General features: G+C 46.4%; 1 long non-coding RNA gene across 1 annotated transcript; it reads left to right on the forward strand.

The window, feature by feature from the left end:
* Positions 1-2,294: 2,294 nt before the first annotated feature.
* LOC125429886 lies at positions 2,295-15,218 on the forward strand. The gene is made up of 4 exons (XR_007244061.1): positions 2,295-2,306; positions 2,955-2,961; positions 8,837-8,839; positions 15,068-15,218. It is a non-coding gene; the product is annotated as an uncharacterized LOC125429886 (long non-coding RNA).
* The last annotated feature ends 56,871 nt before the right edge of the window (positions 15,219-72,089 follow it).

Below are 72,089 nucleotides of genomic sequence, written 5' to 3' on the forward strand. Positions count from 1 at the left end.
ATCCCTGATCTAAGGCATGGGGAAGGTTGCAGGATCAGCGTTGCTTATTTACAGCAAAAGAGCATTCTACAGATCCATTTGGAAGAGCAGCTGGATCTCAGGGGATATTTTACCTTTCTGTTTCAGCAGCCAGGTAAAAAATCTCCCATTTTCTTCCATTACAGGCCCATTACGCACAGAACGCTTCCCGTACTGCTTCTCGCCCTGCAGGACCTTCACAGTAGGGTCACCCCACGTTTCCTTGTTTACATGAGGGGCCCACTGCCCACTGTACGGCTGGCATGGCTCTTGCCTCCCTTTTGGGTCGCTCCCCCAAGAATAAGATTGCCTTTCGGGGGGTGGTTTAAGCCCTTTAAATGCAATATCAATATTTGAAAGGGATCAACAGCCAGCGTTCCCCTAAAAAACCCCAACAGAATGGCAGCAGCCTGCATAATCTATAGATATAAAAAGCTAACAGTGTTTTTGTTGATGACAGTATACCTCAGTAACTGCTGGGCCAATTCCTCTGAAAATTCCCAGCCACTATAGTCAGCCAGGTGAGAGTGTTCTTAGATGTTCACATACCTGAAATTTCACACCTGGCACAGGTAAAACGCCTTTTTCCTGGCGCTCCCTGGTGAAGGACATGCAGCTGCCTGTGTGTAACTGTCACCCTTAGAATGTTCCTACAGCTTAGAATGTTCACTCAGATGGCCAGATATGAGCAGTGGAAACAAGCGGCTACATAGGCAGTAACTCAAGGGGAAGTGAAACACATACACACACACACACACGAGGGAGGGAGAGGGAGGGAGGGAGGGGTGGCATGCAAGGGAAGAGAGGGAGGGAGAGGAAAGGGACGGAGGGGGAGGCATGCAAGGGAAGAGAAGTGAGAGAGGGGAGACAGTGAGGGGTGGCATGCAAGGGAGGGGAGGAAGGGGGCCCAGCATCTTGATATGACCCACCCCCCCAACAGAGGAAAAGGGAAGGGAAGGAGGGGGAGGGGTGGCATGCAAGGGAAGAGAAGTGAGGGAGGGAAGAGAGTGAGGGGCGATATGCAAGGGACGGGAGGGAGCGGCCAGGCACCCTAGATTCCCTGAATATCATGCGGATTTACAGTTAAGAAAGTTCGGTAAGGCAATTACGCATTACTCAGGAGGTAAGCTTGGTACAGCAACTGTGACATACTTTTGAATGGCTATTGAGTCGCGCTTCTCAGAAGGTTTCCTCCAGAAGTGACACCCATCAAGCCATTCTCAACCAAAACTTTTAATTCCCATGGTGGTAAAGCGATCATGACCAGCCAGCCTACATGTGTGGGAGGGGTGCCTTTCCATTCCCCCCCAGGAATGCGGGCACACACATCAATGACATCGCACAGTATCAGGATGAGAGTTTGCATGAGCGACGCATCGCTGGCCCCCCTGCAATTGATTTGCTGCTACTGTTCCTTTTCCATTTCACCACAATAAGAAAGTTACAGCAACGCCCGGTAAGGCTGGGCCCCGCTATGAAATATCAATATATATAAGGGGAATATCAATATTATATTTAAAGAGCTAAGCTCTCTAATGGCAGTCTTTGGTCGTTTCCCCACTTACCTCGACCAAAGGTTACTTCGCGCTACTTCCAGCGCGTGTCATTTCTGGCGTGCTCCCGGGCTTCCCCACAACCCCGCTCTGCGCGGGGTCATCAAAAGGCATCGTTTTGAGGAGTGCCAGGAATGACGCACGCTGAGGGGGCGCGACAGCAGCAGTGTCGGGGCGGCTGTGTTGTCGCCGCCCCTGTAGTGGGGAGTGCCGGGGGACCCCGCGCTACTTGGGGAGAGTAGCGCGCAGCAGCAGGTAAGTGGGGAAACCACCTTCATTCTTGGCTTGGCTGGGCGAGTGACCCTGAAGTGGGGGCAGGTAAGCCACGCAAGCTGTGCAATGAGGTCCCTCCTTGCATGTAAACAAGGAAACGCAAGGAGGGCCCCCACTGTGAAGGCCCTGCAAGGCAAGGAGGGCTGAAAACAAAAACGCCAATCTTGACTTCGACGGGAAAGTGAACAGGAAGGAGCGAAACCCTGAAACGAGAGAAAACCTCAGAGTTTCTCCGCTCTCACTAACCGCTTCCAGGATCGGTGGCAGCGAAGTGTAAGCGAGTCTGTACAGAAATCTCTACTGCGAAGGAAATGTTCCCTCGCTGCGCAGCACAGCAGCAGTGTACAATTGGCCAAGCAATGATGAGACAGAGGAGGCAGAAGAAGAGTTGGTTTTTATACCCCAGGGAGCAGCAGTGGCGTAGGAGGTTAAGAGCTCATGTATCTAATCTGGAGGAACCGGGTTTGATTCTCCGCTCTGCCGTCGGAGCTGTGGAGGCTTATCTGGGGAATTCAGATTAGCCTGTGCACTCCCACACACGCCAGCTGGGTGACCTTGGGCCAGTCACAGCTTCTCGGAGCTCTCTCAGCCCCACCTACCTCACAGGGTGTTTGTTGTGAGGGGGGAAGGGAAAGGAGTTTGTAAGCCCCTTCAGCAGCTGCAATGACTATTTTAGGTTATCTAGAAATGTCTGAACAGGGTGAGGTGGGGGGATGTTGTGTTTGCTAGACTTTGAGCAAATGTAATGCCAAAGGAATGACACAATGAAGAAAAAAAAGACCTTTCTATATTTGAAATTAGGACATAGATATGTAGTAGATTAATTAATCTTAGAATTAAGTTTAAAGATAGATTGAAAGGGTTAAATACAAATGTATAAAGCACTTAAGAATGTAACAATACTATTGAAGTTGATCAAAGAACTTATCCATTAAGGAAGGATTAATGAATAATCAAAGGAAAATTACTCCTGAAGTACAGCAAGGAAGTCCTTTAATTTTGTTGTATAAAATGAGAGTTATAATGTTAGATATTTGCGTGGTATTGTAACCAAATCTATATATATAAAAATCTAACAGTGTGTTTGTCTCTGATGGTCTCCCTCAGAAGCTGCTGAGTCGCCCACAAATTTTCACAGGACGTCCCTCCCTGTTGCGGGCAGGTACTCAGACCTTCAAATCGCCAAAAGTCCATACCTGAGCCAGGTAAAACGTCTTTTTCCTGGAGCACCAGGCCATGAAGCTGTTTGTGTTCAACTGTCACTCTTAGAATGTTCGTGCAGCCTGTCTGTGGCCTGAGGCCTTGGTCTGCCCTTAGAATGTTCGCAGAGATGGGCAGAGATGAGCAGTGAAAACAGTAAATAGGTCATACTGGTAGTGAAACATATACACACTTTTGCTAGTCGTGTAGGAGACGCCGCGAGTGGGGTTCCCCTCACACGCAGGTGGAACTTTCACCTCTCTCTGTGCCTCACCCACTACTCAGCTACCACACAATACACATCCAGCTCATTCTCACACACCTCACTCTGCCCTCCCTCACATCCAACCACCACTTACCCACTTCCTCACCCATATTTGCCACAGCTCTCTTTTACTAAAAGTGAGCTGGAATTTGCCTTTTTCTTCTAAGAAAATCCGCGGGGTGGGGGTGAACCAACACTACTGGCTCCGCTTCTTTTGCACATGGCCCTTTAAGAACCCAGGGAGCTGGCCTCGATCTGAACACCTCACCACCCTGCCTCTGCTGCCTGACTGGGATAGCCTCCTTGCCCCAGTTCTGCCTTCCCCAAGCCAGGACTGTGCGTGTCAACCAGCCTCATGGACAGCGGGATTCGCACTCTGGACGGTTCCGCTGTGGAATGGGAAGGGTTACCTTATACTAAAAAAACAAGACAGCACCATATAACAATGTGCAAAGATCGACTTCTCCTCCATAAATCTGTCCAAGCCCCTTTTAAAGCTATCCAGGTTAGTGGCCATCACCACTTTCTGTGGCAGCATATTCCAAACACTAATCACATGTTGCGTGAAGAAGTGTTTCCTTTAATTAGTCCTAATTCTTCCCCCCAGCATTTTCAATGAATGCTCCCTGGTTCTAGTATGGTATAAGTTTTTGTTACATATCTGTGTAAACCACCTCTTCTTTTTAACATGTCAATACATTTTATTGAAAAAAGAAAAGGAAAAAAAAGACCATTTGCTAGAGCCAAACTCAAGTTACGAGCCTGAAGTCAAGAAGGTAATTTATAACTGTGCTTGCATTATGGTAAAATGAAGCTGTCATGCGCTTACTTCTTCCTACTGTCTTTCCTCCAAACAGCTCAAGATCATCACCTCCTCCACTTTAGTTGCCCAACAACCTTGCGAGGTAGATTCAGCTGGGAAACAGGGAACAGCCCAAGGAGTTCTAAACCCGCATCCCCCAGTTAATCCACATACATAGCTGTTCCAGCATCTCAGCCTGTGGAAGCCCTGCCCTTTCCGTGAATCTGTGTTGATTTCTCTTTAGAAGCCAGCAGCTGTTTTGACTGAAGCGAAACTTAAGTGGGCTAAGAAGCCTCAAGTCCAGGGGATGGAAGCAAAGTGTTTGGTTATATACTTCTCAAGTCCGGTTTGTTGAGCTTGGCTCTCGAGACAAAGTTGTTGTTATTAGAGCCAGCAGTAAAAATACATGAAATGCTAGAAATTTCATTAGAATAACAGAGAGGGCAGCAGCAACCAATTTTTTTAAAAAGCCACTGCCAATATAGAAGAGAAGAAGAAGAAGAAGAAGAAGAAGAAGAAGAAGAAGAAGAAGAAGAAGAAGAAGAAGAAGAAGAAGAAGAAGAAGAAGAAGAGTTTGGATTTATATCCCCCCTTTCTCTCCTGTAGGAGAATCAAAGGGGCTTACAATCTCCTTGCCCTTCCCCCCTCACAACAAACATCCTGTGAGGTAGGTGGGGCTGAGAGAGCTCCAAAGAACTGTGACTAGCCCAAGGTCACCCAGCTGGCTTGTGTGGGAGTGTAAAGGCTAATCTGAATTCCCCAGATAAGTCTCCACAGCTCAGTCAGCAGAGCGGGGAATCAAACCCAGTTTCTCCAGATTAGAATGCACCTACTCTTAACCACTACACCACTGCTGCTCCTGATCCTGATCCATAGACCCAGCACAAATCCAGAAAGCTTTTCTCACAAGAGGGGCCAAACCTCTTCGTGAGCTTGAATGCTAGCGTTATTATTATTAGATTTATTTTAATATCACAGCTGCCAGTTCTTTAGCTGGTTGTTGGCCTTTCCTTACAATTCGGGCCTCTCTTTGGATTCAAAAGCCCACAAGATCTTGACTTCATTTTCTGTGACTTTCTCCAGACAATATTCCCACCAGTTTTTTGCTGTGTTAATATTGTAATTCTTGCATAAATTCCATCATCTCAGCCACTGAGTTGTACCTGTGTACTCAGTCTGTGCAATCTTTTTGCAGCAGCTGAGTCTCAAGGACATAGGTAAGGGGGGGTTCTCGGGTTCAAACCCCCCCATTCATGTCCAAAGCTCCCCTCCCCCCGCTTGTGGGTTTTAAAAATATTTTAGTGTTTTTTCGGTTTTGGCCTGCAGGGGTGCATTGTTTGGGCTAGCAGCACCAAACTAACAGGGATTGTTTGGGGGACTCTCCTGATGATACTGCCCAGGTTTGGTGAGGTTTGGTTCAGGGGGTCCAAAGTTATAGACTCCCAAAGGGGGTGCCCCCATCCTCCATTGTTTCCAATGGGAGCTAATAGAAGATGGGGGCTACACCTTTGAGGGTCCATAACTTTGGACCCCCTGAACCAAACTTCACCAAACCTGGGTGGTATCATTAGGAGAGTCTCCTAAAAATACCCTGATAGTTTGGTGCTGCTAGCTTAACAATTGCACCCCTGACAGCAGGCACCCCCCAAATTTCCCCAGATTCTCCTTTTAAATCCACCCCCTTCGGCATGGATTTAAAGGGAGAATCTGAGGTCCTCAGTTTAGGTTAGAAGAAGAGTTTGGATTTATATCCCCCCTTTGTCTCCTGTAGGAGAATCAAAGCAGTTTACAATCTCCTTGCCCTTCCCCCCTCACAACAAACACCCTGTGAGGTGGGTGGGGCTGAGAGAGCTCCGAAAAGCTGTGACTAGCCCAAGGTCACCCAGCTGGCCTGTGTGGGAGTGCACAGGCTAATCCGAATTCCCCAGATAAGCCTCCACAGCTCATGCGGCAGAGCAGGGAATCAAACCCGGTTCCTCCAGATTAGAATGCACCTGCTCTTAACCACTATGCCACATTGAAAGTGATGCTGTTTCAGGGTGGGGGATAATCCACCCCAAAACAGCATCACTTTCAATGTTGTTTAACTGGGGACTCCAGATTCTCCCTTTAAGGTGGATTTAAAAGGAGAATTTGGGCTCTCTAGTTTAAACACCATTGGAAGTGATGCTGTTTGGGCTGGATTCCAACATCACAGCCGCTGCCGGGGGGGGGGGGGCTCAGATTTTGCACCAGGCTCCATTTTCCCTCTATGCCTCTGCCCAGAGGGGAGGGCAGAAGGAACTGCCGGCTGCCGGCTGCCGGCTGGGAGCCCAGCTGGTGGGGGGCAGGGGAGGGCAGGGCAGGGAAGTCTGCCATCCCGGCCTTGGAGAGCTGCTTTTATAAGTGCTAGGCTGGGGGCAGGGCTTGGGGAGGTGGGGGCAGGTGGGGGTGTGGCCCCACCCCGAACCCCCCCACAAAAATCTATACCTACGTCCCTGAGCTGAGAACATGATGTACAGTTTTGTTTACTTCCATGCACAATCTACACTTTGCATCATCTGAGGATTTTTCGATTCCGGACTTGATCGAATGAATGAATGAATGAATGAATGAATGAATGAATGAATGAATGAATGAATGAATGAATGAATGAATGGTCCAACAGCTTTCATTATCATCTCGGAGCAGTTTTCTGGCAAATCAAGTTGCTGATCATAAAGATAAGGGTCAGCCAATGATGACGGACATTAGTGTCACATATAATCAAAACAATGGATTAGCTATTTACCCACCAATCAGTTATTGTAGGGGTGAGCCCGCGAACCCAGCAGAACCGTAGAAAGAGCGCCTGGAATGCCGGTGCCAGCTACAGCCTTCTGGGTGCACATGCTCCCCCAACCCCCGTTCCCCCATGAGTCACAGGTCATGAACTACCCGACTCGCAGTCACCAGGTGTCCCAGACAAAGGGACAAAAGGGCTCTCGCCCTCAGGTGGGGATTAGACCCAGACGCGGACGCTTCCTCCTGCACGTAGCAGCCCGATGAGATCATGCATCACATGATGATCTCCCGCTCTCCCGCTCTCCCATCCATCCGACCCCTTTGCACGCCCACAATGAAACCCTAATAAAAGGTGTCGGGGACTAGCGCACGGCAGAGTTGCTAGGATCAGGGATCCCGCTTCCTGCTGCTGGCTCTCTCCACCAGATGATATCTCCGCGTCTCGCCTCTTCCTTGCGACCCCGCGGGCACGACTTCAAGCTATGCAGTGTATTTCACAATACAAATGTTAAATGGAGCATCAGCCACACCTGTAAGTTCCAGACATTTAAGAATGGCCTTGCTGGCTCCACCAAAAGTCCATTTAGGTAGGCATTCCTTTGGTGACCAGATGTTGGGGGCATAGGATGCTATTGCCTTCGTGCCTTCTTTGTGTATTCCCCAGGTGAATAGGGTTACTAGAACAATGTAGCTGCAAGGCAACACTTGCAATAATCTTAACATTGCATCTAACTGCAGCCGTCCAAATGACTCCAAGCAGCTCACCAAGAACGGGATAGTGCAATTAGGTGTAACCTCCAGGTGGGATCTGGGGATCCCCCAGAATTATAGCTCACCTCCAGACTACAGAGATCAGTTCCCCTAAAGAAAATTGATCCCCTGGAGGGTGCACTGTATAGCATTGTACCCCACTGGGAGCAGCAGTGGCGTAGTGGTTAAGAGCAGGTGCATTCTAATCTGGAGGAACCGGGTTTGATTCCCCGCTCTGCCGCTTGAGCTGTGGAGGCTTATCTGGGGAATTCAGATTAGCCTGTGCACTCCCACACACGCCAGCTGGGTGACCTTGGGCTAGTCACAGTTCTTTGGAGCTCTCTTGGCCCCACCCACCTCACAGGGTGTTTGTCGGGGTGGGGGGAAAGGAAAGGAGATTGTAAGCCCCTTTGAGTCGCTTTACAGGAGAGAAAGGGGGGTATAAATCCTCCTCCTCCTTCTTCTCGTCCTTCTCAGGTTCTCCTCCCAAATTTCCAGAAGTTCCCAAACCTGGAACTGGCAACCCTACTCCCCACCTGCCCACTGACCGGAAGAAGGGGGGGCTGACCTGGCAACCCTCAGTCCAATAAAACATCCTTTGCTCTTGCTCCGTGGCATCTGCTAGCCAAAAGTATATTGCCTAGGAACATGGAGGTTCCATTTTTACTGAACCCTTTTCAGCACAATTCATTTAACGTGTTGAGGCAGGAAATGGAATGTTTCCTCCGTGGAGTTCCGTATTGTTTTTATCCCCCAATGTTTTGTTTCCGGTCTCAAAAGGTTCTAAATGAATCCCCTTTTAAAACGATCCTCTGGCTAAAACATTTTGAAAATGTCTTCAGTGGCTGTGTGATCTATTAGCTAAATTTCCCATGCTTCTCTGCTTCCCTAAATTTCCTCCTCGGTGCCATCTTCTGAGCTCACTCAGTTTCCCCTTGCCTGTTTATTTGCGGCATTTCTCGGGGGGGGGGGGTATTGGGGGGGCAATCTTCGAAGCATGGAATATACAAGGAGTATAAAATGCAGGATGAGACTATGAAGCATTGAAGCATTGTGTTGTCAAAGGCTTTCATGGCCGGATTCAACTGGTTCTGGAGGGTTTTCCGGGCTGTGTGGCCGTGCTCTGGTAGATGTTGTTCCTAACGTTTCGCCTGCCTCTGTGGCTGGCATCATCAGAGGTGTATCACAGAGGGAAGCCACAGTGTGACACAGTGTGTAATAGACTTTTCTCTGTGATACACCTCTGAAGATGCCAGCCACAGATGCAGGCAAAATGTTAGGAACAAAATCCACCAGACCACGGCCACACAGCCTGGAAAACCCTCCAGAACCCTTGAAGCATTGATTCAGCAAAGAACTTTTAAAAAGGAAAAATCATGTAATGGCAGTCAGAAATAGTTTCAAGGGGGTGAGTGCGGACAAAATGGAGGGACTGAAAACGCTTTACAAATATTTTGGGAGATTTGTGTGGAAGGGGTCATTGTGTTAGCAAATGGCCATTAATACTCCCATAGAATCCAGCTAGTATTAGAGTCAGCCTTTAGAATCATCACACAGGTACTTGGATTGGGCATAGCATCTTTGAAAGGAAATAACAAAGAAAAGCTGAAGACAGACATGACAATTTTAGACCCGTAGCTCTGCTGCCTGAGCTGTGGAGGCTTATCTGGGGAATTCAGATTAGCCTGTGCACTCCCACACACGCCAGCTGGGTGACCTTGGGCTAGTCACAGTTCTTCTGAGATCTCTCAGCCCCACCCACCTCGCAGGGTGTTTGCTGTGAGGGGGGAAGGGCAAGGAGATTGTAAGCCCCTTTGAGTCTCCTACAGGAGAGAAAGGGGGGATATAAATCCAAACTCCTCCTCCTCCTCCTCCTCCTCCTCCTCCTCCTCTTCTTCTTCTTCTTCTTCTTCTTCTTCTTCCACATTTATTAGAAAGGGATATTTTTCTCTCCAAGTCAAGTTTTGAAAAGAAAAAAACACACAATGGTCGATTCCTGGTGGTCAATTAAGCGCGTGATACTCACGCAAAATAACCAGGTTTCCTGCAGAACTCTCCACTGCCTGATCGCCGAACATGCTTTCATCCCAGTTCTGGCGGTCCCCGGCAGCACGTGTTATTTCAGAATCTGGAAGAAAGTAGACCTTTTGAAAAATGCCGTGATGAATCTGGATCGGAGGGGAGCAGTGGGGAGTATCGGGTGTTTGAATCTCCCGCCCTTGGGAGTGACATGGAGTCTCCCACCCAATCAGGATGCAGTGGACTGTGCGCGATGCACGCGCAGCCCTTTTTTTTTACTTCTCGCACCCGAGATCTATGTGATTACGTGGATACAAACAACAGAGGGACGGTTTGGGTTGTTAAAAAACATATACGGCAATATGAGCCCTTCGGGGGTAGGGCGGTCTAATAAATCGAATAAATAATAATAAAATAATACAAATCACATCCACATGGATGTGACGGTTTGTTTGTTTAAAGAATAAACGCTCATTTCTTTGTGTCGGTTGGTCAGTCTCCCACACACGCCAGCTGGGTGACCTTGGGCTAGTCACAGCTTCTCAGAGCTCTCTCAGCCCCACCTACCTCACAGGGTATTTGTTGTGAGGGGGGAAGGGCAAGGAGATTGTAAGCCCCTTTTAATCTCCTGCAGGAGAGAAAGGGGGGATATAAATCCAAACTCTTCCTCCTCCTCCTCCTCCACATGCTCGAACAGATGTGGCTCCAACAAGAGAAAATAAAAAATTTCCCACCCAGCAGCAGCAGCAGCCAATCAGGATAGCCCCTGAGCGGAACGAGCGTTCAAGTGGGGAATTTTCTCCGTGAGGAATCACCAGATAATTCTGTATGTTTGTGGCACCGTCACAAACAGAAAGTTCTATTACAGAACTACTGAAAAGAAACTACAGAAAAGACTTCCGAACGTTGATCTCTTGGTTCCCCAAATATTCTGAGCCATTTTACAGCAGCCTTCTAAAATGGTGTAATGGGGGGGGGGGGGGGAGTTGTTAAAATATGAAATAAATGTCCAGCTTCATCTTTTCATCTTTAAAAAAAAGCAGACATTCTACATGATAGACAAGAGAAAGAACAACCAAAACTGCAGTCCTGTACTTGTTTGACAACAATTGTATTATAGCAAAGCTGGATTAGCACAACAGATGAAGAACTGCCAACAGATGAAAAACTGCCAGTCATCTCCAGATTAGACTATTGTAACTCGCTCTACGCGGGCCTTCCCTTGCGTTTGATTCGGAAGTTAAAGCTGGTCCAAAATGCAGCTGCGCGTTTGCTCATAGGTAATGCCACCTGGGATCATATCCAACCTGTGCTACGCCAGCTGCATTGGCTCCCAGTGGAGTTCCGAATCATCTTCAAGGTGCTGGTGTTGACCTTTAAGGCCTTACGCAGCCTGGGACCTTCGTATCTTCGGGACCGCATCACCCCACATGTCCCAACACGGCCTCTTCGTTCAGCAGAGGCCAATTTACTAGTGGTCCCTGGCCCCTCGATGATAATGGTTGGCCTCTACGTGGGCCAGGGCCTTTACAGCCCTGGCCCCAGCCTGGTGGAACGCTCTTCCACCAGCTGTCCGGGCCCCGCGGGACCTTACAGAATTCCGCCGGGCCTGTAAGACGGAGCTGTTCCGCCGGGCCTTTGGAAGTACCAGCCGTTGATGGTGCCTCCCGTGGCCTTTACATCTGTGCCTCTGCCATCTCGGGATTTGCTGCCCTTCCCTCTCTGAAAGAGGGTGAAATTAGATTGTCGGACGCCATCTTACAAATTAATTTAATTATTCTTTTTAGTCCTTTATCTACTGCTGCTTTTAAAGGTTTTAACTGTTTTTATCTGTATACAATGGTTATCGTGTTGTACACCGCCCAGAGCCCCTAGGGGATGGGGCGGTCTAAAAATCTGAAAAATAAATAAATAAATAAATAAATTACCTTTCAATGTTCTGCCTGTCTTTACCCAAAGAGCCAGTTTCTACGTATAATATTTCCCTCCACACAAAAAAGCACATTGAAGAATCTACTGGGAGACTATTAAAATCTCTGTCAAAATGAAAAAAAAAGTATATTGTATTGCACGTGTGGATTTTTTTAAGGGAAGATCCAAGAATGAGAGTTGGCACAAACTCCGTCTCCAGCTTCAAAACCTTCCCTTAAAAAAATGCATGTGGATTTCACATTCCAGTGTAACCTTTTCCACATGCATTCTTCAACGGAGGCAGAAGACCATATCAAACTGGGCCCAGTTCTCCAAAATATCCCAAACAAGTTCTATGAACTTGCATCCAGGGGTAAAATCCTGATCAGCAAATCTAGGAGATAAAAGTGAGTAGGAAAACCACGGGTCAGAGCGTCAAACAATGCCATTGTGTTCCTTGCGTTTAGTCACTTCGGGTTCCCTCTCCCTTTTAAGAATGCAACCTCAGAGTTATTGGCAAAGACCACACGCAGAGGTGTGTATTTATGAATTCATGACCTCCAACAGACACAGCTATTGTTTACCATTCTGCAGGAGAGCCAGAAAGAGCTATAATGTGATAATAATAGTGGAAGCCTCCTAACATGTAGATTTCTGGTGTGTCAGCAAAAAGTCCGCAAGAGTTCTGCAGCTGGCATTGGCATGTGAGTGCGCTGCGAAGGGAGGTTACGTACTATGGGATTTGCAGCTGCATAGAGGCTCCAGTGGTGGTGGTGGGGGGGGAAGGCTATGGGGAATGTAGCTCAAAACTGAGGGAAAAAGGGACCACAGAGAAACAAGAAACAGATTTCTCCTGGGATGCATTTCTCAGATATTTTCTGTACAGCAGGGGACCCACTGTGCAGACAGATTAGATGAGGCCTGAAAGGAATTGTATTTTTTTTTAGCCACTGAAAGGAGGTGGACGGGGGTGGGGGGTGAGGCTTGGGGTTGCCAACCTCCAGGTGAGGCGTGGGGATCTCTCAGAATTACGGTTAATGTCCAGACAAGAGAGATCTGTTCACCTGGAGAAAATGGCTGTTGGAAGGGCAGACACCACCTATTATACCCACTGAGGTCCCTCCCCAAATACCATCCACTCCTGGCTCACCCCTTCCCAAATCTCCAGGAATTTCCCAAAGGAATTGGCAACCCTAATTTGTGGCTGTATTTTTCCCCTGCAAGGGCTATAAGGAGGGGCAGGGAGAGGACGACATTTTCAGTCAAGGAAACACCATGAAGAAAAGAGTTAAACCTGTCCCTTTCCCAGCGTTGCAGCCCTGATCCGTACAGAGTCCTATCTTCGGCAGATTTGTAGAGGGCTAAAAGTTTGCGTGGGGCCTTTCCCCACTCACCATATGCTGCGGGTTACCCCGTGAAAAGACCCAGGGATCCTCTGTGCTCCCCATCGCACCAGCGGCCACAGCGCAGCCGCCCCGAATCTGCTGCTCTCCCACCTCCTTAGCGCATGCCAAATTAGCTCCTCTTAAAACAGCAACTTTTCTCAAAACGCCGCACTTGCCGCGGGGTGGTGGGGAACTTCGGCATGTTTGCGCGAAGTTGATTCTGTGACGTGCAGCCTTCCGACCAATCAGGCAACAGGCTTCCCCATTTTTTAAGGAAGTTGAGACATGTGCACAGGGCGACGTTCCAACATTGCTTTTACTGCTCAAGCTCCACAGCTTTGCACCAGCCATTCACGGCAGAGTGCGGCTGAGCGCGCGGGCTTGGCTTTTAAAGTGAAAACTGGGTTGCGGGGAACATAGGCAGTGGAAAATGAAACGTTTTGATGATGTGTACACAAGAACACATGTCGATGATGTGTACACAGATGCAGGCGAAACGTCAGGAGAGAATGCTGCTAGAACACGGCCATACAGCCCGGAAACCACACAGCACCCCAGTTCTTCAAGTACATCAAAAGCAGGAAGCCAGCAAGGGAAGCGGTAGGCCCATTGGATGACAAAGGAACAAAGGGTATGCTAAAAGATGACAGGGAGATTGAAGAGAAGCTAAATGAATTCTTTGCATCTGTCTTCACCCAAGAGGAGGTGAGGAAAATTCCTGCACCTGAACCAAGCTTCTTAGGAGGCAAATTCGAGGAACTAGCAAAGATAGTGGTAGACAAGGAAGAAGTTCTGGCAGCCATTGATAAACTAAATGCTACCAAATCCCCTGGCCCAGATTGCATTCACCCAAGAGTTCTTAAAGAGCTCAAGCATGAAATTGCTGATCTTCTCACTTTAATATGCAACTTATCCCTGAAATCAGGCTCCATCCCTGAAGACTGGAAGATGGCCAATGTCACACCAATCTTTAAGAAAGGCTCTAGGGGGGACCCGGGAAATTACAGGCCAGTCAGTTTGACATCTGTTCCTGGTAAATTAGTAGAATCTATCATTAAAGATAAAATTATAAAACATGTAGAAAAGCAAGACCTGCTGAGGAAGAGTCAGCATGGCTTTTGCAGAGGCAAATCCTGTCTTACAAACTTACTAGAGTTCTTTGAGGGTGTAAACAGGCATGTGGATAAGGGGGAACCAGTGGACATTGTCTACTTGGATTTCCAAAAGGCTTTTGACAAAGTTCCTCACCAGAGACTGTTGAGAAAACTCAACAATGAAGGAATAAGAGGGGAAGTCCTCCTATGGATTAAAAACTGGTTGAGGAACAGGAAGCAAAGAGTGGGTGTAAATGGGAAGTTCTCACAATGGAGAGATGTAGGGAGTGGTGTCCCCCAGGGATCCGTTTTGGGACCAGTGCTCTTTAACCTATTCATAAATGACCTGGAAGTAGGGATGGGTAGCATGGTAGCCAAGGTTGCAGATGATACCAAATTATGTAGGGTGGTGAGAACCGCAAAGGATTGCGAAGAGCTCCAAGCGGACCTTGATAAATTAGGTGAGTAGACTAAGAAATGGCAAATGCAGTTCAATGTAGCAAAATGCAGAGTGATGCACATAGGGGTAAAAAATCCAAACTTCACATACATGCTACAAGGGTCAGTGATATCAGTCACAGACCAGGAAAGGGATTTGGCATCTTAGTTGATAGTTCCATAGGAATGTCAACTCAATGCATGGCAGCTGTGAAAAAGGCAAACTCTATGCTGGGATAATTAGGAAAGGAATTGATAAAAAAACTGCAAGGATTGTCATGCCCTTATATAAAGCCGTGGTGCGACCGCACTTGGAGTACTGTGTTCAGTTCTGGTTGCCACATCTCAAAAAGGATATTGAAGAGATAGAAAAAGTGCAGAGAAGGGCAACGAGGATGATTGAAGGACTGGAGCACCTTCCTTATGAGGAGAGGCTGCAGCGTTTGGGACTCTTTTGTTTGGAGAGGAGACGGCTGAGGGGGGATTGAAGTCTATAAAATTATGCATGGGGTATTGAGGGGTCCTGCCATCCCCCCCCCATGGGGGTAGGTTTTAAATTGGGGTCGGACGCCTTTATTTACTGTCATTTACTGAAGGGTGCCCCCTTCCCTGTTTGGCCCTCGCCCGACCCGGACAACTGGGTCATTGTCATCCAACGAGGCCACCATGCCTCCCCTGGGGGGTGGGGAGGGAATTTTAAAATTAAGATGTTGGGCCCATTTATATTTTTACTCCTCTGATAATTGTTGTTAACTGTTGCTGCTTTTAATGTTTTTATTTACCTTGTATTATTGCTTTTACCTGTTGTACACCGCCCGGAGCCCTTCAGGGATGGGGCGGTATAAAAGCTTTAAAAATAAATAAAAATAAATAAAATAAATAAAATGTTGACAGAGAGAAATTGTTCTCTCTTTCTCACAACACTAGAACCAGGGGGCATTCATTGAAAATGCTGGGGGGGGGGGGAATTAGGACTAATAAAAGGAAACACTTCTTCACGCAATGTGCGATTGGCGTTTGGAATATGCTGCCACAGGAGGTGGTGATGGCCACTAACCTGTATAGCTTTAAAAAGGGCTTGGACAGATTTATGGAGGAGAAGTCGATTTATGGCTACCAATCTTGATCCTCCTTGATCTCAGATTGCAAATGTCTTAGCAGACCAGGTGCTCAGGAGCAGCAGCAGCAGCAGGCCATTGCTTTCACCTCCTGCATGTGAGCTCCCAAAGGCACCTGGTGGGCCACTGTGAGTAGCAGAGAGCTGGACTAGATGGACTCTGGTCTGATCCAGCAGGCTAGTTCTTATGTTCTTATGATTGATGCCAGGATAATCATAGGAACCTAAATTCTCCAATTAGCTTCCTGTCTTGGAACATTGCTGGATGGAGAAATAAAACTGCCACTCTGGATTTCACAAACTTTCTCAAGGATTTCAAGATCATTATGCTCCAAGAGACGTGGTCAGACTCTCAAATATATATGAATGGTTTTCTTTCTTTTTACCTCCCAGCCTTTAAAAACCACATAAAAGGCAGGTGTCAAGCTGGCCTTGCCATTCTGATAGACAAGGCTTTGGAACTGTCTATTACCGCACTACCTTCTTGCGATACCGTATCCCAGTCCTTGCTCTTAAACGGACCTCTATGCTCACTGTTGCTGATCAATATATATCTTCTTCCTTGCTCTAATAGATCTACCCTCAATGCGCTCTGGGCTCAACACACCCTTTCCCTCCAGGGACTTATTTCTGTGCATCCTTCTGTGGACATAATCATTGCTGGCGACTTCAATGCTAGAATAGGAAGCAATGAATTCAACATCTGTGCCACCTTTAAACCTGACAGTGATTATTTGCCCTCTTATCTCTCCTTGGCCAGGAGCTCCAAGGACAATACAATCAACAAGGCTGGCCTTCTTTTTTTTTCAGTTTTGTTTACAATCCAATTTGATCTATTTAAATGGTCTTCTTCCGTATAAAAGCTCAGGAGACTTTACCTTCATTTCACCTAGGGGCTGTAGTGTTATTGATTATATCCTTATTTCTCTCCACCTTATGGATTGTGTATCAGACTTTCAAATTCAACATAACTATTTAAGCGATCATCTTCCCTTGTGTCTAACATTAACCACTAATATACATCCTTCTTTGCATAACTCCTCCTTGGACAATCCTATACTGGCAATGAAATGGTGTGACACCTTAGTTGCCAAAATCCAGGATTTCCTTTCCCCAAAATCTACACTTGAGTTACAATCTATTTTTTGGACTACAGATCTCTTTGAGGAATTTGTCAACACAACTAGACTCAGATTTGGAACTCCTCCTCCTGCGAATTGCACCCATCCTAGAAAAGACAACAAGATTATACTTACTGATGAATGTTACAGTCTTAAGTGTAAGCTGAGAGAAATTTATTTAATCTCTAAGGATTCAAAATATACTGATCTCCCACAAGATTATTTCCATACTCAGAGCTTGCTTCGCGCCCAGCTCAGGCAATGTAAGATTACAACTATTAACAACAGCTGGGATTCCCTGATCAGGGCAACAAACGAGAAAGACTCTAAGAAATTCTGGTCAATTATCTCTGGTGACTCTTCCCCAATTGGCAATTTCTCCACAAATATCTCTACTGATGTATGGCATCAATATTTCACTGACATCTTCTATGCTGTGCCTTTAGACACATATTCCAATGAGGACTTACAACTCGAAAGTTTCCCTGAATGGTTGCCTGTTACCACTTCCAAGACCAGAAGGTTGGTTGAACAAACAAATAGGTATAAGGCCCCCGGCCTGGACTCCCTCCCTCCTGAGCTTTATAAGTCCTTTAAAGATTGGTGGCCACCTGTTTTGGCCTCTCTTTTTACCAATATAGACAAAACTGGAAACATTCCTCTTTCTTGGACTAGAGCGATAATAATTCCAACCTTTAAGAGAGGAGATGCAACCCAGCCTGCCAATTACAGACCAATAAGCCTCCTGGATATTTCAGGAAAGCTGTATGCTAAGCACTTACTAGAGAAACTCTCCTCCTGGATTTCTAAGAACAAAATCATCGGTCCAGAGCGGATAGGCTTCACCTCTGGCAAATCTATGCTTGATCACTGCTTGGTTTTGAATACCCTGCCAAGTATTCTTGTCACAAGAACTCCAAGCTCTACACTGCTTTTTTGGAGCTTAAAGGAGCCTTTGATTCTATACCCAGAAACCTCCTCTGGAGGAAGTTGTGGTCTCTGAGTGCTGTTGGCAGACTAATCACTCTAGTTAAAGCTTTACATACAAACACATCCTGTTAGGTCAAATGTAATCATCTAGGCCATCTCACCCCTCCAATACCAACTAACAAAGGGGAGAAACAAGGGTGTGTTCTTGCACCAACATTATTTAATCTCTACCTGCATGACTTGCCTGCTGCTCTTTTAGCTCTTGATGCTCATGTGCCATCTCTAGGGACTTCCAAAATGCCTATCTTACTTTATGCAGACGACGCGATTCTACTTTCACGCTCTCAAGTAAGTTTAATACGTCTACTCAAGTGTTGCCAAGATTATTACGACGACAACAAATTAGTCCTAAACTATTCTAAATCCAAAGTCTTAGTTTTCTCAAACCCACGGCCCCTCCTCAAATAATCTCTCAACAACCACTGTTTGGAGCAAGTGAAAACTTTCAAATACTTAGGGCTTAATTACCATCATAAGGCTGACTGGACACAACATAGGAATAGAGCATTAGTACTGAGTAAAACCACTAGCAATGCTATCCTTCGCTTCTTCTACAAGGGACACAGATATATTCCAGAGGTTATAAAGATCTTTAACGCCAAAATCTGTCAACAGCTCCTTTACGGTATCCCACTATGGATTCAAGCATGAAACATCAAAATTGAGCAAATTCAGTCTAGGTTCCTATACAGAATCTTTGGAATCCCCCATTTTGTGACCTATGCCATTTTGTGCTTAGAAGCAGGCCAGCATTTGATGGAAACTAGAGTTTCAGCCAGATAATCGCTTTAAAAGGGGATTAATCTAAAACTTGTTGAGCCTGAAAATAAAATGTAAAACCATGTGAAATTCCATAGAGGAAATGTTTTATTTCCTGCCTTAAATCATTTTAAATGTATGGTGCAGAAAAGCCACCTAGTTTGAATCCCCCATTCTTCCATGAACATTTGCTGGCCAATCTTGGGCTTGTCACTTCTAGAGTGACTGACCCCTCAGAGTTGTTGTGAGAACAAGATGAAGGAGAGGAGAATAAAGTAAACCACTTTGTGTCCTCAATGGAGGGAAAAGTGGAATGTAAATTAAATAAGTAAATAAATAAATAAAAATAATGACCAAGTTGGGAGGGGGCTGTGGGGATCAATGACATAGGAATTCTGTACAGTTACATAGTGGTATTTAAATGATTTTTCAACAAAAGTTAAAGAAAAACAGATCTGTTGTTGGTGAAACTTTGCATGGCTCTCTCTAGAGAAAAAAAAAACCCCAGAGCAATCATCTCAAGAAATACACTGGTGACAATCAGCAGCCTGTTTATACACTCACATCTCTCTCTTTGCAGATGAATCGTCAGCATTTGGCACTCGAGGAGAGGTTAGATCCTATGCCAAGTCAGCCAGGCTCATAAACATCCACGTGTTTTCATCATTGATTGGCCTGGACATGAGCGAGAGCCATCACATAACATTAATAGGGATCTAAAAATACCTGCAGGGCAGAGCCCGTAGCACACAGTCATAAGTCGCAGTGTTTCTCAAAGATGATACTAAATCCAAGGTCTGTCCCTTGGCGGCTGCTTCTCAGTTCTTTGAGTACCAATTTGTTTTCTTAAAACACTGTTATACTAATAAAGTTCCAAGACTTGATACTGGGATGTATCAGCAGTGGCATAGCAGCAGTGGCGTAGGAGGTTAAGAGCTCGTGTATCTAATCTGGAGGAACTGGGTTTGATTCCCAGCTCTGCCACCTGAGCTGAGGAGGCTTATCTGGGGAATTCAGATTAGCCTGTGCACTCCCACACACGCCAGCTGGGTGACCTTGGGCTAGTCCAGGGGTAGGGAACCTGCGGCTCTCCAGATGTTCAGGAACTACAATTCCCATCAGCCCCTACCAGCATGACCAATTGGTCATGCTGATAGAGGCTAATGGGAATTGTAGTTCCTGAACATCTGGAGAGCCGCAGGTTCCCTACCCCTGGGCTAGTCACAGCTTCTCAGAGCTCTCTCAGCCCCACCTACCTCACAGGGTGTTTGTTGTGAGGGGGGAAGGGCAAGGAGATTGTAAGCCCCTTTGAGTCTCCTGCAGGAGAGAGAGGGGGGATATAAATCCAAACTCCTCTTCATCCTGCTCGAAGAGACTGGTTTCCCTTTATCCCCACAGAAATTGTGCTCCTCAGGGAGTATAGAAGTAATCCAGCTAATTCTGTGACCAGAGAAGCCTGCCATTTTGCATCCCCAGTCTTGGTACAGGTTGCCATCTTCCAGGTAGTAGTCATTGCAAGTTCGGAAGAGAAGGACAACATGCCACCATGTGCACCAGCTACGAGCCAGCATTTCTCCAGCACCATGTGATTTCTTCGACACCCTCCGAGTGGCTAGGATCCAAAGAACTGCTGAGGTTCACACAAGGCCACTGCTGTTTACTTGTATTTTACCTTTCAAGCAGCTGACCCTCACAGCAGCGCAAAGGAGGGGGAAGGGCGTCACTGAATAGGCAGCCAGACTTTGGGATTCGTTCCATTGCAACAGAAGTGAAAATGACGAAGTATTTTGACAAAGGCCCCTTCCGCACATGCAGAATAATGCACTTTCAATCCACTTTCAATGCACACAGGCCCCTTCGGCACATGCAGAATAATGCACTTTCAATCCACTTTCGCAATTGTTTGCAAGTGGGTTTTGCTATTCTGCACAGTAAAATCCAGCTGCAAAGTGCATTGGAAGTGGATTGAAAGTGCATTATTCTGCATGTGCCAAAGGGGTCACAGAAGCTGGATTTAACTGTGTGGAATAGCAAAATCCACTTTCAAACAAAGTGTCCACAGCAGCAGCAAATCCGTTCAAGGGGAAATGTTCACTCCTACAATCTTGACAATTGTAAGATTCCAGTGAGTCATCATATGGGAACAGCTGGATCTGACAGATTTCAGTTGCCTCCCCCTGCCTGTCAAAGATGCTATTTGCCCTGTAGGTTTGCAGGGAGGGGGATAAAAAAAACAACCAGGTTGTGTCTATGTCCCTTACCCTGCAAATACCTTGAGAAGGTCGGACTATGACTGGGAGGAAGAGTATGGGAAAGAGTTCTTTCATCTGCACTACAGTTTCAATCCGGATCTGGGCTCCTTAAAACAAACTCGCAGAGTATTCCTTCAAAAATATATTAATGTCACCTCTAGTTTGATCCTTAAACAATGTGCTCCTTGCGGCAAGATCTTAGCTTTGCCTCTCTACAACACTCGAAATGTCGGTAAAACAACAGAAACAATATATGAGCGCCTGCAAAAAGTGGTTTATACAATAGCTCTGCTCCCTTTTTACTATAGAGCAGTGGTTCTCAACCTGTGGGTTGGGACCCCTTTGGAGGTCAAACGACCCTTTACAGAGGTCGCCTAAGAATATCTGTATCAGTGTTCTCCATCTGTAAAATGGATGGGTTGGGGGTCACCACAATATGAGGAACTGTATTAAAGGGTCGCAGCATTAGGAAGGTTGAGAACCACTGCTATAGAGGAAATACATCATTATTTTAACTTTAAAAATTGGATTCTATTTTGACTTCTGTATGCTAAGTGAAAGTTGTTGTTGTTGTTGTTGTTTTAAAAAAGATCTGTAATCTTCTCTTTCGCAAAGATTCACAGGACTTGTGAATTGTTAGCTGCAGGTTTCCAGATATATCCACCTGTCAAATCAACATTCAATTTCCCAATCCAATCCAATCCACGGCCTTTATTTGCATTTAGCTCAATTTCCCATATTTTTAATATCTGTCCAAATTTTCAGACTGTCATTTTTCTTTTGGTCCATGCAGGTATTTTCTCTATATTCTGCCCTCCCCCACCAAGTTGACTCTGGGCAGACCACAACAAAAAGACATAACAAAAGGACATTGACAATATTATGTACAGTAAAAATAAGGCACGTTAAATAAAAACATTCATACAACTTTTCTCAACTGTAAGGAGTCTCAAAGCAGCTTACAGACTCCTTCCCATCCTCTCCCCACAACAGACACCTTGTGAGGTAGGTGAGAGAGTTCTGAGAGAATTGTGACTAGCCCAAGATCACCCAGAAGACTTCATCTGTAAGAGAGGGGAAACAAACCTGATTCACCAGATTGATTAGAGTCCGCTGCTCATGTGGAAGAGCAGGGAATCAAACCTGGTTCTCCAGATTAGAGTCCACCGCTCTTAACCACTTCACCAAGCTGGGGCCCCTAGTTGAGGAACCTCTGTGTGAATAAATGTTTTGCACTGTGCTAATTGCAGTTCTACCTTGCCTCAGTTGCAGCCATTTAGCAAATGAATAACACACAATTTCCTGTGCTAAGAAGAATGAGAATGTATAAAACAGTAATTAAAACTGTGTGTTCTACATACTTGTTTGTGGTTGGCGGGGGGAAATGAAATTTCACTCCCTGAGAATTTAGTAGAATAGCTCCTTCTCTGTGGATCATGTTTAGTTTCTGAGGAAAACAGTGATGTCTACCCACTGTCTGGCAAAGTGCTTATCTCCATCCACAATGCAGCAGACCTATATATTTTACACGAACAAGCAATGCCGGTTCATTTCAGCAAGAGAAGTTCCTCGTAGATGGCCCCCTCAGAATACCTCAGTTGATTCTTAGCCTGATCAGGGCCCAAACTGCCACACAATGGGAAAGATCCATTATCACTTTAAAGCAATCGACTGTTGCTAGAGAACAGAGCTCTTTAAAAAGTCTGAAGTGTTTACATTTCAGGAATTTGTCCCAGTGAGATGAAAAAAGTTTCCATGAGTAAAGCAATATATCATCTCTAAAGCTATATGGTTTCAATTGGGCAGCGTCTGACTCTTAATAACTTTCTTGAGAGATTAAGGATGGAATAGATGGTCTATTTTTGTTTTGTAATAAATCTTTATTCAATTTCCACCAATATATCACAATACATCCCAAATCCATTCCAAAGCACCAAGCAACTTATAACCATTATACACAATGTACACAGTCATAACAAACAAGAAGAAGACAAATGGAATTATAAGTACGGAATTATTATGGTTTATTGTTTGTATTTCTGTTGTGAACCGCCCTGAGCCCTCCGGGGGAGGGCGGTATATAAACCGAATAAATAAATAAAAATAAATAAATAAAATAGGTGGTCTAGGTTGGCAGCAATTGGAGAGTTGTGAAAATGTAATGTACTTAGATCCAGCTTTGGGAATATCTGTGTGAGGGGAGGGGCCTAGCCTTCAGCCTGTGCCATTAGTAAACCAAAACAGCTCTAGGGGGTATTATTTGCCCCATTGGGGGCGAACATGGACTGAGTACTTGCAGTGTAGCCTCCTTCAGGCAAATAACACCCCCGGGGTTATTTAGGGCCAGGAAACAGTGCAGAGGGGCGGGGAGGCTCAAACAACCCCGTGCCACAGTTGCAACTCAAACTGGATCCCTGCAGAACTTCAGAATTGAGTTCCCATATAGGAACTTGCTCCTAGGGTCCTGCTGCAAGCCCCCATAGCAATCACACATGTGGAGCAATGCATTTTTCTTTGGAGGTTGGGACTGAGCCAAACCTTCACCTTGAGTTTTGAAAAAGCCTTTTCTCCTTCTTGGCAGAGAACAGCCAGGAGGAGGGGGGAGTCCATTGTTCTACAGCCTCACCCAACAATTCTTTAGAGATGCAGATGGTCTGCCTGGCCAGATACTGTGGGATGGCTAAGGTCCACCCACAGCACATGTGCACCCTGCACCCCAGCCACGCCCCTGCCCACACCCAGAACACCCTGGAATGCCCCAGGAACGCCCCTACACCAGCGCATGCCTGGGGCAAGATGCTCCACCGCCACCCCCTGGGCACTATGCCACTGGGTCTGCCCTACTAACCCCCATCTAGACAGGAAACCCCAGAAAAAGCTTATTTGACCTGATCTCCTCTGTACAAAAGTGGTGGGGGAACAGAGGCGTTAAAACTCCTTGGTAAGAGCAGGAGGGCCTCTTTTGCACTGATTCCATCATGACAGATGGAGCTCTGATCTAGGGTCTCCTGAAGGCAATCTTTGCCATGAGAGGCATTGTGGGGCTAAGCAGAGGCTCGAAGATAATGGATACCCTTTATGAACACTGAAACATTTAACAGCCTGCCTTAGATTAAACTCCATTAGGACACATACAGATGGAGGGACAGAGGAATTGTCTGATTACACTTTGACTCATTCCGCACATGCAGAATAATGCACTTTCAAACTGCTTTCAGTGCTCTTTGAAGCTGTGCGGAATAGCAAAACCCACTTGCAAACAGTTGTAAAAGTGGTTTGAAAACGCATTATTTTGCGTGTGCGGAAGGGGCCTTTCATTCTCGATCTTTTGTGCAATTGCTCAGTCTGATCCCTTGCTCAATCCGGGAATAGCCTTTTTAATTAACAGTCCATAACTTTTTAATTCTATGGGCACTCACCCAAAGAATCTTGTGGCCACTTACAATATTACAACAGGATAACCGAGTTAATTTAAAAACAAATATAAAGCATTAATACTGAAACATTGAATATTTGTTTAGCACCGCTGTCCCACTAACAAAACACCCCAAATATGTGAGTTATACTCCACAAGTCCAATCTAAACAATTCACCCTTGCATGCCTGGCAGGAACTACACAAGTCCAGCAAGGCACAGGTGTCAACAGAGAGTGTATTCTACAGGGTAGGGTCACACCAGTTTTCCTGGTGACAAGTAACCAAGCCATCCCGAGGCCAAAGATCCCTAGATCAGTGGTTCTCAACCTTCCTAATACCGGGACCCTTTAATACAGTTCCTCATGTTGTGGTGACCCCCAACCCTAACTTTTATCCATTTTACAGATGGAGAACACTGATGCAGAGAGTCTTAGGTGACCCCTGTGAAAGGGTCGTTAGACTCCCAAAGGGGTCACGATCCCCAGGTTGAGAACCACTGCCCTGGATGATGACCAAAGCAAGCATTACGTGTTGTCATGGGAGAGACGGTCCCAGGCGTATGAGGATCCCAGACCATCAAGGGCTTTAAAGGTTAACACCAACACCTTGGATTGGATCCGGTGACTAATTGGTAGCCACTGCAGTCTCCAAAGAGTTGTCAAGGCTAGCCTCATGTAGAGTCAATTACAGTGGTCCAATATGCTCAATGTGGCAAAAACCGAAAAACCAAAAAACCCAAAAAACCCGAAAAAACCAAAAAACCGAAAAAACCAGACTGAAAAAGACCCAGTGGCGTAGTGCCCAGTGGGTGGCGGTGGGGCATCTTGCCCAAGCTGGTGCAGGGGGCAAGGCCACATGTAGGTGAAAAAACAGGTGAACATGTAGGTGAAAAAACAGGGGGCAAGGCCACATGTAGGTGAAAAAACGCCAGTCCCTGGCATCTCCAGTAAAAAGATGGCAGGAAAGGCATTTCTCTTCTGGGGAGAGCTGCTACCAGACACTGTAGACCAGGGGTCTGCAACCTGCAGCTTTCCAGATGTTCATGAACTACAAATCCCATCAGTCCCTGCCAGCATGGCCAATTGGCCATGCTGGCAGGGGCTGTTGGGAACTGTAGTCCATGAATCTGGAGAGCCGCAGGTTGCAGGCCCCTGCTGTAGACTGAGGCAGGAGAGCCAATTGTCTCACACGATAGAAGGTAGCTTCATATATGTTGGTGGCATAAGGCTTACATTCTGCGCAATGGAAGTTCTGGACATGATCTTACATGACTGCCTGCATTTTTGTAGCTGGTTAATTTATTCCTGAAACAACTGAAGGATTTGCCAGATTTTCCGCTCGGGCTCCAGCTGAATCATTTTTCTTAATTGTTAACGAATAGAAAGCAAATGCCATTTTACTGTAGGGGTAACTGTAAAGCATAATATTTTCATTTCCATGTGTCTGTTGAGAGGGAGGGCGGGGTGAGACTCTATTACTAGGTTTTTATGTTTAATCAAAGCAGACAGTTGGGTAATTAAGCCTATTAAAATTGATAGGGCATCAGGCCTAGATAAATTACATCCCAGTGTTCAGGCAGTTAGAAGGGCCTCTGGCAATGATGTTGGTTGGGAAGGGAAAGCATGTAATTTGATTCAAAGTGCAGCTAACTGAGCTCAGAGCCAAGCTACTTGATCAGATATGAAAATCACACGGTACAGCCCTCCCAGGATTGTACCACTGTACCACTTCAGCACATGGGTAGGTGGGTTTCATGTTTGAATCTTTCCACACAAAACCCACACCTTTTGGAAGAAGCTGAGCCAAGAGTCCTTCTTTTGAAAAGATTGTCATATATAGTCCAGGTGTGCTATTGTCCATATATTGTCCATATATATATATATATATTCAATTTATACATATTTATATATATATTCGATTTATATATATATTCAATTTATATATATATTTTTTCAATTTTCAATTTATATATATATTCAATTCACATCGTTATATGGTGCTGTCGTTATATCGTTATATGGTGCTGTCTTGTTTTTTTTTTAGTATAAGGTAACCCTTTCCATTCCACAACAGAACTGTCCAGAGTGCAAATCCCGCTGTCCATGAGGCTGGTTGACACACACAGTCCTGGCTTGGGTAAGGCAGAACTGGGGCAAGCAGGCTATCCCAGTCAAGCAGCAGATATATATATATCTGGGAGTTCTTTAAGAACCCGGGGAGCTGGCCTCGATCTGAGCGCCTCACCACCCTGCCTCTACTGCCTGACTGCTTGCCCCAGTTCTGGAAAGGGTTACCTTATACTAAAAAAAAACAAGACAGCACCATATAACGATGTGAATTGAAAAGGGAAAGAGGGATTCCATTTGGCCACCCCAAAAGGCTATGCTGGGGAATATTGGACCTGCATGGACATCTGTGTGGGTTGTGGACTGTGATGAGGGGGACAATTGCCACAGCAACGCGTGGCCGGGCCCACTAGTATATATATAAATTTCTTTTTTAAAGGATTTTATTGGGAAAATAAGAAAGGAAATAAGATAAAATCTCACTCACAATCACTCAGTTACTGGGGGTAAAAACACATATATACAAGGTTTCCTAGGATGTAGTTTAGAGGTGAAAGACAGGTTTTGGATATATAGAGAGAGGAGGGGTGGGATATCAAAGATTATATTTACCAGTCTTGTAGTGGATGTCCAGGAAACAGAGACCTAATGGCCAGCACTAGGCTCTGGATGATCAGCACTGATGGAACAATATGATCGAGCGCCATGGTGATGTGATAATATTGAACACCTGACTGGGATCTGGGGTGGGCTTTTATAGGCCAAAACATTTCTTGGGAAAGGGGAAATCCTTTAACAAAGGACTTTTCCTGCTGTTCCAAGTTGAGGTAATAGTCAGAGTGTGAGACCATTGATCAGATGACTGACCCATTATCTTGATGGGGTTTTGCCAGCTGTTGGACAAAGCATGTAATGACCCTTAATGGGTGTTGCAACATAGGTGGTCACAAGGGAAGGGGAGGGAGAGAGAGGAGGGGTGGCATGCAAAGGAGGGGAGGGAGGGGAAAGGGGTCCGTCATCTGGACATGGCCTACCCACCCTAGTGGAAGGAGGGGTGGCATGCAAGGGAGGGGTGGGACGGAGGGGTGGCATGCAAGGGAGGGGAGGGCATGCAACATAGATGGTCACAGGAGGATGAGTCAGAAGAAGACTCTTGATTAAGAGAGGTAGACAAAATAACTGGTTTCGCCCAGGTGTGCTATTGTCCATATTCAAATGCTGTTTCCTGAGTATGCCAGGTTTGACCGGGGGGGGGGCGGGTGTCCTTAGGCATTCTTGCCCACAAGTTCAGACACAGTCCCAAGATGGAGTTTCTGAATCCAAACAGACTCCTTTCAGGGCACTGTTCTATCAGGTCTGACAGGGCAGCATTCCAGGAGAAAAACCATTCTCTCCCCCTCCACACTGCTACTGGTCAGGTTGGCTGCACCTGTGAGATAGGTGGGGCTGAGAACATTCTGAGAGAACTCTGATTACCCCAATGACACCCAGCCAGCTTCATGTGGAGGACTGGGGAAACAAATCTGTGATTTCACCAGATAGGAATCCACTCTTCGTGTGACCGAGCGGGGAAACAAACCTGGTTCTCCAGATTGGAATCTTCCGCTTTAAACCCCTACACCATGCTGGAGATACAAAGCAGTATCTCCGCAGATATATCTGCTTCAGTGTCAATAGCTCTCTATTCCCTTTGAAAGAGGGGTCATATAACCCTTTATTTTTAACTTCACCGCAATTTTACAAATAGCATTTTGAAGTGGCCTGAGCAAACAGGCTGACCAAAAGCACAGCTCTTAGACAAATGAAGCGCTTCCAGGTTAAAACCACCCTGGAGCTCCGAATTGCCAAAGCAAACCACTTCAGGAGTGAATGATTTGTTGTGAAGCACAGCATATATTTTTTTTCCTGAGGAACAGCAAAAATGCAACTGAAGGGACTGAGAGGCAAGAGACTTCCAATTTCAGTTTATTGTGTTTTAACATAAGAATTGTTTTTTCTCTTCCAGGAGGTTGGCAACCACTGTCTTTGGGCCTTTCCCCACTTACCTTAAGCCCCGCGCTACTTGAGGAGAGTAGCGCGGGGTCCCCCAGCACTCCCCACGAGAGGGGCTGCGACAGTGCAGCCGCCCCGATGCTGCCACTGTTGCGCCCCCTCAGCGCACAGAATCCCTGGCGCTCTTGCAGAGGGCGTCTTTTGATGACCCCGCACAGAGCGTAGGGTCGTGGGGACACCCGGGCCCGCACCAGGGATGCCGCGCGCTGGGAATTGCGCGCAGCGACTGCGGCCGAGGGAAAAGTGGGGAAAGGCCCTTTATGACTTCCAGTCTTCCTCCTTACTATGTTAGTTGCCTGTGGCTATTTTGTTTTGGGTATAGCTTTTGGCATATAATTTTATAATACCGTGCCTCTCAAAATAAGTTCATAATGTGATTTTTCACTATATATGGAATGCATGTCAGATACATAATATTTTAAATTTATTTTGGAATGATATCCTGTGTTTTGATGCCTATTAATGTTCCAAAAACATTTAGTTTCAGTCTGTTCAATAAATGTTTATCCTGTTCGGCCCACGACCTAAAGTGTGTTTTGAGTCCCGTCCCCCCCCCCGTGCGATTGAATTTGACACCCCTGCTGTAGTGCTACTGTTGATATATTTACAAGAAAGGAAGAAGGAAGGAAAATTGTATTTTGTTCTGCAAGAACGTTCAGGACAGAATCAGTGTCCGAGATCCAGGTCTCTCAACCTAGCCTACTGAACTTTTTGAACGAATCCCCGAAAATGTTTCTAAAATGTTCTCGATGCTCTCCCCCCCACTTTACAATGATGTACGTCCACATTCGTCCCTTGAAATGATGAATGGCTGCCATTCTACGATTTTTCCTCTCCTTTTTTGAACTCTGTGTTGAATCAATGTGTGGAAAGGGATAAAGAAGAAGAAGAAGAAGAAGAGTTTGGATTTATATCCCCCCTTTCTCTTCTGTAGGAGACTCAAAGGGGCTGACAATCTCCTTGCCCTTCCCCCCTCACAACAAACACCCTGTGAGGTGGGTGGGGCTGAGAGAAGCTGTGACTAGCCCAAGGTCACCCAGCTGGCGTGTGTGGGAGTGTACAGGCTAATCTGAATTCCCCAGATAAGCCTCCACAGCTCAGGCGGCAGAGCTGGGAATCAAACCCAGTTCCTCCAGATTAGATACACGAGCTCTTAACCTCCTACGCCACTGCTGCTCCAAAGGGCTAGAGTTGTGGAAGGGATAAAATTGGGGGAGTGTTGTGTTCTTAAAGGCAGGCATAAAAATAAGGAGGTAACATGGTTTAAACAGGAGCACCAGGACACTGGTTCTTTCCCTTTATGGGGCCACACTTAACACACCTCCCCTTTTCCCCATTCCTGCCCACACCAGGTCGTGGAGTGAACTCGGGCAGTCTAAAACACTGGCCTGAATTATTGGAATCTAAACATCACAGGCAGAACCATTTCATTGGAGGAAGACCAAAATGCACAAAAAATCCCCTTCAGTTAAAAAGAAATCCCCTTCTTGCACTGAACCGAATCAATATGCCCACACATTCAAATCCCTCAATCAAGGCGCTGCGTGCGCAAGATCTGAGGCCGAGGAAACTTTGCAAGGGTGCATGTGAATTTATTCTCAAAGAAGTTTTCATAATAAGTACCATACATACATATGCAAACAATTTATGCTCCAATTTAATTTACAACCATTCTCAAATTATATAAGGCCTGGCCCAAGTCCTGCAAACCCCAGTGGGGGCATTTTTCACTACTTTCAGTAAATTCTAGACAGGGCCCTTGCTCGAGCAAGCCAAAATCAGGAAATGCAAAGGTCAAATTGCTCTTGAATTTCATTCCAATGATATGCCAGTCTTCCTCATTCAGAAAGTGCAAGGCACAGGTATGCAATACTCTGGGATGAAGAAGACACAAAGATCTATTGACAGATCACCCACAACTAGGCACTGCCTGGCAACCAATGGGAACTTGGAGGCAGGAACATTTGGGCATCAAGTGTATGTGATTGCAGAATGATGTCACTTGTGGGCAAAACTGGAACTGACATAGCTTCAATCTAGAAATCTCCAGGAACTTTGTGGTTAGGAAACTCCAGGAAATTTGGGGATAGAGCCAAGGAGGACAGAGACTTCAGTGGGGTACAGAGTCCACCCCCCAAAATATCCATTTGCTCCAGGAGAACTTTGTAGCTAAGAGATGAGTAGTAATTTCAGGAGATCCCTGGGCCTCACCTGGAAGTTGGCATCCCGAACTTGGGCCCATCGTTAAATTCTCATTGAGAGCCAGCATGGCATAGTAGTTAAGAGCATAAGAACATGAGAACATAAGAACAAGCCAGCTGGATCAGACCAGAGTCCATCTAGTCCAGCTCTCTGCTACTCACAGTGGCCCACCAGGTGCCTTTGGGAGCTCACATGCAGGATGTGAAAGCAATGGCCTTCTGCGGCTGTTGCTCCCGAGCACCTGGTCTGTTAAGGCATTTGCACTCTCAGATCAAAGAGGATCAAGATTGGTAGCCATAAATCGACTTCTCCTCCATAAATCTGTCCAAGCCCCTTTTAAAGTTATCCAGGTTAGTGGCCATCACCACCTCCTGTGGCAGCATATTCCAAACACCAATCACACGTTGCGTGAAGAAGTGTTTCCTTTTATTAGTCCTAATTCTTCCCCCCAGCATTTTCACTGAATGCCCCCTCTCTGTCAACATTTTCTACCCCATGCATAATTTTATAGACTTCAATCATATCCCCCCTCAGCCGTCTCCTCTCCAAACTAAAGAGTCCCAAACGCTGCAGCCTCTCCTCATAGGGAAGGTGCTCCAGTCCCTCAATCATCCTTGTTGCCCTTCTCTGCACTTTTTCTATCTCCTCAATATCCTTTTTGAGATGCGGCGACCAGAACTGGACACAGTACTCCAAGTGCGGTCGCACCACTGCATTATATAAGGGCATGACAATCTTTGCAGTTTTATTATCAATTCCTTTCCTAATTATCCCCAGCACAGAGTTTGCCTTTTTCACAGCTGCCATGCATTGAGTTGACATTCCCATGGAACTATCAACTAAGACGCCCAAATCCCTTTCCTGGTCTGTGACTGATAGCACTGACCCTTGTAGCTTGTATGTGAAGTTTGGATTTTTTGCCCCTATGTGCATCACTTCACATTTTGCTACATTGAACTACATTTGCCATTTCTTAGTCTACTCACCTAATTTATCAAGGTCCGCTTGGAGCTGTTCGCAATCCTTTGTGGTTCTCACCACCCTACATAATTTGTTATCATCTGCAACCTTGGCTACCATGCTACCCATCCCTACTTCCAGGTCATTTATGAATAGGTTAAAGAGCACTGGTCCCAAAACGGATCCCTGGGGCCGGGGGACACCACTCCCTACATCTCTCCATTGTGAGAACTTCCCATTTACACCCACTCTTTGCTTCCTGTTCCTCAACCAGTTTTTAATCCATAGGAGGACTTCCCCTCTTATTCCTTCATTGCTGAGTTTTCTCAACAGTCTCTGGTGAGGAACTTTGTCAAAAGCCTTTTGGAAATCCAAGTAGACAATGTCCACTGGTTCCCCCTTATCCACATGCCTGTTTACACCCTCAAAGAACTCTAGTAAGTTTGTAAGACAGGATTTGCCTCTGCAAAAGCCATGCTGACTCTTTCTCAGCAGGTCTTGCTTTTCTACATGTTTTATAATTTTATCTTTAATGATAGATTCTACTAATTTACCAGGAACAGATGTCAAACTGACTGGCCTGTAATTTCCCGGGTCCCCCCTAGATCCTTTCTTAAAGATTGGTGTGACATTGGCCATCTTCCAGTCTTCAGGGATGGAGCCTGATTTCAGGGATAAGTTGCATATTAAAGTGAGAAGATTAGCAATTTCATGCTTGAGCTCTTTAAGAACTCTTGGATGAATGCAATCTGGGCCAGGGGATTTGGTAGCATTTAGTTTATCAATGGCTGCCAGAACTTCTTCCTTGTCTACCACTATCTTTGCTAGTTCCTTGGATTTGCCTCCCAAGAAGCATGGTTCAGGTGCAGGAATTTTCCTCACCTCCTCTTGGGTAAAGACAGATGCAAAGAATTCATTCAGCTTCTCTGCAATCTCCCTGTCATTTTTTAGCATACCCTTTGTTCCTTTGTCATCTAACGGGCCTACCGCTTCCCTAGCTGGCTTCCTACTTTTGATGTACTTGAAGAACTGTTTGTTGCTGGTCTTGATGTTCGCAGCCATGCGTTCCTCATAATCCTTTTTTGCCTCTCTCACAGCTAACTTGCTTCTCTTTTGCCACCATTTGTGTTCCCTCTCATATTCTTCATCAGTCAAACTGGACTTCCATTTTCTAAAAGACATTTTCTTTTTTCTGATAATTTCCTCAACCTCTCTTGTTAACCATGGTGGCTTTCTTTTGGACTGGGTGCTGCCTTTCCTAACCTGCGGAACACATTCCAGCTGAGCTTTTAAGACTGTGTTTTTAAATAACCTCCAAGCATCTTGGACAGTTTTGACTCTCTTGATTTTCCCTTTCAGCTTCCTGCACACTATCCCCCTCATCTTTGAGAAATTTCCCTTTCTGAAGGCGAATGTAACTACATTAGTAGTTGTCACTTGTTCGCATGCAGAGATACTGAATCTGACAGCATTGTGGTCACTGTTCCCTATCGGATCTACAACACTGACTTCCTGCACCAGGTCCTGGGTCCCACATAGAATTAGATCTAGGATCACCTCTCCTCTGGTTGGTTCCACAACCATCTGTTCTAAGCCACAGTCATTTAGCATATCCAGGAATCCTCTCTCCTTACTATGACCTGAACATGCATTTTTCCAGTTTATATGGGGATAGTTAAAATCACCCATTACTACTACATTTTTGTTTTTGTGGGCCTCTCTAATTTCTTTTTCCATCTCAGAATCCTCTTGTGCACTTTGGTCAGGGGGACGATAATATATTCCTAATATTAAACTGTCCTTCACACCTGGTATTGATATCCACAGTGATTCTGTGGGGGAACCAGCTTCCCTTTCATTGTCTATTTTATGTGACACTATGCTCTCTTTTATGTAAAGGGCAACTCCGCCCCCAATGTGCCCTGTCCTATCCTTCCTATAGAGCCTGTAGCCTGGTATAACAGCATCCCACTGGTTCTCTTCATTCCACCATGTCTCTGTAATGCCCACTATATCAAAGTCCTCCTTCAAAACTCTGTACTCCAGCTCCCCCATTTTAGGTCGAAGGCTTCTACTATTAGCATAGAGACACCTGTATACCCTGCCTCTGTCCTTTACCTGGGATTTATGTGCTTTACCCTCAAGTCTTTTGTAGATACTATCCCTTGTCACAGGCACATTGCTATGTTCCTTGCTTGTATGTGGTTAATTTAGAAAAACCTCCCTCTCTGTTTGCATCCCCATAGATACTGTATTCCGAACCGAAGTCACCTCAGCTCCTGTCGGCTTTCCCCCAGGGATCAGTTTAAAAGCTGTTCTGCCACCTTTTTAATGTTGAGCGCCAGCAGCCTGGTTCCTCTTTGGTTCAGATGAAGCCCGTCCCTTTTGTACAGGCCTGCCTTGTCCCAAAAGGTTCCCCAGTTCCTGACAAATCTGAAACCCTCTGCCTTGCACCACCTTCTCATCCACGCATTGAGACCCTGTATCTCCGCTTGCCTACCTCGCCTTGCGCGTGGAACAGGTAGCATTTCTGAGAATGCCACCTTGGAGGTCCTGGACTTCAACCTTTTTCCTAGCAGCCTAAATTTAGCTTCCAGAACCTCCCGGCTACATTTCCCAATGTCGTTGGTGCCAATGTGGACCACAACTGCTGACTCCACCCCAGCACTGTCTAAAAGCCTATCTAGACGAAGTGTGACATCTGCAACCTTCGCACCAGGCAGGCAAGTCACCATGCGGTCATCATGCCTCTCACAAGCCCAACTCTCTACATTTCTAATGATCGAATCACCCACTACGAGGAGCCCCCCACCTCCCCGAGGGGTATCCTCAGTGCGAGAGGATAGCTGATCACCAGCTAAGGAAGGGATCCCATCTAAGGGAGCATCTTCCCCCACCTCAGACGGGCACCCTCCGTCCCCCAGACCTTCATTCTCCATGACATCTGAAGAGATGTCACCTTGGGAGTGGGACCCAGCTGTTAGGTCCCTGAAAGCCTTGTCTGTCACCCTCTCTGCCTCTTTCAGCTTCTCCAGGTCTGCCACCTTGGCTTCAAGAGAACGCACATGTTCCTTGAGTGCCAGGAGCTCATTGCAGCGAGGGCACACCCACGACTTCTGTCCTAGTGGCAGATAGTCGTACATGTGACACTCAGTGCAAAACACTGGAAAGCCCCCATCCCCCTGCTGGCTACCTGCCTTCATATCTGATTTTGTTTAGATATTTAAAATTTAAACTTTTAGTCAGTGCCCCTCTGGAGCTATCTGTATGTACTATCTGTTAAAAATGTCCTTATTAATTTTAAAAAAATTGAACTAAAGCCCCACCTCTGGTTCCAGAGACTGAACTAAAGCCCCACCTCTCAGCAGCCCAGGACAAAGAGGAACAAGAGATGAACTCTGTTAACCCCTGTTAAGCCCCACCTTTCACCAGTCAGCTCTCAGGAGCCTTACAAGGAGAAAAAGAGATAACCCCTGTTAAAATACACTGTTTTAACAGCTGTGGCTTTGAGAAAAGCCCTCAAAAATGAACTCCAGAGCTCACTCTGCTCTTCACTCTGCTCTTCCTGGCCCAGTCTTCTCCACTGTTACTTCTCTCTGCTGGTTCCAGAGACTGAACTAAAGCCCCACCTCTGGTTCCAGAGACTGAACTAAAGCCCCACCTCTGGTTCCAGAGACTGAACTAAAGCCCCACCTCTGGTTCCAGAAACTGAACTAAAGCCCCACCTCTCAGCAGCCCAGGACAAAGAGGAACAAGAGATGAACTCTGTTAACCCCTGTTAAGCCCCACCTTTCACCAGTCAGCTCTCAGGAGCCTTACAAGGAGAAAAAGAGATAACCCCTGTTAAAATACACTGTTTTACTAAAAGCTGTGGCTTTGAGAGAGAAAAAAAAAGCCCTCAAAAATGAACTCCAGAGCTCCCTCTGCTCTTCACTCTGCTCTTCCTGACCCAGTCTTCTCCACTGTTACTCCTCTCTGCTGGTTCCAGAGACTGAACTAAAGCCCCACCTCTGGTTCCAGAGACTGAACTAAAGCCCCACCTCTGGTTCCAGAGACTGAACTAAAGCCCCACCTCTCAGCAGCCCAGGACAAAGAGAAACAAGAGATGAACTCTGTTAACCCCTTTAAGCCCCACCTTTCAGCAGTCTCAGCTCTCAGGAGCCTTGCAAGGAGAAAAAGAGATAACCCCTGTTAAAATACACTGTTTTAAAAGCTGTGGCTTTGAGAAAAGCCCTCAAAAATGAACTCCAGAGCTCACTCTGCTCTTCACTCTGCTCTTCCTGGCCCAGTCTTCTCCACTGTTACTCCTCTCTGCTGGTTCCAGAGACTGAACAATAGACTCTAATCTGGTGAACCAGGTTTGTTTCTCCACTCCTCCACATGAAGCCTGCTAAGTGACCTTGACCTAGTCACAGTTCTCGCAGAACTCTCTCAGCCCCACTTACCTCATAATGTGTCTGTTTTGAGGAGGGGAAGGGAAGGAGTTTGTAAGCTGCTTTGAGTTTCCATAAAGGTAGAGAAAAGCAGTGTATAAATCTAAGCTCTTCTTCTTCCACCTAACCTACCTCACAGGGTGGTTGAAAGGATGAATGGAGGAGAGGTGAACAAATGTGAGCTGCTTTGGGTCCCCACTGGGATGGATGGTAGGGTGTCAGTGGAGTAAATATATAAGGGCAATCATAGGAAACCCAAAACCTTTATTAGGCATAAAACCGGTGTGAAGAATTCCAAATACAATAAGAAGATCATTATTGCACAACTTGCAGTACACAGAGTAAAAATATAGCAACAGCTTCAGAGATTTCAACATTAGAGTTATTTAGAAGCTTAGCCATTTTTATCTTATTAGAAAGGAGCATAAATCCTGTTGGTAATACAGTTCTCAAATCAGTTCTGATGTTGTATTTTGAACAGTGAAGCAGAATATGAGAAAGTGAATCAGTTGTATCAGGACAAAATCGACAGCAACGCTCATTTTGTGGAATACTAGAGAAGCGACCTTGAAGATGTACTATATACAGGTATATAGTCAACCCTGCCCTTAGACAATATCTCCTGATCTGTGCTTGTCCACCCTTCTTTGGAGCACCTCCAGGGAAAGAATTCCAGAGGTTCCCTCACCAGATTATGTCACTGTTTAGTAACAGTGGTAGGTGCAAGAGCATTCCTAATGTCAACTGAAAACATGCCTCCCCTTATTTTAACCCTACATTTTCCTGACAAAATCACAAGTAGAACATAAAACCACAAGGGGAACATGACCCCTCCAGCTCCTTTTCCCAGTGCAGTTAGACAACATTAATTTCAGGTGGATTATCCCAGAAGGACTATCATTTCAATTTAATTCCAAAAATTACAATATAAACAGTATTCCCAAAGCTCAAGTCTTCCTGTCAAGGAATAAGAAAAGTCTAAAATCTCCTGAATAGTAAGCTTGGTTTCAGTGGTGAGCAAGTTTTTTTGTCTTTCCTTTTTTCATTTTCAGACATGACCTGTAAAATTGTATCTTGGAACGTAAATGGGCTTAACAACCCCAGAAAGAGGAGAAATGTCTTTCATAATCTCAGTGATGGAAAATATGGAATTATTTGTATTCAGGAGACTCACATAAAAAAAAGGTGAGGAAAAAAACCTCCATAACCCCACATTGGGTAGACAGCTAATTTTGATAATGGGACCAAGTATGAAATGCAGGCCATTGTCATTCAAAACAGCAAGGAAGGGAATCATCCCCCACAGCATAAAACTATGTGGAAAGCCTGCCTCTCAAGTGAAAAGATTCCAGCCAAGCTTGAAGAACTTCTCTATTTTGTAATGAGCCTGGCTGTTTTTTAATGTGTGTTAATCTGGTATATTTTTGTCGTGGGTTGGCCCAGTTATAGCCTCCATCTTTCAACATGGACTTTGAACCTTGTCTTCATATAGTTTGCCATCAGAAACTGTGACTTTTATAATCTCCTGTTGTGCATGACTCATTTTGAACTGCTGTCTTCGTTCCTTCGTTCCTTTGTTCAGTCCTCCCGTCCTTCCGTCCTTCCATCCTCCCATCCTCCCGTCCTCCCGCCCTCCCATCCTCCCGTCCGTCCGTCCGTCCGTCCGTCCGTCCGTCCTTCCTTCCTTCCTTCCTTCCTTCCTTCCTTCCTTCCTTCCTTCCTTCCTTCCTTCCTTCCTTCCTTCCTTCCTTCCTTCCTTCCTTCCTTCCTGGTTCTTTACATTAGAGTTCACTGCTCTAAACAACTACACCCCACTGTTTCTCATTTGACATGATTTAATTAATTACATTTTAGGATTTTTTTCAAAAAAAAATCTGAAACGGAAATTTTTAGAAAGTGAATATTAAGTGGGGTGTTGTGTGGTTTCCAGGCTGTCTCTGAAGATGCCATCCACAGATGCAAGAGAAACGTCAGGAGAAAATGCTACTAGAACACGGCCATACAGCCCGGAAACCACACAGCACCCCAGTGATTCTGGCCGTGAAAGCATTCAACGATACATTGAATATCAAGTGCCTGCTAGTGATTTCTGTACTTTTGTGGTCAATGGCCAGAAAGCTGGAAAGCAGAAACAGGTTTATTATTTCCAAGTGAATAATGGGGTACCAAAATGGCCCACGTTTTTCAAAAAGGTGTACCTTCTTGCTGGTTTTTGAAAAACGCAGGATGAGGAAAGAGAGCGCGCCAGGGCCGGGATTGAGCCAAGTTGGCCACTGAAGCTTTGAGGACTCCTTGCCCAAGCAGGGACTTTTACCATGAGTATCACGCAATGTTTTGACCATGGGGAATCGCCCTGAGAAGGGTAAGTACTTGGAAGGGAGACCTCCAAGGAAGACTCTGCAGAGGAAGGCGAGAGCAAACCACCTCTGCTTTATCACTTGCCTTGAAAGCCCCTTGCCGGGGTCGCCATAAGTCACACACATTATTCTAATGAATTCCTAGATGGTATCACTGCAATTCTTGTAGTCACTGCAGTTCTTGTAGTCACTAAAGAGGCTCAAAACTATTTCTAGCAAAAAGCTTGCACAGATGCAGTCAAAAATCTGTACAACTGAGGGAAAATGTACTTTTGCTCTCCTAAAAGGCTTCATAAGTAAAATCCTAAGTGATGGATTTATCTGTCCACGCTGTTTCACCCCCAGCAAGAAAAAGAGATCTAATGTACAATACATCAGTGCCAAAACACATTTTCCTTGGCTGCACCTTGGCTAATTTACACTGGAGGTGAGGGAGATATTAAATCTTCCCCAAAGGAGGGTACATTTTTTTTTCCAACAAGAAAGCCTGTTCCCAATTTTCCAGGGCTTGAAACATTCACTTCGATAACCTGCCTTGAAATCCAAGGTTAGCCTTTCGGCCTTGTCTTGTGGCAAATTTGGGAGAGGAAACCAACACAAATCCTACATCTTTTCCCATTCCCCCTCCTCTGACATCAGCATTAATGGGAATTTGCAAATTAAGGACTTGGCCTAAATTTTGAGATCCTAAACACTTCCCATTACTAAAGAGAATGGAATTTCAAATGTTTCATTTCGAACTGCTAGCAAATATTTGAGATGTGTATTGCTCCATTCAAAAGAAGTTCCAGCTGCAAAATCCTCAAGTTTTAAAAATATTTTGGTCTGGCTATCATGGTTCTGATTCTTAACTCCTCCCTAATTAATTTATATCTCGTTGGCCGTTCAAGGCTTTCCTGCTAAGAATAACAGGGGGAATGTAAAGGGGGGAGTCTAATATGGAAAAGTGCCAATAAATGATTGCCTATGAAACAAATATCCCTCTTAGGGGCTCTTGGATCTCTTGTCCCGTTGTGCCTTAAGAACAGCAGAATGCTCTTGACTTTTCCTGCAGGAAACCAGGAACTATATCATTCATTGCAAAACCCTCCAGTAAGACCCAAATCAAAATGTATGCTTTTAATATCAGCAGTATAACGTGGTTCAGACTCCTGAATCAATGAAGCATTCGTACTGGACAAAAAAGCCGCTTTATCCATGAAGCACAATCGTGGATTCCGCACAGCACAAATATAACATCTTCACGACATTATAAATAGTGTTTGGGCAAAGAACTTTGTACAGGTCTCTTCCACAAAATGCCTGAAGCCTGTCATATTCCTCTCAATCCGGGCTTTTCTCTGCAAAATTCCGAGTTGAAGGAGCTCTCGCTCAAACACAACAGGCAGGAGATGCTTTGTTCTGCCAGCCCACCCACCAATTCCCCCCCTTTCCCCCTTCCCCTCTTTTATTTTTGTGTTTGCCGTCATCCGCCATGTCAGAAGATTCTGCCCACCCACCATTTTATGCAATTCACCCAGCACGTTTTCTCCCCATAGCTGTGAGTATGATTCCCATTTCACTCATAGATCTACGGTAACACATTCTTTATTGCCTGGCCATTGCAAGACAGTCTCTCTCAGGCTCATTCTGCACATGCAGAATAATGCACTTTCAAACTGCTTTCAGTGCTTTTTGAAGCTGTGCGGAATAGCAAAATCCACTTGCAAACAGTTGTGAAAGTGGTTTGAAAATGTATTATTTTGAGTGTGCGGAAGGGGCCTCTCTCTCTCTCTCTCTCTCTCTCTCTCTCTCTTTAATTGTGTGTTGGATATGCGAAGCTATGCAGGTGCAGCCAATAGGATTGTGGGACCATCAGTTTTCATGGCCGGATTCAACTGGTTGTTCACCAGACAATGGCCACACGGCCCAGAAAACCCACAACAACAACCCAAATTGTTCCCCTGGGCTCAAATCGCTTCCTGAACACATAAACAGCACACATGTGGACAGAAAAAAGCGGGGGGAAAGGGAAACAGGTTCATTTATAACAACTGCAACTTGTTATAAATATGCTGTGTGAAATCCCTTCCCCTGCATAGAGTTCCTGGTATTCCTTGGTGGTCTCCAGTGGCGGGGTTACCAGGGGATGGGGGGTGCGCCATGCCCCCTGATAGCATGTGGGGGGCAGAAAATTTCCCCGACCTCTCCCCCTTCCCCCGCAGCCCCCCTGCAGTGCTCCCCCCATGCCTCCCCCGCAGTGCACCCTTTCTGCGCCCCCCCACACACTTACTTTAGCAAACCAAGCAGGCTGTTTGCTTCCAGGCTGCAAACGACCTGGTGGGAACTACAGTTCCTAGGGTCTCTTGGGAAATGTAGTTCCCACCAGGTTGTTTGCAGCCTGGAAGGGAACACAGGCAGGCCTCTTCTCCAGCCTACTCGGTTTGCTAAAGTGAGTGTGTGTGTGTCAGGGCCAAGGTCTTTCCAGTAAGTTTCAGTTTCCTTTTCCAGAGCAACTCCCATTCCCACCACCACTAAGGACCGCCTACTGCACACCCTACATATACTGGAACTGAGGGCAAGAACCTTCAGTTCCAGCACCCTGTACCTAGGGCTACACAAATCAATAAAGTTCGTTCCTTTAATATAAAGTCAACTGGTTTGAGTGTGTTCTGCCTTACAGTGTGTGGGGGGGTGTTGCGAGGGGGTGGGGGGGGTGCGAAAAAGCCAGAGTGCACACTGGGCGCACTCTGGCCCAGCTATGCCTCTGGTGGTCTCCCATTCAAGTACTAACCAGGGCTGTACTAACCCTGCTCAAGTACTAACCCTGCTTAGCATATGAAACCTGATGAAAACAGGCCAGCCTGGGCTATCCAGGTCAGATGGTGTAAGGCTGAACACACTCAAACAAAGTCAACTTTATGGAAAAGGAACGAACTTTATTGATATATGTCGCCCTAGATACAGGGTGCTGGAACTGAGGGTTCTTGCCCTCAGTCCCAGTATATATAGGGTGTGTAGGTGGTCCAAAGGAGAGGTGGGTTTAGGGATCAGGAGAAACGAAACTGAAACTTAAAATGGAAACTGGGGTAACAGTCTGTAGGACCTTGGTCCTGACATCCTGCTCCCTTTAAGGCCCCCCTAGGGCCCCCTTCCCCCCTGGCTTGTCCAGGTACCTCCGGTGAAAGGCACGGAGGAGGCGCGGAGCGGCGACATGTTGAACCGCCACCCATTCGTTGTATCCGGGAGGGAGGTCATTCCACTGCACCAGATACTGCAATGTCCCTCTATGCATGCAAGAGTCCACAATGGCAGCAACCTCCTGGTGTATCTCCCCGTTGACAACAAACACCTCCGGCAGGGGGATGTCCAGGTTCCAGGCGTCACCAGGGCCTGCTTTTTTCAGGAGGCAGACGTGAAAAACAGGGTGGATGTGGGCCAGTGATTTTGGGAGGTCGAGTTCGACCATGACTGGGTTGATCACGCGGGAGACGCGGAAAGGACCAATTAATTGTGCGCCCAGTTTGCGCGTCCCTGGGAGGCCCTGCTGGTTTTTAGTAGAGAGGAATGCCCAGTCGCCCACCTTGTACTCCACCGGCCTGCGTTTGCGGTCCGTGAAGCGTTTATAGTCTGCCTTTGCCTTATCCAGAGATTCCTGGGCGGAGCTCCAAGAATCACACAGGGAGGCGATCCAGTTACCCAGGTCTGTCGGGCCATCCGGTGGCTCCCCCTCCAGGGGAAAAGGCGCATTGTCATGTCCATAGACCACTTTGAAAGGGCTTTGGCCCGTGCTCGAGTGCACAGCGTTATTATAAGCATATTCGACGAATGGGAGGAGGGCCGACCAATCGTCATTGCGCTGGTTGACGTAGCAGCAGAGATACTGCTCGAGAATGCCATTCACGCGTTCAGTTTGGCCGTCTGTTGCCACATGGTAAGCCGAGGAGAGGCCCAATTCCACCCCCAACAGGCCCATGAACGCATGCCAAAACCGGGAGACGAATTGGGGTTCTCAGTTGGAGATGATCTTCCGGGGGGCCCCGTGGAGATGGTAGATGTGGGCTAAGAACAAGCGGGCTAGTTTCTGGGCTGACGGGAGCCCCCTGCAGGGGACAAAGTGGGCCTGTTTTGAGAAAAGGTCCACTACTACCCAGACGGCTGACTTCCCCCCACTGACAGGGAAGTCCGTGATGAAGTCCATAGAGATGCACCGCCAAGGGGCCTCAGGGCTGGGAAGCGGCTGCAACAGGCTGGGCTGTTTCCCCGTGACGTGCTTCGCAGCGGCACAAACCAGGCACCCCGCAACCGGGCTACATCTCTGCAGAGGGAGGGCCACCAAAACTGCCTCCGAGTCAGGTGTAGAGTTTTGACGAAACCGCTGTGACCCGCCGACTTGGCGTCATGGCAACCCACCAGGATTTGGCCGCATAGGCTTGCTGGGGCATAAATCCTGTCTCCCCTCCACCAAAGGCCCCCCCGCTTGGTGAGGCTGCCAGATGTGCAGTCGTCGTCTGGGATGGAACTCAAATGGGAGCGAAGTTCTGTTTCTAGGGCCAGGGGAAGGGTTGGTGAGGGACTTGTTCCACCCCCCTGCTGCTTGGTGCGAGCCCTGGTGACCGCCTGGAGGCCGAGTTGGGAAGCGGAGAAAACGGTGCCCACGGGTCGCTCCTCCGCTGGGGAGGAGTCAGGGAGACGGGAGAGAGCGTCGGCCAACGGGTTGCTCTTCCCCGGGAAAAAGTTGAGTGCGAAGTTGAACCTGGCAAAGAAGTCGGCCCAACGAAGCTGCTTGGCAGAGAGCCGGCTGGGGGACTTAAGTTACGCCAAGTTCTTATGGTCCATCCATACCTCGAATGGGTGTTGGGCCCCCTCCAGCCAGTGGCATCACGTAGCTAGGGCCCACCAGATGGTGCTAGTTTCCTTGTCCCCCACCATCCAGTTCAGTTCTGCCCCCGAGAATTTGTGGGAGAGAAAGGGGCAAGCGTGGTGTCTCCCATCCTCCCCCTTCTGCAGCAGCGCAGCTCCCAATGCCACATCCGAGACGTCTACATGTACTATGAAAGGCTTACTCAGATCTGCGTGCACCAGTATCGGTTCGGACGTGAAGGTACGTTTCAGGGATTGGAACGCCTCCTGGCAGTCGTCCGACCAGGCAATGGGCGCCCCTGGCCGACCCCCCGCCCGGGCCCGTCCCTTTGGTGCGGAGGAGGTCAGTGAATGGGAGTGCAATTGAGGCAAAGTCTGGAATGAAGTCCCTGTAAAAATTTGCACAGCCCAGGAAGGACTGGAGGTGTCTGCGAGTGCGTGGCACCGGCCAGTCGACTACCACTGAGACAGGACCATTCGCTTAATTCTGCAGGGTAAGAAGAAGATCGCTGAGATGTTCCTTATTGAAAGGAACACCACCCCTTTGATGAAATCTTGCTTGCCAACTGCAAATGTCTCACATCCCAACACAGGGGTTTTGTTTTTTTCTGGATTCTTAACTGGCTGTGTCATGTTCTTCAAGAATGGACCAGTTAAAATCATGCACGCAGGTCAATAAAAAGCATGAAAAATGGATCTGAGTAGGTCTTGCTCTGAGTCAGCGCATATCTGTATATTGTGTGTCTGCTGAGTCATTCCAGCACTCACTTCCCGCAGACTTACAGGAACTGAGTTACTCTAGCTACATTACGGAAAAGGACTAGCTCTATAGTAGAATTGGAACCTGACTGTCATTTCTCTGCCTAAAGGCAGAGAAACACAAGTTGAGCTTCTTGATGTGTTAGTCATCAGAATACAAAGGTGAATGACACCTCTCACAATGGGTGGTTGAGGGGTCAATGGAAGGCTACTTGAGACAGTGGCAGAGCTACCAGGGGAAGGGGGTGCGCCACGCACCGGGCACACGGCTTTGGATCACATGGGGGGCAGAAAATTCCCCCGACACGTTCCCCCGTGGTGCTCCCCCATGGAACTCCCCCCTGCGGCACCCCCCCCACTTACTTTAGCAAACCGAGCAGGCTGGAGAACAGGCCTGCCTCTGTTCCCTTCCAGGCTGCAAAGGACCTGGTGGGAACCACATTTCCCAGGGTCTCCTCTCCCAGGTTCCTCTTATCCTTCCCCTAAAGCCTCCGAACCTCTCCTGCTTCCTCCTGCCTTTTTCCACCCACCAGCTTTCATCATCAGCTACCACACTTTTATCCAAAAAGGGGACACAAAGCAGCTTATATTATTCTCCTCCCCTCTTGAGAGAAGTTGGTAACCCCACCATATGATGCAGACTAGGCTTAGAGTTTGTGACTGGCCCAAGTCAACCAGTCAGCTTCCACATAAGAGGAGATTCGAACCTAAATCTCTCAAGTCTGAAATTGTAATCTCTACATCTTGCTGGTTTTCTTGTGATGGTAGCAAATCACCTAGACTTGCTGCCAGGCCAGTCCTTGATGAGTCCTTCCTGGAAAGTGCTTTGCCCTATCCCCTGACTTTTACTGAAGGAAACCAAGGCTTGAACACAGACAATGCTGTCATGGTTGCTTAGTCACAGTTACAGGTGCTGCTTCTATTGCTTTCAAGTGGGTTAACGCCTTCACTTGTGGGGTTTTTAAAAAAGATTTTAGCTTTTTCTGCAACCCTGGGGCTTCTCTTAAGCCGTTTCCGCACGGCCACGCTGGGGGTTGGGTCAGCGTACATGACGCCGACCCAACCGCCCCGGGACCGTTTGTGCGAACGGTCCCAGTAACGAACGGGAAGACGGCGCCACAGAGCACCATCGTTCGATCGACCTACCTTCTCTGTGACCGTCCGGCGCGTCGCCGAGGCCAGGGGACATGCCCCCCCTGCCCTGTGTGACTGCTCCGGGGGAGGGATGGCACCAGCGGCTGGAAGCCACCATTTTCCGAAAACCTCGCTCCCCGAGCGAGGTGGGAAAATGGCGGCTTCGCGCCGCTGGGGAGGAGCGAGGGCGGCGTGGCTGCGAAGCAGCTGCGCCCCCCATGCGAACAGCTCCCTGAGTACGTTGTTTTTGCCGTCCCCAGGGTGCTGTATTTGGCCCGTGCGGAAAGGGCCTTAGGGTTGTAGAAAGATCTGGTTGGTCTGTTCATGGCCTGAATCTCAGGATTTAAGTATCCACATAAAAGGCCAGATTGAGAATTAGATAAATAGGTAAGTACTCAGCATCCATTCCCTCTGCTTTCTTCTCCTTAACCGCACCTTTTTTGGGCCTGTAGGAGTGAAAATATTGTTTAATAGCAGCAGAAGCTGATGGAGGATAGAAGGAGAGCAAGGATTGCTCATGTTTTTCCCTATCACAAACATGGGTGGATCTGGAGTTTCCTGCCTTTGAAATTCCATCTGAAACAGAATTCCAAGTGAGTCTGAAGACAGAACATCTCAGCCATCCCGGGGAAAGCTAAATGATCTTTGCTGAAACGAACAAAAACACTTCAGGGTATTCTACAGGGAATTCCATAAGATAATTTAAAGATTACTCTGCAACAAAACGTGTGAGGAATTTGTGGGGGAAACAGAAAACATATTCAGCATTTACCTAGCACTCTTACGTGTCTTCAAAGCGTTTCACACATATTGCCTTGCAATCCTTACAAAAACGCTCTGGAAGATAGACCAGCATTATTAGCCTGCATAGTGGTTGGGGGCGGGGGGAAATACCTTAACCGGCCAAAGAATTCTGGGAAAGGTCAGGAGACAGCAATCTCCCCTCCTGAGTATAAACAGGAAATTCTGTCCCATGCTTTTTTTTCTGCAAGTATATAAGCTACTTGTTTTTTTGCTGCTCCACACCCTGGAGACATTTGCCAGTTTTGACACTTAAGACATTCCTGAAGTGCTTGAGAGACCAATGTAGTACAACAGTTATTCATTCGGGGAGGGGGCTTGGGTGTCAGTTATGTTCTGTCAGCCTAAACTACCTCGCAGAGCTGTTGTATCAAACTGAGGAGGAGGGAACCATGCTCAGCATCCTGAGTTTCCAGAAGGAAGGGTGGGTTGAATGGTTTTTCTGCTCCAACTTGCCTGCTCCCTGCTGCTTACTTCAGCCCTGTTCCAATAAGACTTTTAGTCATAGGAGTCTGACAGCATTTCCTGAAGTCAAAAGGGCTGGGGGGCTGGGGGGGGGGGGGCTGTCCCCTGATTTGCCTGTGCGAAAGTTGCTAGCAAAAATATCCAGATAACTAGCAAAAACGATTCTTGATGAGTTCGAAGGTAAACTCTGCAGTATTCTGGTTGACCAGAGTGACAAATTCCCAGCATAGCTGGGAATTTGGAAGTATTGTGTGACCTAAAAGCCAAGCAGCTATTGCTTTGTGCCATTCGCTGTGGTTTATTGACTGGAGAATCAGTCTGAGCCTCAACTCGCAAAACTCTTTTGATGGTTGAATTAAACTTTAATGATAAAAAAGTTAATCACCATACTGTTTTATTATGCATGAGTAGTAAAAACAATATCACGTTTAATTCATATATAATGTCCAATTTTAAAAAATCGCACAACCCTATTAATTAGACCAGTATGCTGCGAATTAGAATTATTTATCCTACTTTTCAAAATGTTTGGCATTCTGTAACTGTTTTTCACCAGGGTTGCTTCCTCTAATAACAACAGATAATTGGAAATTGTTTGCTCTGGTAAATAAATGTTTGATTGCATTTGTAAGGCTGAATACCACTCAGACAAAGTTAACTTAAAAAGAAGAACTTTATTGATTTGGGTCTCCCTAGCTACAGGGTGCTGGAACTAAGTATTCTTGTCCTCAGTTCCAGCATTTATTCTATTTACAAAAACAGACAGCAACCAATCAGCTCCCCCCCCCCCCCCCAGTTCCTGGTCTCTCATTGGTTCTGACGGAGCTACATATTTTCATTTTGCTGTAGCTCCCCAGCTCAGTTTCCCGCTCTAACACAAAAAGGCGGGAGCTGGTGATTGCTAGGGAATGTAGTCCTGACAGCATTCAGCTTCTTAAATCTAATATGAAATCTACCAAGTGCTGCTCCACTGATTCTAATAGGGCATATTTGGGGATATTTACAAACACCTAATTTTCTTCTACCTGACTTGGGTGGCCCAGGCTAATGCGATCTTGTTTGATCTTGGAAGCTAACCAGAATCCAAGGAATTCCAGAGGGGCTACACAAAAACAGACAATGGCAAACCACCTCTGTTCACCTCTTGCCTTGAAACCCCTATGGCTGTGGTGGCGAACCTTTGGCACTCCAGATGTTATGGACTACACTTCCCATCATCCCCTGCCAGCAATTGTCTCCTGAAATTTTTAATCTGGAGCTGCATTGTGACTGGTATGGCAATCCTAATTCTTTTTTTTTTTTGCCATCAAGTCACATCACAGTTTTCAAGGCAACAGAGATTCAGGGGTGGTTTGCCATTGCCTGCCTCCCAGTCACAACTGTGGTATTCTTAGGGGTCTCCCATGGAAAATACTTGCCTGGGTCAACTCTGCTCAGCGTCTGAGATCTGATGAGCTCAGGCTAGGCTAAACTAATCCAGGTCAGGGCAAACAGACATGGGCCTTCCTAAAAGCATTAGGATGAAATTTAAATTTTTTAAAAAAACAAAGAGTTAAAAATGACGAATGCACAGAGTGTAAAATACAAGAGTCTATTCTACAAAAATGCCAGGTGAGGACAGGACGTGACACTCCAAAACTCTCCAAAGTGCATAGCTCCAGAGGGAAGGGTCAGTTGAAGATCTTATGACTCCAAGCAACTGCAGGTCTGATCTGGAACATGCACCTTAGGATTCCTTGCTGAGACGTAATCAGGGGGGGCATTGCCTAGGCAGAGCTGACTCAGGTACCCGGGGACAAGGCAGGTTTGGCGCCCCGGCCTGGCATGAAGGGCGGCCACCTCCCCTCCATGACTCAATTTAAAGGGCATTTTGGGGTTATTTTTAGTGTTTTTTAAATGCCAGGGGAGGCGCGATTTAAAGCTAGCTGCACCATGATTTCAGGGTACCATCCAGAGACTGTCCTGATGATACCACCCAAATTTGGTGATGTTTGGTTCAGGGGAAGCAAAGTTGCTTGGACCCCAGGGGTGCCCCATCCCCCCCATTGTTTTTCAGTAGGAGCTAACCTGAGATGGGGGCTACCCATTTGAGGGACAACTAACTTGGTCCTCCTGAGTATAATCCTTCACCAAACTTAAAGTAACATCATAAGAATGGATTAACAGATGATACCCTGAGCAATTAATCACTAGCTGTAAAAAAATACATCCCTTCCAGGCACCCCAAAAAAATTCTGCCCAAGATTCTTTGTTTTGCAGTGACTTTGCTCCACTGCAGCTAGTAAAGAGAATTTCTGGAGGCAGGCTTCTGCAACATTTTTTTTTTTGAAGATAGAGGCACCAGACTTTCAAAGGTGGCTACAGGGAGGGCATCCTGCTAAGTGCATCCAGGTGGCTTAGAGACCTTTGCTTCCTGTCCAGATTTTATGGGCCCCAAGGAGGCTTATTTTAGTTTCCTTGCTCCTGCATAGGAAGCCTGCGTGGGTGAGTTCTCTCAAGAACTTCTCAAGCGCCCCCACCCACCCCCCAAAGCAAAGCTCACAGCGCGGATGCTATTACTATGTTTGAATACCTGAAAGTCTGGCTTGTCTTCTTCAAAAAAAAATGTGGTTCACTGTTAATATCTCAGAAATTCCCCAGAATCCGCCCCCGCCATCAAAGGCCTGCTTGATGGCCATGCAATAGTGGGAAAAAATTTTTCCTTCAACCATAGACTTCAATGGGGCTTTCTGTTTGTGCCCAGCTGGCTCCGTGGCGGTAGAGGTTTTTTCAACTTAGGAGGCACTGTGGTAGTGGTTTTCTCTGGGCGGGGGCACTTGTTTCCTGTAGGGCTGCTGGTGTGAATTCTCCTGAAAGGAACCAGCCAACTTTGCTCTCAGCATTTGCCTGTGATGGCCGAATGCTGTGGGCATCAGGTTCACCTTCAACTCGGTGCCCACAGCATTTTCCTCTCTTCCACACATTTTACGAGCAAATTTGGCTGGTTCCTTTCAGGAGATTTCTACCAGCAGCCCTACAGGAAGTCACCCCCACTCAGAGCAACATCCCTACCACAGTGCCTCCCTAAGTTCAAACCTCTACCACAGAGCCATCTGCTGGTCGTAACAGATAGCCCCATTGGAGCCCATATGCAGGTGGGGAAAGTAATTTTTCCCACCACTGGGAACTTGCTGAAGAGCCTGGCAAGTGCAGGGGAATTTCTGGGTGTGTAGCGCTTGGCTGCACATTTTTTTTGAAGATAGAGGCACCAGACTTTCAAAGATTCGGCTCCTAGAGACCTTGAGTAATAGCATCCAAGCTTGGTGAGGAGCTTTGCTTCTGGAGTGGGGGGGAGTTGAGAGAGTTCTGGGGAGAACTCAGCCCACAGGCTGCCATGTGCAGGGAACTAAAGAAACAAAATAAACTTTGGGGCCCATAAAATTGAACCCCCATAAGCAAAAGTCTCCAAACCTGGATGCAACGATTAGCAGGATGCTCCCTTCCTGGAGCCACCTGAAAAGTCACAGTGCCTCTATCTTCAAAATATGCAACCTGCCTACACACCTTCAGAAATTCCCCATTGGCTGTAACAATGTAACAAAGTCACTTCCGTAAAACAAAAGAATCTTGGGCAAATTTCTTGGGGTGCTAGCAAGGGGGTGTATTTTTTACAGCTATTTGACCACAAAAAATTTCAGGGAATTATCATCTGTTAACTATTTCTTATGATGCCACCCAAGTTTGGTGAAGTTATGTTCAGGAGGACCAAAGTTGATGACCCTCAATTGGGCCAGCCCCATCTCAGGTTAGCTCCCATTGAGAAACAGTAAATGGGATGGGGCACCCCTTTGGGGGGGTCCATAACTTTGCTTCCGGAACCAATCATGGGCAAATTTGGGTGGGCATCATCAGGACTGATCTCACTGGTGGTACCCCCGAAATTTTGGCTGCTAGTCTTAAAATGCGCCCCTGCGTGGAACGTGAAAAACACTTTAGAGCCAAAGAGCATGCCTGTAACGACATGAATGTTGGCGCCCCCCCACGTGACCAAATGGGGGGCGCCCGGGGACAAAGGGTACCCCATGTCCCTAGGTAGGAACGCCACTGGACATAATTTTTTTAAAAAAGTTTATTTGCTGTCCGAGGGTGGACCCATTTTTCTTTCATGCGAAACCCTTTACCAATAATGCGCACCACTCCATTGCTGAGGTAATAAATTGGCCATAGGAGCCCTCCCGGGCAGTCTCACATATTTTCTGTTAAGCGACCACTTCCACTCCACCTGGCACACCAAAATTATCAAGCAAATAAACAACATAGGTGTATCTTTTGACCGCTCCTACTGGATGGGCCCGAAAGGGCAGGCTTCCCGGAGTTTCCTTTTGGAAACGAACGTGCATTCCTTTGACATTGAAGGGCAGCTTCTCACGGCTGGAGCCTGCAGAACTTGTTCTCCCACATTTTGTAGCATTTCACCACCTGTTGCGGGTTTTATGGCTAAATATGGCAAGAGTGATTTAAACCAATCCCACATCTCCACAGATATTTTATGCTTGCTCGGTAAATGTATTTACCGACTGCCCAAGAAACAAAGGAGGGGCAGATATCCTTGGCATCCCACAGGAGGGCAGGACTTGTTCCTGTGCAATGCGGCCTTAGAACTACGAGCAACTGAACCGTGCTCCTTCATTGCAAAGGATTTGGCAGTCTATGAGTTTTAGCGCTTTCACCAGAGGCCATCTTGAAGAAATTTTTCAGTGAGATCAGACAAGGAAATAGTTCCACACTCCGCTTAGTGACCATCATCCCACACTACCAGATCAGTTGCCAGGGTTTTAAGCAAGGCGCACTTTGGGTCAAAATTTGAAACCTTGTGTATATTTTATTCAATTGGTTTTAACATAATCTGTATTTTACCACTCTTTATATGCCATTAAAGGTTTTGTATTTGTATTTGTATTTGTATTTGTAAATTGGCCATAGCCATTTTTATTGAGTGGAACCGTGAGGCTAAGCATGGGTCTGGATCTGGTCATGCTTGAATTATTGTACTAGAAAGTCTCCGCCCAAGTCAGGCGCCAATCTAAAACGCTTCACTCTACTGCTGGCGGGGCTCTGCCAGCCGGATGCTCCTTGATGCAAGTAGATGTCTCCCCGGCTCCATTCCCTGGCTAGGCAGGGACGGTCAGCTCTGCCACTGCCACCGTTCGCAAGGGGAAGGCTTAGTTCCCTGGCTCCCTTCCCCTTGCCCTTCCAGATCAATACCCATGCGCCAAATCGCCAACTCATCTAGGCTATGACAGAGAAGCATGCATTAACATAGACAAACATTTAGGGAGAGGCGGGCGGGAAATCGCCAGCGAGCTAGCGGCCTGCACAAAGGAGGGCGAGCCCCTTTAAAATCTTGGTTAACCCCTCATTTCCTCCGGCGACGTTAGCCCTTGCCAGGCATGGATCCTCTTGCCCTTCCATCCTTACCTGGGCAGCATCCACTGATTTCGCCTCCCCTCACCCCGAGCAGCAACCGCGTCTCGTGGTAATTCACAGACATCTTTATTCACAAGATTGGTTACACTCATCTCCATCAGTATGTATCACAATACAATTATATAGTATGGATAGAATGGCTCGTCAGATAAGGAATTTGCCTTATGATAAATGAAAGCAGAAATGGGAAACTTGGATAAAATATATCAATAAACATAATTTCTCCAGCTGTATACTAAGTTAGTTAAGAACAGCAGTTAATATATGTTAAGATAGTAGTAAAAGACAGCAGTTACTGTTACCGCCACAAGAAAATAAAGAAATATTTTCTTGAAGACAGGTTGCCTGGCTACACTGGCTCCATGCCCGGATACGGAGACTTGTGTGGTTCAGAAGCCTTCATAAGGTTCACAAAGAATGTATATGTATGATTGTGCCAATGCTATATGGATTCCCTAGTGTTTGTGTCATTTTAGGATGTAATAGATGCCCCTTTTAAGTTGAATTTAGGATGTGCCTGCAGCTTAGGATGTTAGTATTAGTTAGGTTCTTCAGTTGAAAACTTAAGGTCTTTGTTAACAGTGTTAGATGCTAAGAAAATGCATGCCAATAAGTATTTGTGAAGTCTTACCTATAAGTATAAGTACATGTGTTATCCTTTAAGGTTTCCCTAATGTTTACGTTAGAAATGTTATTTTTGAAATTTGTGTCTGATAGTAAAAGCAATAGCCAGTTAAGGTCTGATATTAAGGGACGAGGAAGTTGGCTCTGGAATGCAGCTTAGACCAATGCCCAACCGACCTTTTGATAAGGACAATGACCCTCTTTGGAATTACAAATCAAATCTGCGGCCAGCACCCAAAGGTCTCCCAGCCATTGGGAGACGTGCAGGAACTACCATTGGACAGTTTGAACTTTTCTTTGTTACAGCAGAGGGAAGCGGGAGCCTTAGGGCATCACTGAAAGGTGCAGCCACCTGATAGGAGATAGCTGGGTGCGGCGGTAAGCCCATCTGGATTTCGCGGACAATAGACGCTATCTGCTTTCCGTTCAGGACCATTGCAAAATCCCGTGGGAAGACGCCTGACAGCGAGATTTGGGTTTCCCATTCAGAAAAGTGTAACTGTATCTGGTTTGTAAACTGTTTTGTTTCATGATTGGTGTTTTGGGTGAGGGACTTGCCCCCTCCCCTCCCTGTTCCTGCCCCTTCTGCCCTCTTTGAAGTTTGAGAATAAAAGTTCTTGCACTGCGTTGCAAGGCGCGATTCTCTCCTGATCGAGCTGTGACCATCATCTGCAATAAAATCCTTTTGCTTTGAAGAACGCCTGCTTTCTGCGCCTCATTAAGTTGCTGAGCTGAAATCACTTATTGTTACCTGGCAAATCGCGGTAACATTAAGATATGTTAGCAGCAGAAAGTGTAGAAACGTTAAGATATGTTTGTTAAGATAAACTGGGATAAGAGTTATATTTGCTTAACAAGTTCTTGATTTCTATGCTTTGATAGTTTAACAAAAAAAGGTATATAATATTTATTTATCAAGATGGAGATGTAATTCTTATAGCCCAATCCAAACTGGGCAGGCAGGCAGCGACGGCGCCACTCCAGCAATGCCCCACTCTCTCCAAAGGGCTTTCTTACGGCGTGGGAAGCCCCCTAACAAAACAAAAACACCCTGCAAGAATTCCACCATAGGGAATAACAGAAACACCATGAAAAACGTGGGGTATCTCCAAGGTTGGCTCTGCTAGCATACGGGGGCTGGGTGGGCAGTGGAAACTGACTAGGATCGACTCCACTGCCCACCCAGGGCGCCCCTGGAACGCCCACGCCCACCCCTGGAACGCCCACGCCCACTTCCGGGTTGGGCACTGCAGAGCCGCATGGCGCCCGCTCACCAGCATCTCCCCTCCACCAGCGCATTTGCCCCTTGAACACCTGCACAGGGCTGCTTCAACTCCAAAGGTAGATCCCCCCCCCACCATATTGGGCTGCCCATTTACAAATAGAACGAAAAGGTACCTCAGATATGGTGGTTTACAGGTTACTGTTTCTGATTTGTTCTATTTTGCACTGACTCGTACAGTTTCTAATCTGCCAATCGTACAGATTCCGCTAGCTTGCCTGGATTAGAAGAAGAAGAGTTTGGATTAGAAGAAGAAGAGTTTGCAGGAGACTCAAAGGGGCTTACAATCTCCTTGCCCTTCCCCCCTCACAACAAACACCCTGTGAGGTAGGTGGGGCCGAGAGAGCTCCGAGAAGCTGTGACTAGCCCAAGGTCACCTAGCTGGCGTGTGTGGGAGGGTACAGGCTAATCTGAATTCCCCAGATAAGCCTCCACAGCTCAGGCGGCAGAGCTGGGAATCAAACCCGGTTCCTCCAGATTAGATACATGAGCTCTTAACCTCCTACGTCACTGCTGCTGATTAGCTGGATGGAGACTAACGTGGGAGTTTTTTAAAAGAGCATTTTTAGCATTTGTTTTTCATTTGTTTTTATTTGGAGGTTGTCTGCTGAGTGTATTGTTTCTGACACAAGTGAAGGTTGGAGTACTCACATTCAATATGCATACACATTCACACTTGGTACAATGCCCTTCACCTTAACATTGTTTTTTGTGTTGATTTTTTTTACCGCATTGTATAATGTTTTTCCTCCACGGCATCTCTGTGAGCTAAGACAGCAACACTCCCACTTTACGATCAACTGAACTACAGAGCAAGTTTTGGGGTCAACACCATTCCTGATTTCATGAATGCTGGAAATCGACTTCTCCTGGTCCCGTGCCAAAACTGCTCACTGGATTGCATGCCTATTAATAAACTGCAGATACAAACAGCTCTTTCCTGAGATCCTCTGAAGATGCCAGCCACAGATGCAGGCGAAATGTCAGGAAAGAATGCTGCTAGAACACGGCCATACAGCCCGGAAACCACACAGCACCCAAGCTCTTTCCTGCTTTGGGATAAGTAACGCTAAGTAACTTGCAGTCCCTATCTTTCAAAAACTGGGGGACATTTCTAAATGTGCTGCTAGACAAAGGGTGTTAATGGGGAATCAATACACTGACTCCAGTGGAGGGATTCAAATAATTTAACAACCAGTTCCGGTGGTGGGATTTTGTCAGGAGACTTGTTATTATGGGGATTTTGCTATTGCTGCTTTCTGAATGCTGGGGGTGGAGGAATGGGTTAATTGCATTTCTAACTGACTTTCAACTGTCTTCTGAATGATGTTATACTGTACCAGGTGCTGCTCAAGGTCAGTGCCTGGCCATCTCTACTGTAATCTCTTTCACAGTTCCTTTTGGGCGCGCTTTCCCAGGATGGGGGGTGCAGTCTGCTTTAACTACTGGGTTTTACACGGGCAAACCTCAGTTCTGGCATGACCAGAGAAGATCCTCAATACCCAATAAACTGCTGTTCTTATACATGAGTTTGTTTCAGTTTTTGGGATTCTGACATTTAAATAATTTAACAACTGTTTGTTAACAAGCACCATTTTAACAATCAGTTCTGCCAAAGTGGTGCGAACCTGCTGAATCCCACCGCTGACTGAATCCATGTTTTTGGTGCCGATGATCCGCTATGACCCAGCATGGTGTAGTGGTTAAAAACAGTGTACTGTAATCTGGAGAACCGGGTTTGATTCCCCACTCCTCCACACGAGCAGTAAATCTGGTAAACCAGATTTGTTTCCCCACTCCTCCACATGAAATCTGGTGGGAGCCTTGGGCCAGTCACAGTTCTCTTCAAACTCTCAGCCCCACCTGCCTCCCAAGGTGTTTGTTGTGGGGAGGGGCAAGGAAGGGAAGTTGATTGAAAGCCACTCTAAGCTACTTAGGTAGAAAAAAGCAGGATATAAATTCAAACGCATCTTCTTCTCCTTCCCTTACTCCTCCACGTGAGGTCTTCTGGGTGACCTTGTGTTCTCTCAGAACTCTCTGAACCCTACCTACCTCACAAAGTATCTGTTGTGGGGAGAGGAAGAAAAGGAGTCTGTAAGCTGCTTTGAGACTCCTTACAGAAGAGAAAGGCAGGGTATAAATCCAAACACTCCTCTTGAGCTGATTCTCTTCTTGAACTAATTCCTGAGGGACTGAAGCAAGCCCACCCGGACTGTAAGCTCAAATCAATATGCAGATGACACACAGGGCTGCTGAAGTGGGGATTAGGGGGTCAAAATTCTGGAGGGCTTGCTCACCTTGGGGTTCATGGAATCAAACAAAGGCCCTTTCCGCACGGGCCAAAAATGGCAGCCTGGGGACGGCAAAAATGCCGTCCCCAGGCACTGTTCACACAGGCGGCGCTGCTGAAACACAGCAGCGCCGACCTGGCTCCCCTTCCCCTCCCTCAGGGTGGTGTCAGGCCGCCCTCAAAAACACCCGTTTAAAGGGTAGTTTTGAGTAAACAGCGTGTTCCTGGCGGCGCGGTGCGAACAGCACCGCCAGGAACACGCTGTTTCCCCGTCCCTCTCCACTTACCTCGTCGCCGTTGTCGCCCTGCTGCGCCCCTAAGACCCTCCCTCGCTGTCCTCCGACCCCTGTGAGGTAGGTGGGGCTGAGAGAGCTCCAAAGAACTGTGACTAGCCCAAGGTCACCCAGCTGGCTTGTGTGGGAGTGTACAGGCTAATCTGAATTCCCCAGACAAGCCTCCACAGCTCAGGTGGCAGAGCGGGGAATCAAACCCGGTTCCTCCAGATTAGAACGCACCTGCTCTTAACCACTACACCACTGCTGCTCCTGTAAATGGTTTACGGGCCAATAAACCCAGGACAACAATGAGTTAAACCTGGTGTGAGGGGGAAATTAACATGGTTCTCACCCCTAAACCGGGTCTGCCCCATGTTCCCCCCCAACTGTTCCCCCCCAACATGTTTCAAGAATTGCAATTTTCATTACTCTTGTTTTAACATGCCTTGCCACAGCTGCGAGGCGTGTTCAAACAAGAGAATCGCGACAATCACGATTCTTGAAAAACCCTTCCCCGACTCCCATCTGTGGAGCCATGCAGTGGAAACGGGTTGTATCATGGCTTGGGGCAGGGAAGAAAAGAAGATGCACCTTTGTGTGAAGACTCATGCCCCGCCCACCGAGCTAGCTGTTCACAGGACAGCCATGCAAACAGGCCGGGGAAAGGACAAGTTCATGTAACCCACCTTTCCCCCGATTTTTTTGGCCCATGTGGAAAGGGTCTTGGATACTCTTAACTACACCAGTAATACCAGCTAGGCATGATGAATGTTTGCTTTGACTGAGTTCGATAGTCACACTTACCCTGTTTGATTGCAACAATTTGACATGAGCTGAGTACTGGACCGGTTTGGGTCAGCACAAATAACTGAAATGCAAACTGAACAGCCTTGCATTTGTTGTTGCTTCTGTCCCAAAACAGAGCATGCACACAAAAAAAAGCTGCTAATGAAAACAGATTGGCCACCATTAGCATTATTAAGGACAACTCAGAATGGATGAACACCAAATTGTGGGATTATTTCAAAACACTGTGGCCATTCATTTATTTATTGTTTAGATTTATTCTACACCCTTTATGACAGTCTCAGGATCGGTCACCATAAAAGCCATAACAAAATCTCATATAATATGACAATCAGTCAGTCAGTCAGTTTTATTACGGCCATTAGGCCAGCAAAAAAGAGAAGAGAAGAACAAGAAAAAGAAAGAACAATAAACAAAAGAAAAAAATCGAATTTGTACAGAAATCCATGGTATAAGTCTATACACAAAAATATCATCAGCTTGTAGCATTATTACGGTCACCTTCATGTGGTCTGGCTCTTGGTCCTAATATGATTCTTCGCTTATTATGTGCCAGCATACAAAATTTAGCTACCTGCTGAGATATAAAAGAAACTCGGTCTTCCAGTAAAATTTTCACAAGGACCGAATCGGAATTAACTATAGTTAAATTTCTGTACTGAATGAACAATGGATGGATTAAAGCCTCCCTTTCCCCTTTATGGAGTTCGCAATGCAATACAATATGACAATAAAACCACCATAAAACCAATCCTAAAACTATAAAACAATCTAGACTAAAACTCCCAAATCCAACCACGTTCAAAAGTGGGAGGAGTGTACAGCACACCCTGAGGGGCCGCCCCATCCCCATCCCATTCTGAATCAGGCAAACTCCCAAGTGAAGAGACTGGTCTTCACCAGGCACCAAAACTCCAAGAGAGTGGCTGGTCTGTAATCAGAGGACATTCCACAGTGCAGGGGCCACTGTCGAGAAGGCCCTTTGGGCTGCCCCACCCGCCTCACTTCCAAAAGGGGTGGGACAGCCAGGCAGGCTGGCCCCTCCAACTTCAGTGCCAGAGTGGGAATGTATGGGAAGGTGCCCTCTCTAAAGTACCCAGGACCAAAGCTATTTATGCATGGACTAGCTACTCCTCAGTTTGTTTTTTAGCATTTACACAGGGATTCTCCTGCGAAGTGTCCCTAGTGGAGCCAAGCTGCCAGTTTTCTTGCCTGCCGCTTCCTTGTTCTTTCCATGCAACCTCGATTTGGGAAGGTTGCCTTGGTGCCTTGTGTGTGTGAGTGTGTGTGTGTGATCTTTGATCCAGCATTACTTTGCTAATTTCATAGGAATTTCACAGTGTTTATTGCTCCAGCAATAGACCTTCAGCATTTTTTAAAAAATTGAGTTCTTCTGATAGTTTTGAAAGGGTGGCCCGAAGAAGAAGAAGAAGAAGAAGAAGAAGAAGAAGAAGAAGAAGAAGAAGAAGAAGAAGAAGAAGAAGAAGAAGAAGAAGAAGAAGAAGAAGAAGAAGAAGAAGAAGAGGAGGAGGAGGAGGAGGAGGAGGAGGAGGAGGAGGAGGAGTTTGGATTTATATCCCCCCTTTCTCTCCTGTAGGAGACTCAAAGGGGCTTACAATCTCCTTGCCCTTCCCCCTTCACACCCTGTGAGGTGGGTGGGGCTGAGAGAGCTCGAAGAAGCTGTGACTAGCCCAAGGTCACCCAGCTGGCATGTGTGGGAGTGTGCAGGCTAATCTGAATTCCCCAGATAAGCCTCCACAACTCAGGCAGCGGAGCTGGGAATCAAACCCGGTTCCTCCAGATTAGATACATGACCTCTTAACCTCCTACGCCACTGCTGCTTCCACAAAGAGTGGAAATAATTTCTGTACAGTGAGTGGGGGAAGGCAGGTAGGAGTGAGAACCCCCTCCCCCCAGAAAAGCCTAACGGACATGGATCTTCTTCACTTTCCCTGTGAGGAGACAGAAATAGTCACACTTAAGCAGATTTTGGAAACTATAGGGATTATCTGATCTGAAGGCAGGGAAGAGGGGAAAACATGTGCATAACCAAGAATCAAACCCAAAGGGAATGTACACTCAATTCGAAGGAGACCCCAAGTGCACAAAAGACCCCAAGTGTGTTTGTTTATGATGGGTTTATATGGGTTTAACCATCTATTAAAACAATTGCCTGCCTGGTAGAGCAGCAAGCACAGCAGTGACAGGTGAATAGAACTCAGCTGGACTGTGGGAGAACACACCTGTGCAGAAAGCAGATTTGCTCTGCACTGAACTACTAGGAAGGAATCAAGAGCAACCTGCCATGCACCCATCGGTGGGCTGATGAACAGATGAATAGCCCGTTTAAAAACCAGTCCCCTGTTTGGGACTAGTAAAAAGGAAATGAGCTGAACGAGTAGGTGTTCAAGCATCCCCAGAGCCCTTAAGGGGCATTCACGCCACATCCAGTCAACATCCGGCAACTTCTTCCTTTCTGGATTGTTCCGAATCCAGTTGCTACTTCGTCCCGAATGTATTTATGCGCCGCTCTTTTGGGAACCATAGCAAAGTTGTCGTCAGACATTCATCAGCCCAGAGCGAAGTTTCCAGTTACGCCAATATATTGCAGTGTGACACTTGGCAGATCCAGTTTCTTGAAAGGGATAACCAGATTCAATTCTTTCTGGCAAGGAGCTGAAATGTCACTGTGACAAGCTGATCCCTTACCCCACCATAACTTAATACATCCTGTGCATGCTTGGGAGGATGTTTTTGATGAACTAGCAACTTAATTTAGCAAGGAATTTCTAGCATGTGGCCAGTCTTCTCATCCATCAGCTATCAGGATTCACCTTGAATTGGAGTGTGGAGGGAGCAGCAGATGGGTTGGCTGGCCATTCCATCATTATGACTCAACTTACATCTCAGAATTGGCCACAAGTGGAAGAAAAATTCCAGGAAAGCAAAGCTGTCAAACAGACAAGATGGCACCACTGGATGTCAAAATACTTTGCTGCTTTCTAAAGAGGGCTCCAGAATAGATGCAACATGACACATATTCTTCCTATGACTGGAAGGGGGGGGACTTGTTGTACAACATTAATTTATGGCAGCGAGCTGAGGAAAATATGGTGCTAAAGACTAGGTAAACAAGAAGAGGGTTTTTTTAATATTCTGCTTTTCCTCTACCTTTAAGGAGACTCAAAGGGCTTACAATCGCCTTCCCCTCCCCACAACAGACACCTTGTGAGGTAGGTGGGGCTAAGAGAGTTCTGAGAGAACTGAGACTAGGTCAAGGTCACTCAGCAGGCTTCATGTGGAGGAGTGGGGAAACAAATCCGGTTCACCAGATTAGAGTCCGCCACTCGTGGAAGAATGGGGGAATCAAACCCAGTTCTCCAGAACAGAGTCCATCGCTCTTAACTACTACACTATGCTGTTGCCTGACTATGAGCTGATGCCATGAAAAACATAGGGGACAATCCTGAGCTGAGTAGCCCAGCTAGTCTCATCAGATCTTGGAAGCTAAGCAGAGCTGGCTGTGGTTAGTATTTGCTTGGGAGCCCACCAAGGAATATTAGGGTCCCTATGCTGAGGTAGTCAATGGCAAACTACCACTGAACATCTTTTGCCTTGAAGACCCTATGGGGTTGCCGTAAGTCAGCTGCAGCTTGACAGCAAAACAAACAAATAAGCAAATAGTTGGTTGTTGTGGGTTTTCCGGGCTGTGTGGCCGTGGTCTGGTAGATCTTGTTCCTAGTGTTTCGCCTGCATCTGTGGCTGGCATCTTCAGAGGTGTATCACAGAGGGAAGTCTGTGTCCAGTGTGTTACACAGTGTGGAACAGACTTCCCTCTGTGATACACCTTTGAAGATGCCAACCACAGATGCAGGCGAAATGTTAGGAACAAGATCTACCAGACCAGGGCCACACAGCCCGGAAAACCCACAACAACCAGTTGAATCCGGCCGTGAAAGACTTCGACAATACAAACAAACAAACAAACAAACAAATAAATAAGGTATATAAAAGATCTGAAACCCTGGTGAGCTGCTCATAGTTTGAGTAAACAGTACTGATCTTGATTATCCAGAAGTCATCTGGTTATGAAGAGACTGAAGAGGAAAGAATGAGGATAAAGGATGATAAAAGAGGCGAGGCCAAGCAGAAAGACCATGTGTGAATGTGTTCAGCAAGTGTTTATGGGTTGAACCACAAGGAATTAGGGATGTGCACCTGAAAAAAAATAATTGATTCTCATGTTCGGATTTCGGGAATGGATTCCATACGAGTATTCTGGAGTATTCTGGTCCCATCATATAATCCCAGCATTCCGATTTGGGTTTTGTTTTTGTTTTGTTTTTATGGGATTCTGAAAGTCTGTTATTTCTTTACTGGGGAAGCAGAGAGGTTGTTGTTTTTTAAAAAATGACACCAGCATTGCAGGAAATCTAGTCCTGCCTCCCTGTCCACTAAAGAATCCTCCTGGCCCACCCCCAAATTTCAAGGGTGCAATTCTACAGGTCCATGAGCGAGGTGCCTTTAGCCACCCTATTTGTCTCCATTGTTTCCTTTGGGGAGAAATCCATGTTTCCTTTAGGAAAAAAGAAGCCAAATCAGCCTATACATAAGAACAAACCACCGGTCAAAATCCTTTAAAATGCAAACGAAATCGAAAACCCAACACAACCGTCAAACCTGAGAACCCAACTTGGAACCACCCCCAAACACAAAGACTAAAAAAAAAATGCAGAGCAGTTAAAATTCTAAAACAGACCAAGAGATGAGAACCCAACAAAATAGCACAAACCTTTTAAAACCTTTTAAACACAGCACAAAATAAAAACCAAGAAAAACTATTTTACAAGCAACATAAGGAAATGACAACCTCCTGAGGGGGGAAAAAAAGGAGAAAACCAGGAATAATGTTTTAAATACTCTTTTAAAGCAAACGACAAACCACTTCTGGCACAGCAAGCAGCAGGCAACAGAACTGATCCCAGAAACAGATGAACTAGAACAGCGGCGGCAAACCACTCCCCCCCCCAAAATTTCACTATGAAATGGTGTCGCTTGCTGTTTATCCTAGTGGTGCTAGGGTATTCGTTACTGGGATTAGACACATTATTTGGATTAGATGCATTAGGACTGTGTTCACATTAGTATTGTTGCATTAAAGTCTGCCTGATTAGACATCTGTTCATAGTTAAGTGATCATTCTGGTATATCCTTTGAACGATAACCTTTCAAACTGTCGAAATCCGTCGACCCCTGCAATAACCACTCTCGGGTTCAGAAATTGGTTAGTTACAGGATATTACGAACAGGATTCAAGCCAACTTTTTTTGCTGGAACTGAGTTCCAATACAACGGTAGCTGCCACACAAACAAAATAAAACGTTTGGAGGTGGGAAATAAAACATTTCCTCCAAGGAGTTTCACAACGTTTTTAGTCCAAAATGTTTCATTTCCAGCCTGAAAACATTTTAGATGCATGCTGTTATTTTCGTGATTCTTTTTCAGAAAAACACTTTCAAAACGTTTTCACATGTTGGGCAACCTCTTTAAGATGTTTCCCATGCCTCTCTGCAGTTTCCAGACCTCCTCTACAAAGAGCGGCTGAGATTTACCTCAGCCACCGTTGCTGCCTGGGGGTGGGGCAGGAAGAGGGGCAGGCTCAACACTGGCATCCAGCCCAGTGTGGGGCTGGGCTGTCCAGCTGCTGGTGCAAGCTAGTGATGTGCCCGGAGGAGGCGGGGCCACAGCCTTATATGGCCAGGCCGGGCCATCCTGCGCCTCTTCTCGCCTGAGCACCAAGGCTTCTCCCGCGTTGGCATTCTGGTTACAGTCATTGTTGTTGTTAGTTACATTTCATCTGTCACAGCCTGGTGGGTTGCACATGGGGACTGATCCATTCAGGGGAGGAGGAGCCTGTGTGCTAGCCCCACTCCATAAGAGGCCCAAGAAGTGGAGCAAGCCTGTGAACCACATGCCCAGGTGGAGGCTGTGGGTGGCTCCTCCCCCCTGGCATCAAGGGGAGTTCATCCAGATGCCAGCACCTAGATGGCTCCCACTATCTTGCTGCTCCGTGCATTGGTGGTTTCCCCCATGCATCAGACTAGGGCAGTGGTGGCGAACCTTTGGCACCCCAGATGTTATGGACTACAATTCCCATCAGCCCCTGCCAGCATGGCCAATTGGTCATGCTGGCAGGGGCTGATGGGAATTGTAGTCCATAACATCTGGAGTGCAAAGGTTCACCACCACGGGACTAGGGGGAAAATGATTACTGGAGGATAGCAGACATGTTGCCCAGTGTGGGATCCGTCCCCTATGCTGTGCCTTTGCTTCCTTTTGCCAGCACACTAATAAAACGGCTGTGGTCAAACTTTACCCACACAGTGGGATTTTCTGTGTCTCCTTCTGCACCCCCGGACTGCTTCGTGCGCAGCACCTGCCATTTTCTGAGCTTGCTGTTTATTTTCGTCAGGTTTTTTTTTAATGGGGTAATGTCTTTGTAAGTATGAAGAATTGCAGCACAAGGCTTTGAGGCTTCGAAATATCAGATCCACAGAGGAGGAAAAGGAACCCCGGAATCATCAGGAAATGGTGGAAGGAATCATTTCGAGGGGGTAAGTGCAAACAAACAAGGGGGAGGGGGATGGAAAACATTTTGCAAACATTTTGCAAGTGTTTGCAAAGACTTGTGGAGCGAGTACAAACATTTTTTTGTTTCATATCCCTTCCCCAAACCATCCCTCCAACCCCCATCTTCAGGATCCCAGCAAAGTGAGATCACAAACTGTTTTCCCAAGCATAGCAGAGTCTTCAAGGCCAAAGCAAGGGATAAAGGAGGTTCAGGCTGTCCCAGAGAATGAGAAACTATTTATGCACCTAAAGCAAAAGAAAGAAAGAAAGAAAGAAAGAAAGAAAGAAAGAAAGAAAGAAAAGCCAGCCAGCCAGCCAGCCAGCAAGGGCTCCCACATTACCACCTGCTCACAGACCACTCCAAAGTCCCATGGCAAAAATCAGGGAACAGCTGAAATGCAGTGGCGTAGTGCCAAGGGGTATGTGTGCATGACGTACTGGACACATGCCAGTGCGGGGGCGTGGTGGGGTGTGGCAGGGGCATTCCAGGGGCATTCCAAGGCAAGGTGGGCAAGGACATGGCAGAGGCAAAGGGCGGATACATACCCCAGGCGCAGTTCCCCCTCGCTCTGGCCTTGCTGAAATGCCAGCAAATCTTTCCAGGTCTTGACATTTTGTGCTCCCCACCATCTGATAATCCATCTGAAATGTACACAAATTTTATACTTTATACTTTTCTAAATGGTGTCATTTTAACTCCTCAGAAGTTGTCAAGGCTGTTATTATCTTGCAATGTTAATCTTAAACTATTTATATGCCATTAAAGGTATTCGAAATCGAAATCGAAAATTTTGTACTCGAGACTTTTGCACTGTTGTGAGTTGTCACTTTGGGTTATTGGCTGAGAAAAAGACATCTTCATGACATCCTTCCCCCCCCAAAAAAAGGGGGGGCATTGCTGCACGGTGTGACAGTGCTGCCTGGGCTTGAAAGTTTTTCAGCTGCCCCCTGTAACTGTGCCATTAGCAGCCATTGAATATTCATGATGTGAATGTGCTGATTTCTGGAGCAAAATAAAACAAACGAGAAAAGTATTAGAGGCTGTAACAATTTAAAAATAGGTGTATAGTGGTAAGTACACTGATACAATGCCCCTCAGCCCATACAATGAGGTAAATAGAGATGGGGTTCTTAATCTGTGGGGTATGCCTCTCCAGGGTAGGTATAGACAGATTCCAGGGGAAGTTTGTGTTGCCTCTCAACTATAAATTGTGATGTAGTAGCTAAAAGTAGTGGTTAAGAGTGGCGGATTATGATCTGGAGAACTGGGTTTGACTCCCCCCTCCTCCACAGGAGCAGTGGACTCTTATCAAGTGAACCGGATTTGCTTCCCCACTCCTACACATGAAGCTTGCTGGGTGTCCTTGGGCTAGTCACACTTCTTGTCAAACTCTCTCAGCCCCACCCACCTCCTAAGGTGTCTGTTGTGGGGAGAGGAAGGGGAAAGAGTGGGCAAGCTGCTTTGGGACTACTTACAGTTGAGAAAAGCAGGGTATAAATCCAAACTCTTCTTCCTCTTGACATAGACAAAATTCACCAAATTTATTACCACAACACTGTTTCATTTCAGTGAGGATGCATTTTTTTAAATGGTAAGCTCTGGATGGAAAAAAAAGTTTGAATTTTTATATACTCTAAATATGCAAACTCACCCCTCCTAAAGTTTAGGAAGTATGGGGTCATAAGATCTTTCCCAAGGAAGGTGTGACAGCAAAAAGTTTAGAAACCATTGCCGTCGAGTACAGTGGAACTACGGTTTTCGTTGGTAATCCATCCGAAAAGAATCGATGAAAACCAAAACCGATGAAAACCAAGGCAAACTTTTCCATAGGAATCAATGTAAATCCAATTAATCTGTTCTAGACAATCCAAAAAACATACCCAAAACACATTTTTGGTGAATAAACATAGTGTTTAATGCTGAAAACAGTAACAAACAATAACACTAGGACCCGCTTCAGAGCCAGTGGACCAATGTCGCAGCAGAAAGCTGTCCAAAGAGGTCTGTTTCTGACACCTCTTTAAGATTTGCCTGAAATGGGGCAAGACATTGACATTAAACAAGTTGCAGACACGGCCTGAAACAGCTTTGTCCGGGTGATTTTTCTCCACACACCCGTGCACCTTACTGCAAATCGATGAAAACCGAGGCAAATCGATGAAAACCGAGACAAATTTTTCACTGAAAGAATCGATGAAAACCAAAACCGATGAAAACCAAAACCGATGAAAACCGAGGTTCCACTGTATATAATACATGTGAGAACACAGTTACAAAAATGCCCATTGTTAATACAATATAACATCATATGTTCATAAATAACAGTGGCACCGGTCAGACGTATATTGAATTGCATATTCATAAGGAATGCCTGTAGACACTATTTCTGGAAAAAAGAGCCACCAGGAATTATTGCAGCTGCAGTTGTTGCCCGGGATGGGCATGAATAGGACTTTGGCATCAGCCCTAGTAAGGGCAGATGAGGGCCTCTCGGCCATACCCCATAAGGGCAGGGCACATTACTGGGCAGGAGGCTGGTCGGAGCTTACATAAGGCCGAGCTGGCCTTTGTGCTCCAACCATGCACCCTGGCCGGCCAAAAACAAGCACAAGGGCAGACCTGGCTAGATTTTTCTAGTCAGTCAATAAACCTAAAATTCAATCCCCCCCCCCCAACTGTTGCATTTTGCATGCGGCAGGTGTTGCAATGTTGTGAATCTCCCTGTTTGTGTGACATTTGCAAGCCAAATATAAGCTGTTCCCATCTAGCGGAATCAGCAACAGCCCCTGTAGCATCCAGCCATCTTCATTTTTCTAACCATTTCCCCATTTCCCCCCCTCCTCTTCTTAGAAAGCACAGTGGCGCCATTAACGCCTGCCCTATTTCCAAGGACAAACAGCAAGCAGTCAAACGAAAAGCCACATCTGTTGGTGCAAATTTATTAACTTATGTATCTACAATCCCCAATTGTGCACAAAAAAGACTTCTGTGGAAGCAGTCAAGATTCTCCTGGGTGATTTAAAACGAGAGTCTTCTGAAAAAGCACTGAGAAATGAGGAAGAATCACAAAATGAGGAAGAATCACAAAACCTTGTCGAGTCGTATTGCCTGGATTGCCTGAAAAGTTGAATTGCAAGTTTAAGAGAAGATTAAAGTGTATCCCAGGCCCTTTCCACACATGCGCAGAGCAGAGCCTCCACCGGCTTAATTTATGGCAGCAGAAGCTCGGGGGCCGTTCGCGCACTAGCGTGCGAGCGGCCGGCACTTCCCCCTCAGTCAGAGAGGTGGCTCCATACAGTCTCCGGTCGCCCCCCCTCCACTCACCGTTCCATCCAGCATTGCTCTGGAGGACTGCAGGGACCTGCCCACGCTGCCCTGCGACCTCCATAGGTCGGAGGGCAGCGTGGGCAGGTCTCTGTAGCCCTCCAGAGGGACACTGCACAAGTTGGTGAGTGGAGCCAATGGGGAAAACAGCATCTTCCCGGCGGTGTGGTTCACACCGTGCCGGCGGGAACACACTGTTTTTTGAAAACCTCACTCATTGAGTGAGGTTTTCAGGAGCGGCTTCACGCCGCCTGGGGAAAGCCAGGACAGGGCTGCTGCGAAGCAGCAATGCATCCTGTGCGAACGGTCTCCCAGGGAAGGCGTTTTTGCTGTCCCTGGGATGCTGTATATGGCCCGTGCGGAAAGGGCCCCAGACTTTGTATGTCAGTCCATGAAGGCAAGGAATTAGTATATTTTTTTTGAAATACTATTGTTTGAAAGGTGTAATGCAAGTTTAGAAAAACATGCAATTGTATGAAGACATTACATGTAACTCCAGACAACAGGCATCAGTGATATATGAACACAATTTGGACTTGCATAGCGGTATCTTGTTTGTTACTTTTATAAACCCTAAAATCTGGCAAACTCTGAACCAGTCACACATTCAAATCTGGCTGTTCCTTGAAACACGACTTTTTGCCCAAATTGAACTGGTGCATTGGAAATTTTTCCATTTGCTCCCTTCATAAAAACATACCACACATAGGCGACCATGTTACAAGCATACATTTGACAAAATATTTCCCCAAGGCAGTTGGATGTTACAGTGATTAGCATCAGAATTGTGCAGGGTTTCATGAATTCCTGTATGCTTGTGAATGTCGTAAATACCCGTTCAGGGTGTGGATTGGAATGGCCTATTTATCTCCCAACATATGACCTTACTCGGACAACTCTACCTCCCCCACGGCCTCAGGCAAGTTGCTTGTACACTGTGTTTTTTTTTCCTGCTTCAGCTTTATCTTTTGGGGGAAATAAAAGGCTCATTGACGACCAAATTAACTCATTCACTGCACTTACAAGACAAGACATCTGTATATATAGTTTGTTATCCTTGCTTTGCAGGATACACACATACATACACATATAGATATGTACATATGCATATAGATATATACGTATATACATATATACATATATACACATACATATATGCACACACACACACACACACACACATATACATACATATATACATATACTAGCAGGGCACCCGGACTTTGCTACGCATACTTCATCACAGGCTCTCTATGATTTTCGGGGTGACATTCAACATACTTCTTTACAGCCTGTTTGTGAACTTTGGGGTGACATGCAGCACATTTCCTCACAGCCTGTCTGTGGACTGATGGGTTTGTTTTCGCATATTTTGCAGCAGCTTCCTGTAGTTGTCTTTTTTAATGCAATGTGTTATTGCTCTCTCCAAAAGATGTCATGTGGAAGCAGTCGTATTTTTGGGATGCAGAAAGGAAGTGTTCTGCCATTGGATGCTGATGAGTGAGAAGGCTGTGAAGAGGTTCAGGGTAGGGTTGAATGGCAGGGAGATGAACTTTACAGCCACTGCAGCACATTCTTGGGGGCTCATCTCGCCACTTCAGAGCATTTGTATTCCTTTGTAAACCAAAGGAAGGTCAATATTTTTGACATAAAACATAGGCAACTTTATCTAGATTGAATGGGGAGAGGATAGACGTATTTTTAATCATAAAACCTGGATCCTTACTTCTGAATGAGAGCAGCACAGAGCAGCTGACCCCATTAAGTCGGTGGCAAAATATCTGCTCCCTTCACTCACAAATCTGGCTTTTCCGAGTTTAAAGCAATTGCAAGAACAGCACTGAGCACAGACTGGCAGCATTAGAAGACTTGGAGGGGTTCTTACAGATGCTCTTTTATTAATGCAAGTGCAGCTGGATTGTTTCTCTGCAGAGACACAGGCAGGTTTATTAAAAGCAGCCTCTGGCCAACTATCAGAGATTAAGAAAAATGCAACTAACTACCTGTTGTGTCAAGTTTCATTTTTCTGATCAAAATCTGCAGCGTCAGCATGTTTCCTTTGTTGTTCATTAAAGCAAACGCACAGAGAGAAAACCACACACACCTAATGAAAACTTTGCCTGCACTGGAAACTTCACAAGAGTGACTCACAAGATTTATATTGTCTAATAGCTATTTTCTACTTAAAACAGAGACAGAGACATTTAAGATAATGGCGAGCCAAGATATCTGAAGGCACTGTTCAAACGTTTCCACGCTCCAGCTCAGGTTTGGGAGAAGCATTTGGATTTGTACCCCACCTTCCTCTCTTCTAAAGAATCTTAAAGTGGCTCGCAAGCTCCTTCCCTTCCCCTCCCCACAACAGATGCCTTGTGAGGTAGGTGGGACTGAGAGAGTTCTGAGAGAACTGGGACTGGCGCAAAATCACCCCGCAGGCTTCATGTGGAGGTATGGGGGTGGGGTGAGGCTGGGGCTGGGGCTGGGGAATCCAGTTCACCAGATAAGAATCTACCTCTCATGTGGAGGACTGGGGAATCAAACCCGGATCTCTAGGTCAGAGTTCATCACTCTTAACCACTACACCGTGAGGGTTCACGAGACACTGGTGGAAATAATGGGCCCTGCACCGACGACAATGGCAGGGGCAAGTGGCGATGCTGTAGTTGGGGGTCTATGGCAGGAGCTCTGCCAAGGGCCCAGGGAGAGGTGTCGCTTGGAATGAGGCGGAAACCAGGGATCTGCTTGGGATCTGGGGTAAGAGGGCAATCCAGCAGGCCCTTACCAAGAGCCATAGGAACATTTAGGGGAGCAGCAGTGGCATAGGAGGTTAAGAGCTCGTGTATCTAATCTGGAGGAACCGGGTTTGATTCCCAGCTCTGCCGCCTGAGCTGTGGAGGCTTATCTGGGGAATTCAGATTAGCCTGTGCACTCCCACACATGCCAGCTGGGTGATCTTGGGCTAGTCACAGCTTTTCGGAGCTCTCTCAGCCCCACCCACCTCACAGGGTGTTTGTTGTGAGGGGGGAAGGGCAAGGAGATTGTAAGCCCCTTTGAGTCTCCTGCAGGAGAGAAAGGGGGGTATAAATCCAAACTCTTCTTATTATTATGTTTTTGAGAAGGTGGCTGCAGAGATGAAGGGTCGGGGTCACAGCAGGACTGCTGTCAAATGCCACACCAAGACCAAGACAATGTGGCGAGAATACAAGCATATTGTGCAACACAATAGGGTGTCGGATAATGACAGGGCGACCTGCTGCTTCTATGAAAAGTTCAAAAGCATTGTCAGAGAGGACAGGAGCATGAGCCCCTCCCCCCGATCCTAAGAGTCATGCGGTTTGGAGTGAATAAGCAACTATTGCCCCCAGCTCCCTTCACCCTGGAATCGGAGGAGCTCTTCATGACAATAAACGGGGGACATTTCGATGGTGTTTTTGATCCCCTTGTTTAGCTGGAAGTCTGTCCGCACTCTCTTCCTTGGAACGCTGTTGCTCGGCTGCCGTAATTTTTTAATCTTTTCTGTACATGTACTGTAGCAATGCTGTGTCGCTTTGTTGATTTGATGATACTGAAAAAAACTGAAAAAAAGGAGACCACACAAAATAGTAAAAATGGAGCAGGGGAAAAGACTGAGGTGAATGACCGAAAAAATGGTGGCGTAAGGATCAAAGGAGAGGTTTGGTGACTGCACAGGGGGCGTGGATAACAGGCAGGCTTTTCAACGGGGGAAAAATGTTTCTGTTTGATCGCACTGCAAGAGAAGTTTGCTCAGAAATGTTTCTGTGGAAAAACATCGCAGTAAAAATGTTTTCAGAAACAACAGACAAAAAGTTAACTGAAACCGTTTCCGGAACCAAATGGGGAAAAAAACATGTGGACCACCAGAGGGAAAATGCAGCATTAGCGAGTTGGAAATTTGAAACCAGTAATGTGGAAGAGGCCATTATCAAATACGATGTGACATTAAGTGTGTGATTTCCATATGCATTCCAGTCTGAGTATGTAACCATGTAGTTGCTGGTACATGTGATCTGTCTGTCCCTGTGTACTTTATAACTCATGTACATTTGCTGTACTTGAGTTTTGTATGACAGTAGATAGCAATGTGGTGGAATGCCTCCTGCCATGTATAATAGTCTGGGCATGGCCCACCCACCCTAGTGGAGGGAGGGGAGGGAGGGGTAGGTGTGACATGCAAGGGAGGGAGGGGTGCCATGCAAGGAAGGGGAGGGAGGGGTTAGTAAGGGGTGGCATGCAAGGGAGGGGTTCCATGCAAAGGAAGGGGAGGGAGGGTGGGGAGGGAGGGAGGGGTGGCATGCAAGGGAGGGAGGGGTTAGTGAGGGGCAGCATGCAAGGTTGTGTTTCACTTAATATAAAACTATGCATAGTTTTGGTTTTGTTTTAAAAACCATCCCCTTACTTAAAAGCTTGAGTAAACAGAAACATTTTGACTGGATTATTTTCCAGTCTATCCAACGGTGTGATTTCATTACCAGAAACATAAAAGATACTATTGCCGAAGAATCTTGAAATCAAATTATGGCTCGTTTGCACTTTACAGGGTTTTTTTTCTTTATATCATTAATGTATCTGATGCAGCGATTATCCAAAATGAGCATCACGCATAAAGCAATCATGTGCTTTCACCACGAAATAAAGTTTCTTTGAGCCTTCTATTGCTTTCGCAAGCGGAAGCTTCCGTTTATTTCATCGCTGCAATTCTGGAGACAAAAAAAATCTATGCAAGTCCTGGTTTCGCAGCTTCCTATGTTCTATTCTCAATCTGCTCTCTGCTATTTACTCTCTCTCTCTCTCTCTCTCTTTCTCTGAAGAGCCGAGAGAATTTGGAAGCATGCACCCCCCTGCTCAGCTATTCAGATTCTGGAAATACTTGGAAAATACCAGTTTTCATGGCCTTGGCTCTATGTCATATTTTTCTGGGAGGCACTCCAGGTACCTGAAAACTGCAAAATATAAGGCGGGGGAGGGAACTAGATATGCAATTCAGGAGAAAGTTTGACTGTGCTTGAACAAATCAATTCAACCACATGTCCCCCTGGAACTTATCCAATTCCAATGTGCTGAACTAGGCCTCTCATATGACTGTATCACCACATGGGGGAGATCACCTGTTTGAAAGCAGCCTTCTGTGAAAATCTCCATGCAAGGAGGAAGTTACTATGTCCTGCCTTTCC

The sequence above is a fragment of the Sphaerodactylus townsendi genome, linkage group LG03 (assembly GCF_021028975.2).
Source record: "Sphaerodactylus townsendi isolate TG3544 linkage group LG03, MPM_Stown_v2.3, whole genome shotgun sequence".
Lineage (NCBI taxonomy): Eukaryota > Metazoa > Chordata > Lepidosauria > Squamata > Sphaerodactylidae > Sphaerodactylus > Sphaerodactylus townsendi.